General features: G+C 49.6%; 1 protein-coding gene across 3 annotated transcripts; it reads left to right on the forward strand.

Moving 5' to 3' along the window:
* Positions 1-19,574: 19,574 nt before the first annotated feature.
* KIAA1755 (KIAA1755 ortholog) lies at positions 19,575-55,804 on the forward strand. 3 transcript variants are annotated; one of them, XM_054979210.1, is made up of 14 exons: positions 19,575-19,756; positions 31,200-31,397; positions 33,092-34,316; positions 34,871-35,047; positions 36,045-36,168; positions 37,258-37,351; positions 39,110-39,196; positions 39,845-39,961; positions 40,439-40,537; positions 42,450-42,598; positions 46,475-46,613; positions 51,894-52,016; positions 53,552-53,743; positions 53,981-55,804. In XM_054979210.1, exons 1-14 carry the CDS (start codon positions 19,754-19,756, stop codon positions 54,929-54,931), a joined length of 3,678 nt encoding a protein of 1,225 aa, XP_054835185.1. In that variant the 5' UTR covers positions 19,575-19,753; the 3' UTR covers positions 54,932-55,804. The 3 variants fall into 3 exon arrangements, with proteins under 3 accessions (XP_054835185.1, XP_054835184.1, XP_054835183.1); XM_054979209.1 differs by having other exon boundaries at positions 19,616-19,756; positions 53,585-53,743; XM_054979208.1 differs by having other exon boundaries at positions 19,616-19,756; positions 46,481-46,613.
* Positions 55,805-70,722: the final 14,918 nt, after the last annotated feature.

The raw sequence follows: 70,722 nt of genomic DNA on the forward strand, positions 1-70,722 counted from the left end.
GCCACAGCTCTCTTCGTCAGAAGCATCAAATGCATCTGACGAAGAGAGCTGTGGCTCTCGGAAGCTTATGCTACAATAAAGTTGGTTAGTCTTAAAGGTGCTACTGGACTCTTTTTGATTTTGCTACTACAGACTAACACGGCTAACTCCTCTGGATTTGTGCCTAGATTGTTTCTCTTTCTGAACTGTGCACAGTTACTGCTAGGAGCAAATAAGAGTGTCTCTATACGTTACTAAGTGCCTAGGGAAGCTCAAGTGCAGGACTGTATGTGTGGTCCTCAGTTCACATGTAGGCTGTTCTTGCTTGGCACAAATGCATGTGTGATTGCAAGTGATTCTGGAAGGCAAAGTGCCAATTCAGCTGTTTTCTCTGGAAGGACAAGTACTATAGGACCCTTTCACTTGCCAATTTATTTATTTTTTTATGTTATTTATGTCATTTATAGTCCTTCTTTCTCACTGAGACTCAAGGCGGATTAGACAGTGTGAGATTAGTTCGGTCAGTATCAAGGACATTTCCATAAGCAATGCCATAGGGTAAATAAACACAATTTTACAAAGACATCACATTAGCAGGAATCCAGTACAGAGTTCAAGAAATGCTGAGACAGAGCATAAGCAATTCTAGGGCTGACATTAGACCACACGAAGCACAATTCGCTCATAGGAGCATATATTTAAGGCAACAGATAGGATGTAAGGCAACGTAGTGGTGAAGTCTGTGGTCCTTAACTCATAGCAAAGCCTCTGAGAGCCCCTCCCTACAATACAAAAGCCTTTTTGAATAATTCGGTTTTGCATCCTTTGCAGAAAGCCAGGTGGGTGGGGGGTCTCCTGACCACCTCAGGCAGGCTGGGTGGGGGCCACCACAGAGATAGCTCATGTATGGGGCTGCTGTCGATTTTGCCCATGTGCAGGCTGGCACCTGCAGGAGACCCTGTTCAGATGAGTGAAGCTGCCATGGAGGGACACAGGGAGGGAGACGGTCCCGTAGGGATGTTGGGCCAGGGCCGTGAAGAGCTTTGTATGTGATAACCAATGCCTTGTACTGAGCATGGTAGCTGATAGGTAGCCAATGGATTGACTGCAGAATGGGGGTGATGTTCATGCTCCTGCTCGCTCCTGATAGCATTTGCATTTCTTTAAGGTGTGAGAAAGTGTCAAGATCTGCATTTCAATGAATGGATGTGGGGGAAACGGGGATACTTTTAGAAATTGAGGAGGAACTGGTATTGAATGGGTGAATGTATTCACACAGAGCAAACTTAAGTGTGACCATGCAATCAAGGGCATGGAAAGTTGGACGGGAGACACGTGAAATGAGGTTCCCTTGAGTGCCCCCAGGTACTTCATCACGCGTAGAGAGACAGTGTGGGAGGGTTCTCGGGGCAGTGCGTGCAGTAGGTACGTGAGAAGGATGCATGTAGGAAATGTCGCAGCAGCCACAACTTGAGAAAGGGACTCTTCCTCACCATATATCTTTCATGAGTGACCCCCCAGGGCTGGCACGTCCATGGAGCAGGTCTGGCAGCCGCCTCGAGTGCTGAGGTGCTGGAGGGGGCGCCAGGTGTGGGGGAGTGCTCCACGGAGCTGGTGGTGGCAGCACTGGCAGCTGAGTGGGAGGGCTGGGAAGCCACCCGCACACCGCCCCGGCCGCCTGCCATGCCTGGCCCGCAGCTGCTGCACCCGGATGGGAGCGCGTGCTCATGGCGGCAGTCTAAGCGGGCAGTCTCCCAGCCCTCCCGCTCAGTTGCCCCGTGCTGCCGCTGGCACCACCTGCGCACAGCTGCAGGCCAGGCGCAGCAGGCGTCCCAGCTGCCTGCCGTGCCAATGGGGCCGGCTTACAGTAGCATGCTGCGTGATGACGTCACACACAGTGATGTCATCATGCAGTCCAGGTGCACGTGTGCATGGGGCAGCAACAGCCCTGAAGCTGCCCCCGGCCTCAGGCGCCAAAAACTCTGGCACCAGCCCTGGTGACCCCCAATTGGAGGAACAAATGTTTCCTTTTGGTGTTTGTATCTTGGGGTGAAATCTGACTGAAGCAATGGTAGACATATGCTATGATGTCTGTTCTCTCCATTAACATGCCTGTTCTCTTTTAGGGCCCGGTTTTGGGCCCGGTACTTTTCAATATTTTTATCAATGATCTGGATGAAGGAGTGGAAGGGCTGCTCATTAAATTTGCTGATGATACCAAATTGGGAGGGGTAGCAAACACCCAAGAAGATAGAATTAAAATTCAACAAGACCTGAATACTCTGGAGAAGTGGGCAGCTGTGAATAGGATGCAATTCAACAAAGACAAGTGCACAGTATTACATCTGGGCCACAAAAATGAGAAGCACAAATACTGGATGGGGGATACACTTCTGGGCAGTAGTATATGTGAAAGGGATCTTGGGGTAAGAAATATGAGCAGTCAGTGTGATGCGGTGGCAAAAAAGGCTAATTCAATCCTGGGTTGTATCAAAGGGGCCATAGCGTCGAAATCACAGGAGGTCATAGCCCCTCTCTATACTGCCTTGGTCAGGCCACACCTGGAGTATTGTGTGCAGTTCTGGAGGCCTCACTTCAAAAAGGATGTGGACAAAATCGAGAGGGTGCAGAGGAGAGCGACGAGGATGATCAGGGGACTGGAGACTGAGCCCTACGAAGAAAGGCTGAGGGCCTTGGGAATGTTTAGCTTGGAGAAGAGGAGGTTGAGGGGGGGGGGGACACATGATTGCTCTCTTTAAATATTTGCAAGGCTGTCATTTGGAGGAGGGCAAGGAGCTGTTCCAGTTGGCAGCAGAGGGTAGGACCCGAAGCAATGGGCTTAAATTACATGCACAAAGGTACCGGCTGGATATTAGGAAAAACTTTTTCACGGTCAGAGTAGTTCAAAAGTGGAATCAGCTGCCTAAGGAGGTGGTGAGCTCCCCTTCACTGGCAGTTTTCAAGAAGAGGCTGGAGGAATATTTGTCAGAGATGCTTTAGGCTGATCCTGCACTGGGCAGGGGGTTGGACTAGATGGTCTGTATGGTCCCTTCCAACTCTGGGATTCTGTGATTCTTCCCTACACCTTGAGTGTTCTAAGTGTACCTAAAATGGGGCCAAGAAGATATAGCCCCATCCCACATGCCCAATCAGCTGTCCTGGTTGGAGTTCTTACAGTGTTTAGAAAGTCTGATTGGCAGCTGACTTCATCAGCATCCTAAATTTTCCCAGATTGGAGGCAGGACAACGAGTAGTGGCAGGGAAAAGTTACTTTCACTCTTTGTGTGTGGTATGGGGATATTTAGAACCCTGTGAAGGAGAATGTCTGCTGCCAGGCAAAATGATGTCACTTCCGGAAGTGATGTCATGCCCAGTGGGGCCACACCCACTCTGTGCTGTCCTGGGAGGTTTTTTGTCTCTGAGGTTCATTCCCTGGGCATTCCCCACCCCCCACCGGCCAGGTGAGTGGCGGCGAGGGCAAAGGTTGGGAGTGGGGAATCCCTTGCGCCCACCGGGGGACTGGCAGCCCTAGTCCACACTCTGTGTGCGCGTGTGTGTGTGGAGCAAGAATGAGGGTAGGAACTGTTTGTGATTAGGAGAAATTGCTCCTGCCTTTTCTCACTCTGCTTCTGGGAATGTGAAGTTAGCGGCCATTCTCCAGTTTGCAACCTGGTACCTGTTAGAGATTATGTATTTTATATATTTATTTTAGTTTAGTAACTTACCAGAGTAATATATAGCAGAGTTATTTAGTCAGAAGCGTTTAAACCCTCACAAACGTGCATTAATTAATCCTCAGACAAAATTCATAGAAAGATAGAACTTACAGTTTATTGTAGCAGATTTCTCCATAGCAATATCTTCTGGTAATAACAAGCGAAAGATCCTATTCTAAAGAGTTACATTCTCTAGTCTAATACCACGGCCTGAAACTAGGCAGCGAGGATGTAGGTGCGGGTTTGTGGACAAAGTGAAGGGCTCCATAAGGAGCGTGGTGGCTTTACATCTTTTCTCTTGGAAGAGCATGAGGGAAGGTGTGAAATCTCCCAAGAGGCACAGAGGCAAGAGAGGAGGAGTCAGTAGGCGTTCCCACCTTAGACAAGAGAGTGGCATATTGCTAGACTTATACATTACATTCAAAGAGACATGCAGCACCCCCCAGTGTCCAACAGTACCCCTGTCCATTGGTATCTGCCAGTAATATCAGTGCTACAGTGAGGACGGCTTTCCCTTTCCCTCACTCTGGAGCTGCTCTCCTGGGCTTGCTTGCTTTCTCCTGGTTCTCTCTCTCTCTCTCTCTCTCTCTTTCAGCAGAGTTTGGCTCTGCTGCCTGCAGGGCGCCTTGCCAAGACCTTTCGGGAGCAGCCCTGCCTCGGCTCTCAGCTGTGCTGCAGGAACGGATTTCCAAAGGGGCCTCTTTTCTGGACAGTAAAGGCAGAAGAAATGGGAAGAAAGTTCATCTTTTCAGACCTTTGGGTTTCTTTTTTTGGAAAGGGGCAGGAAGTGGTCAGGGAGGAGAAGCAGGGGGTCTGCAGCCCAGTTTCTGTCTGTTCTGCGGACCCCAGAGAGTGAACGTCCCCCTCCTCCTCTCGCAAGACTGTCGTTACTTGTAGGAGTTTTCTGCTGGCAAGAGAACAAGGCAGTTGCTTAATAGCCAAAATGTGTAGAGAAGGCCATAAATATTACAATGTACTTCTCCTTTACACATACACACAAGCATTCTCCCATGGTAGCAGATCTACGCCGTTTGCAGTTGCTGACTTCACACAAATTAAGGAATTCACTAAGAACCTTTGATTGCTTTCAGAGGGCTCGATATCAGCTGAGAATAAGCAGCCACGATAAGGAATACCGAAAGGTTTGGTGATGGCTTGGAAGGAGCATGATAAGCAGGATGCGATAGTAAAGCAACTCAGCGATCAAACACCCTGGAGGAGAAAACCATTTTAATCTGGGCCTGAAATACAACGAATTAGGTGTTGTTTGAAATTCTCAAGGTGGGAATCCATAAATGGAGTGCCTCCGGAGGAAAGTGGCTGGCCAGGTAGCTCTGCACGCAGCCTCCGCAAGAGGGGCGTCTGGAGTGGGGCCTCTTAGAAGGTGGGCAGGTTCAGGGGGGAGCAAGCGGTCCTTTGGTCCTTTGTTCCTGCGGAGGCCTTTTATCCCCCTTCTCCTGCCTGTTCCTGCCCCTTTAGCTTACTCCCGAGGAGTCTCTTTCTCCCAAAGAGACCTCTGTACCAGAGAGGCCTTTAGTCCATAGGGAGTGGGTGTTGGCTGCTATTCCTCCTGCCTGGTCCCCAGTTACCCCTGCACACCTGCCTTGCCCTTCCCTCTGCTCTGCGATGAAGCTGTCAAGAAAGGCCTGAGAATGTAAGGGGAATCAGAGAGAATTCGTCAATGTTGTCACTGGAGACTTCAGCCCAGCCCCGGTCCTTGGAGAACGGCTTTGCTCTCTCTCTCCGGCTGTCTTTCTTCTTCCCCTCCCACTCCAGTCCATGCTGCAGGAGAGAGCCAGGGGTTAAGCAAAACCAGCAGAAGCAGGATAAAACGTCCAGATGTTTTCCTGGATCCCACGTGCTACTCTCCGAACTGTTTGCATAGCAAAGCGGGCAGGCTTCTCGTACAGCCAAGATTTGATTCGCTATTGATCGATACAGTAACATTCAGTGCAAAAGTGCCCGGAAGGCTGGCATGCAAAGTTTGTTGGCGACTGAGCCCGGAGGTAGCCCTGGGGCCCCCAAGGCCTTCTGGTCCTGCCAGAAATGAGAGCAAAGTTGCTCGTCCCCATCAGCTCTGAGCAATTGAGAAAGCAACTGGGAGCCGGAAAAGACATACGTAAGCTCGTTCACTGACCTCTTCGTATGTTTGTAAATAAAACCAAAATCTCAGCTCCCCCAGAATTCTCCCATGCTCGTTCCTCCAAAGAGAACCAGCCCAGAGAAGTGCTGCCCTAGAACTTCTCACTGCTCTGGAACATAAGGAGCTGTGGTTGCCAACTCTGCTTCGGGAAATTCCTGGAGATTTGGGGCAGAGCCTGAGGAGGGTGGAGTTTGGGGAGGGGATTGACCTCAGAAGGGATGCAAGGCCTTAGAGTCACACAAACTCGGAAAAAAACTGCCTTGTATTGAATCAAACCCTTGGTCCATTTGGAGATGCCGGGGTTTGAACCTTGGGCCTTCTACAGGCCAAGCAGATTCTTTACCACTGAGCCATGGCCTCTCCCCTTGTGCTGTGGTGAGTTCACCATCCAAATCTGTCATTTTCTGCAGGGGAGCTGATCTTTGCAGTCAGGAGTTCAGTTGGAATTCTAGGAGTGCTATCTGTCACTCAATGGAACTAGGTACATTCGGTCGGCAGAAGAATCACACAAGTTGTGAGTAAAGACAAAGAGCATTGTAGCTGTATTTATTACTTTATTGACAGTAGATGGGATGTGTTTTACACAATTCATCTTTTCATCCAGGTTTATGAATACTAGCCCTTGAGAAAGCATAGCAAGCGAAACAGGCGGGGCTAGCGGTCTGTTGGGCGGAGCTACTGCCAGCGACATCCCACAGGCTGGATTGCAATTGTAAAGAAAGGCTCTGGTTACGTTGTAATCACGAACATAGAGATACTAATAACAACAATAATTTAATTTAATTTATTGTATTTATATTCTGCCCTCCCCGCTTCCGCAGGCTCAGGGCGGATAACAGAATACAAATTTACACATCATTAAAACACATTAAAAAACACAATCATATCATCTACAGAGTCATCTATTACATATAAATAATTTTTAAAAAATTTAAAAAGCAGTACATAGCAAAAGTTTAGTATATCACACAGCGATGTTACCAGAGCAAATCCATACCGTAATAATAAGTGTGGCAGCAGCATCTGCGTTCACATGGGGGAATAGTTTAACCCCCCCTCCATGGGGGGGGCACCGCCCGGCGTCAGCCATATGCCTGGCGGAATAGCTCCGTCTTACAGGCCTGGCAAAATGCAAGCAAATCTTGCAATAATAATAATAACTGTGCTTATATACCACTCTTCCAGACAGATTAGTCCCCAACCAGAGCGGTGAACAAGTTAGCGTTATTATTATCCTCACAATACAGCTAGGGAGCTGGGTTGAGAGGAGGGGCTTACCCAAGGCCACCTGCTGAGCTCATGGCAAGAGTGGGATTCCAACCAGTAGAGTGCTGATTCGCAGCCGAACCACTTAACCACTGTGCTACAGCACCCATAGGGATCCTCTGGTGGACTATGTTTTATTGAACCTGTAAGAGAAAACAAACAAGTATTAGACGAGAATTAGGAAAGCACAGACACAAATCTATTCGCCATCTTCGTGCAATGAAGAGCTTCTACGGATTGTACTATTGTTTGCTTCTGTACCTTTAAAGATTTGCTTTACGGTGATGGTATTTATTGGATGTATATTTATTGTATGATCTATTTATAAATATTTATTATGCACTTTAGCACTTTTGTCACTTGTTAACATAACTGTTTGTGGTTATTGATTGTGATTCTAATTTGTGTGTCTTGAGAGATTGACTGCCTAGGCCCACGAGGAGCTCCAGACAACAGACTGTGACTCCTCCTGACACGCGCCCCTAGCAAATCTGTGGACCAGCTGAAGTTTCCAGGCTTCTTCCAAGGAAAGGCCCACGTGGAACGCATTGCAGGACTCCGGTCAAAAGAATCAGCAGGGCGCAGGGGATCAGGCCCTTGTCCCCAGAGGGGTTCAGCAAGAGCCCCAGCTAAAGGGGCAGTGCCCCATTTGACCCTGCCTGTCATCTGTGAATCCAGGAGAAGGGGAGGGGCACCCAGGAGCACTGCAAAGGGGCAGGGACAGAGGGGCTTTCCCCAAGGAAGGTGGGTCCAGCACTTCCTGGTATGAAAGAGAAACCGAGCCAGGAATCCTCAGTATTATTTTATCATTCCCAGTGATTAAAATACAGACATATTCTCCTTTTGTATCAGTCAAAGGAAACTGTTGTCCAGAGTGTTGGAAGAGGGCGACTCAAGTTGAAGAGGGGGCACACCAGAAAGTTAGAAAGACAGAGAAGTCAAGGAGCTGTTTACCATTTGCTATTCACTGCCCAGGCACTATCCTTTGCTGTGTAGATTGCTATTCTCAGGGCTTCCTCCTCGTGACACCTCGTCTTCCTCTCTTTGTCACAATATCTACCTTTTTCACCATCTTATTTATTTATTTATGTCATTTATAGTCCACCTTTCTCACTGAGACTCAAGGCGGATTACACAATATGAGATTAGTACAATCAGTATCAAGTACATTTCAGTTCAGTATCAAGGACATTTCCATAAACAATGCCATAGGGTAAATAAATACAAGTTTAAAAGACATAGCATTAGCAAGAATCCAGTACAGAGTAGAAAAAAAATATTGAAGCAGAACATAATCAATTCTAGGACTGACAAGACCAATCTCCACCTACTACAGAACTTTGGTTTACAAAAATCTGGAACCATTTGATAATGGGAAAAAAACCTGACAATCTACATCAGACGGAATATCAATCTTCAGGATCAAACTTCTGGGAAAAATGGATCCCATTTTACGAATTCATAGAAGCAAGAGATCTGCAACCTCCCTCTTCACACCACTAATTGTTGATGTATTAAAGTTGAAGCGCTGTGTTAATATTTGTAAATGCAATGTATTATATTGGTTTGTTGTTTGATTATTGTTACAGTTCTAAAAGTGAATAAAAATATTTAAATAAAAGAAAAAAAATTCTAGGACTGACATTAGACAACATGGAGCATGGGTGGAGTACATATTTAAAGCAACAGATAATATGCAAGGCAAAATAGTGATGACGTCTACGGTCCCTAACTACATGATGGATGCAGACCTTGTCCTGTGGCACCCTTAGACTAGATAGATGGATGGATCTGTTCTTTCCTATCAAGTCTGGAGTTCCTACAGTAAAGAACCCCCTTTCCCCCCCAAACCTTATCAAGGCTCCGAGTGTAAGTTTGTTTTCTCTCTCGCACACACAGCCAGGCATGCAAAACTCCTGCAGCCCGTTCCCCTGCAAACGTGCAACTCTGCGAATACGGTCACAAGCCGATGGTATCTAATGCCATGCAGACTTTTAACACATTCTTCAGGAGGGATCAGACAGATGCCGGAAAGGGTGCGGCCAGAAGGTCATTTGCGTCCATTCATGTTGGAGTTGCGGAAAAGTGCCAACCTTCTGGTGTCTAGCTAGTCAGAATGTGGATTATTACATCATAGAGGCCCCAGCAGAACTTTCCTTAAATAATTTAGAAAACGTTTACTTGCCTGTAGATGCTAAAACCATCTGCCCGCTCAAAGTCTTTCTGTTCATTTGTCTGGCTTGTGCATGGTGTGCAAATTGCTTCTGGGACTCAGCACTGTGCGGACATTTGGGGTTATCGTTTTCTAGAGAAGTAGATCTGTCAGAGATGCTTGAGTTTTGGTAAAAGCAAGAAAGCAACATTTATGCAAATCATAGAATCGCAGGGTTGGAAGGGACCTCTAGAGTCATGTAGTCCACCCCCTTGCATAATGCAGGAAATTCATACCCCCCCCCCACACACACACCCAGTGACCCCCTGCTCCATGCCCAGAAGATGGCAAAACACCTCCAGGATCCCTGATCAAACTGGCCTGGGGAAAACTGCTTCTTGATCCCAAAGTGGCGATCAGCATTATCCCAGGTATGTAAGAAGGGGCCACGAGAACTGAGCCCTGATGCGACCCTTCCTGCCCTCCCTCTCACGACCTGCCTAGGAATGAAGCTGCAGATTCTTGGTCCATTAAAGTCAGTATCATACGCTCAGCCTGCCAGCAGCTCTCCAGCGGCTCAGGCCAAGACGTTTCACATCACCTACAGCCTGGTCCTTTGGACTGGAGATGTCGGGGCTGCGGCACGGGATCCCCTGTGGCCAGTAGCGAAACAGTAAAGAGTCCAGTAGCACCTGTAAGACTAACCAACGTTACTGTAGCATCTGCTGCCAGTAGGGGTCTCCCAGCGTTGCTTAGCTGGTCAGCAGGGGGGGAAATGGTAGGAAACCGGGGGTGGGGGGGACATGGGCGGCATTCCAGTGTTCTGACATCACTTCCTGCGTGCTCGGAAGTGACATCAACAGAGCTGAAACAATGCTGAAGCAAAGCATAAACACTTACATATGGCGCATTAAATGACACGGAAGCTTCCCAGTAGGTGCATACTAGTAGTAAAGTTCACAGCCACTGTTCCTTAACCAAAGCACCCCTCCATACCATTTCCTTATTATACAGCCCTCCAGCCTGTGTAAAAAAGCCTTCCTGAAGAATTCAGCATCGCATAGTTTGTGGAAAGCGAGGAGACTGGGACCTGTCCCGAGCTCTTCAGGTGGGCCTTTCCACAAGGTGGGGGCCACCAGAGGGAACGCATGTGTACAGGCAGCTGTTGATTTTGCCATGTGCAAAATCAGGCACCAGCACCTGTTCTGTCGAGTGAAGCTGCCATGGCAGAGCATATGGAAGAGAGGCAGTCCCATAGATAAGAGGGGCCAAGCCATGAAAGGCTTTATATGTGATAGCTAAACCCTTTAATTGAGCCTGGTAACTGATAAGTGTGCCCTGGCCTGGATAGCCCAGGTGTGCCAGGTCTCAGAAGCTAAGCAGGGTTGGTTAGTCATTGGATGGGAGACCTCCAACAAAGACCAGGGCTTCAGAGGCAGGCAATGGCAAACCACCTCTGTTAGTCTCTTGCCATGAAAATCCCCACCAGGGGTCGCCATAAGCCAGCTTTGACTTGAGGGCACTCTCCAACTGATAAGGAGTGGCTGCAGAATAGGAGTAACAGAGGCCGTGTGCTTTAGGAATCCACTCCTGTCTGATATGACCATGAAAACATTCTGGGACCAGGGAATATAATGGCCTACTTGCTCCCCTGTGAGAATTACACAGGTCGGGCCTGGAGATCTCCTAGCATTACAACGGATGAAATGGCCACATCAGAGGGCGGGCTACATCTCCGCTGAGCTCTCTCCCCTCCCCGAACGCCTCCCGCTCCAGGCACCATCCCCAAAAGTCCAGGAACCTGGCAACCCTAAGGAAGACCTTCTACAAATACTTTTATCCAAGAGGGGTGTGGCTCTTAGAAATATGACCATTGCTGTGGTGACCTGTGGGCCCCAGGAGGTGAAAAGGCCGGCCCATGCCGGCAGCCAAATCTGGAGGCCTGCACACCAGCACTTCTTCCAGAAGAACTCCTTCCCGTTAGTTTTTAATCCACAATGCTGCAGAAAGCTTTCTGGCACACCACACCCATGACGTGGTTTGTTTGTTCTGGCTCTCCTTTTAGAAATAGATTTCTTTTCACAGCTCTTTGTTGATTATTTTATTGTTGATTATTGATTCTACTGAAAATGTTGGACTAGGATCATCTGGGAGACCCAGATTTGAATCCCCAGTCCACTGTGCCATGGAAGCTCAGTCACTCACGCTCAGCCCAGTCTACTTTACAAGGTTGTTGTGAAGATAAAATCGAGGAGGGATAAAGATATTGTGCCCTGACCTGGATAGCCCAGGTGAGCCTGATCTTGTCAGATCGCAGAAGCTAAGCAGGGTCGGTCTTGGTTAGTCATTGGATGGGAGACCTCCAACGAAGACCAGGGTTGTAGAGGCAGGCAATGGCAAGCCACCTCTGTTAGTCTCTTGCCATGAAAACCCCACCAGGGGTCGCCATACGTCAGCTATGACTTGAGGGTACTCTCCACCACCAAAGATATTGTGAGCCACTCTGGTTCCCCTTTGGGGAGAAAAAGAGGGTAGAATTATCTAAATAAAAGTTGATGTCACATGGAAACTGCCTCAGAAACCTTTGATTGAGGGGCACATGTATATCTTTTAAATCCACCCATCCTATCCATCAGTCAGTAAGCTACACGGTACCCAGGGCTTTTTTTCAGGGGGAAAGCGGTGGAACGGAGTTCCGGCACCTCTTGAAAATGGTCACATGGCTGGTGGCCCCGCCCCCTGCTCTCCAGACAGAGGGGAGTTGAGACTGACCTTCGTTCCGCTCCGTGGTATACATGACAGAAAATATAGTACACATACAGTGAAATCCTAAGCGGAGTTCCTCCAGTCTAAGCTCATTGCTTAAGATTTCACTTGATAGTGTATGTGCATTTCTGCAATGCGTTTACAGGGCTACTCTTGGCCCTCCAAGCCTATATACCTTGTTTAGGGCCAGTGTGTGGGGCTCCAAGGACAGCAGCAAACAGATGTGGATGCCAAGACTCATTGAATAGTAAAGAGAGCTGTGGTTCTCGAAAGCTGACGATGCATCTGACCAAGAGAGCTGTGGTTCTCGAAAGCTTATGCTACAATAAAGTTGGTTCTTCTTAAAGGTGCTACTGGACTCTTTACTATTTTGCAACTACAGACCAACACGGCGAACTCCTCTGGATCTAAGACTCATTGAGGCTTCCTCCCCAGTGCTCTCGGATGTCTTTGTCAGGGTGTAAAAATACACCTCCTTTGCAGAAGGCCAGGGCAGCACTTGGCTGCCGCTTGTTTTCCCAGCTGGAGCACTGGGCCACTTCCCAGCATGACCCAACATTCAGAGCATTACTGGCGAGGCCATCCGTGCTTCAGGGTGCAGGGAGAAGCGAAGTAATCAAAGACAGCTGGCCTTGTCACTGGGAACGGCCATCCCTGTGGGACATCATGAGGAAAGCCAGAGAGGGGAGGCTGTGCGTGGGTTTGCTTCAGGCCACATCCACCATGTATGCAGCCTTTGTTTAGTCATTACAGCACTGCACAGCCAGAGCTATGGGCTTCATTCCTGGAAGGGGCAACTCCTTCTGGCCCGAATGCCTTCTGTACTCTGAACTTGAGCTTCTGCAACAGGGGATGGACAAATACAGTTGCCGTATCCTGGGTCAGCCCATCAGTCCACCTGGCTCCCTGGTGTTTTCTCAGGGCCAAGCTACGAGTGACGAATGACACTTGAACGGCAAGTGAACAGACTCACGTGTATTCCTCCCTGTTCACTTGTGCTCCACTTGCGCTAGCGTTGCCAGCCTCCAGGTAGTGGCTGGAGACCTCCCGGAATTACAACTTGTCTCCAGGCCACAGAGATCAGTTCACCTGGAGAAAATGGCTACTTTGGGGGGTGGACTCTATGGAATTATGCCAAGCCAAGGTCCTTTCCCTCCCCAATCCCCACTTTCTCCAGGTTTCTCCAGGTTTCACCCCCCAGATCTCCAGGAATTTCCCAACTTGGAGCTGGCAACCCTAACCTGCGCTCCAAGTTCAAGTGTCATTTGTCACTTGTAGCTTGGCTCTCGGACTGGCAACAGCTCTCCGGGGTCTCAGGTGGAGGTCTTTCACATCACCTACTGCCTGGTCCTTTTAAACTGGAGCTGTTGGGGGTTGAAACTGGGACACTGCATGCAAAGCAGGGGCTCTTCCGCTGGGCCACCCACTGGTGGTCAGTCACTCGCATTAAGAACGCGAGTGGTCCTGCATTGTGCTGTGATCTGTATATTTATAACCTATCGCCTCGTCAGTCTTGCTTGTATGAAATCTGCTAGCTAGAAAAGCAGGCAGCCTTCTCCCAGGACACCCCCCCACCAATGTGTATTTCACCATAGGGTTGCCAATTTTGGCTTGAGACATTCCTGGAGATTTGGGGGTGTCTCCTGGTGAAGGGGGAATTTGGGAAAGGAAGAGAGGTCAGCAATGATGTGTTGCCATTGAGTCTGCCCTCTGAAGTTACAATTTTCTTGGAGGTCAGTTGATCCAGAAGAGTTAGCCTTGTTAGTCTGTACTCTGTAGTTGCAAAATAGTAAAGAGTCCAGTAGCACCTTGAAGACTGACCAACTTTATTGTAGCGTAAGCTTTCGAGAGCCACAGCTCTCTTCGTCAGATGCAACTTTATTGTAGCATAAGCTTTCGAGAATCACAGCTCTCTTCATCAGATGCAACTTTATTGTAGCATAAGCTTTTGAGACCCACAGCTCTCTTCGTCAGATGCAACTTTATTGTAGCATAAGCTTTTGAGAATCACAGCTCTCTTCGTCAGATGCAACTTTATTGTAGCATAAGCTTTCGAGAATCACAGCTCTCTTCATCAGATGCAACTTTGTTGTAGCATAAGCTTTTGAGACCCACAGCTCTCTTTGTCAGATGCAACTTTATTGCATCTGACGATGCATCTGACAAACAGAGCTGTGGTTCTCGAAAGCTTATGCTACAATAAAGTTGGTTAGTCTTAAAGGAGTGACTGGACTTTTTACTATTTTGGGAGATGTTGTAATTCCAGGAGCATTCTAGGTCCTACCTGGAGGCTGGTAACTCTGCCTCACGGAAGAACATGCAGTCAGCCCCCAAAAGCCCCTAGCAGCTACGTGTTAAGCAACCACAGATCAGGCAAAAGCATTTGTGAAATATTACAGTGTTACCTTAAAGATGAACATTTATTTCAATACAAGCTTCAGTGAATTGCAGCCCATTTCTTCACATAGATATGAACAGACAGATAAAATCATAGACTCATAGGGTGGGAAGGTACCTCCGGGGTCATCTAGTCCAACCCCCTGCACAAAGCAGGAAATTCGCAACTCCCCCACCCCCACACACCCTCCCCTCTGCTCCATGCCCAGAAGATGGCAAAACACCTCCAGGATCCCTGGCTAAACTGGCCTGGGGAAAATTACTACCTGACCCCAAGTGGCGATTGGCATTACCCTGGGCATGTAAGAAGGGGCCATGAGAACTAAGCACTGATGTGACCCTTCCTCGCACAAGTAAGCACTTGTGAAAACTGGGACAAATCAAGCCAGGCACCTTCACGCAACACCCTAAGCAGCCGGGGCCAGTGCTGCCGAAATGGTCTCCAGAGGGCATCAATGGGTGGCCACTTGCAAGGAAGTATCTCCCCCCTCCCTCCTGAAGTCCAAAATAGCTTCTGCAGTGAAAGCCACATTCAGAATCCAAGAGAATATCCCCTTGTATGTGCAAGTCCCCTCCATAAAACTTCGCCTTGCCCAGCAATTCACCCGGAGTTCCCCCCATCTTCGCCCTTCCGCTCAATGACATGATGTCTAGTGAGGCACAACGGAGCCCGAGGGCTGGGAGGGGCAGGGTGGATTTGCAAAGAAGGTGGGAGAGTGACCTGACCCAGCAGCGAGGGCCCCGAGAGCCCCCTTGGGCCTGTGAATGGGGCTCTGTGCCTTCGGAGGAAGCTGAAAAGCCACAAAGATCCCCTTCGGCAGCTGTGCAAAAAGGCCACGCCTGGCCAGGAGGGGCGGGGGGGGGGGAATGAGAGAAGAGAATGGGGTGCATCACAGAAAGCCTTTTCTCAGCTCTTCCGTCTTCAAAGAAGAAGGGAACCAAAACATGCTGTTATGGACCAGCCAATACAGGATCAGCTAAACTCGGAATATATTCATAAAGTTCTCGGAGACGTTAAGGCTGTGATCCTGTACATACTTATCTGGACATTAACCCCCATTGACTAAGTGGGGCATGCTTCTGGGTAAACATACTTAGGATTGTACTGTAAGGCACATATAGAAAGTAGTTTAGAAAAGGATGGGACTCCTCCAGAGCATCGTGAAAATGCTCCGGGGATAACAACATAGTAAACTGCTCTGAGTGGGCATTAAGTTGTCCTGAAGAGTGGTATATAAATTGAATGTTGTTGTTGTTGTTACTCCTCCTCCTCCTCCTCCTCTGGTAGTATATTGATATAATAGTAAGGGACCATCTCTGAGCATGTGCAGAGGACCTTTCTTAAGCCAGTTAGTATGCACAACAAGCTAGATGTGATGATAGAGACCCGTGGTACCAAAATGGCCTGCTCCCCCCCCGCCCCGCCCCGCCCCGCCCTTCACTTCAAAACTGCTCATTTGCTCAACTGCTCTAAGACTGCTCATTTGATGGCACTCCAGGGGTGGGCGGCTTAGCCCTCACCTATACTGTTTCCTCCAACCTAAATCACCCCCTGAAATTGTCATTAGCTCCAGGGAAGAAATTACCTTGTATTTTTCTCTCCAAGGGATTAACAGCAGCTGTGCTGGAGGGGAGGATCAAACCACAGCATACAGAGCGGAAGCAGAGGGTTAATAATCCGCCCCCCCCCCGTGCTGCTTCCCCAGTAAAATTAGCAGCCCCCAATCCTCTGTTCCTCCGAGATTAGGGGCAATGGCTTGAAAGCAAGGCAGGGGAGTGGCACAGAGGGCCTCAGTCTGCATAGTCATCGTAAAGAGGATTTGGGGAGCAAGCAGTGTGGTGTAGTGGTTGGAGCATCAGACACGGACCTAGGAGACCCAGGTTCAAATCCTCACTTCAACTTGAAGCTTGGAGGGTGACCTCGGGCCAGTCACTTTCTCCGTCCCCTTAAGCCCCTTCTCCTTGTGCATTGCGGCCCCAGCCCAGCTTGGCCCCCAGGCACCTGAGAACCTAGGAACTCCCAGCCCACCTCTGCTCAACAGCAGCCAGGGTGGGCCACTGTTATGTGTAGACAGACCTGCTAACATGTCATCAGCTGCAGCCCTTCCCAGAAAGAAGTCTTGGGGGGGGGGGCGGGAAATGACAGGAAGAAGAGGAAGAAGTAGGTCTGTGCTGAGCAAAGAGAAAAAGCAGAGCATTTACTTAAATTACATGCAGAAAGGTACCGACTGGATATTAGGAAAAACTTTTTCATGGTCAGAGTAGTTCAAAAGTGGAATCAGCTGCCTAGGGAGGTGGTGAGCTCCCCCTCACTGGCAGTATTCAAGAAGAGGCTGGATGAATATTTGTCAGAGATGCTTTAGGCTGATCTTGCACTGGGCAGGGGGTTGGACTAGATGGTCTCTGTATGGACCCTTCGAACCCTGTGATTCTGTGATGCTATACCAGCAAGTGACTGAAACAATCACATGAAGCAGGCCGATTCCATAGGGGAACTAGTCGTCTAAGGAGAGTGTGTGAAATGTGCACCCTGGGATAACTCAGTCCAGGGGCACCTTAAAGGCCAACAAGATTTTCAGGGTGTGAGCTTTCAAGAGGCAGAGCTCCCTTCTTCAGACAGGAGTAGGAACGAAGACCCCTGACCCTTTCTATCACAGCCCAAGGGGTGTGTGTGTGTGGGGGGGTGTTACAAGGGAGGATGCCATGATATAAAGGTGCTGGGATGTTTGCACGCTTGGGGCTCAGACCGCTATATTTCTTGTGCTTGTAGTGCTCATATAAACCCAAGTGGGCAAAAGATTATTTACGCATGCTGTGCACGGTGCAGGAGAGGTTACAATGCTTTGACTTGTGTGTAAGTGGAGTAAAGGACATGGCCAGAGTCTCCTCCAAGACGGACAGCAGGCTTCGTCCATCTGAACGCCAAGAAAACGGAGGGAAGATAGCGGCCTTCTTCTGGCCTTCTCCAAAGCTCGCTTTGCTCCCTGGTCTTGCAGTCTTCAGAATGGCAGTTGGGGGGGGCCTTGACCCCCACCAAAGCCCAGTTTGGTGGTCCCCTGAGTGGAAGGATTCAGGAGGGTAGCCGTGTTGGGCTGCAGTAGAACAGCAGGATTCGGGTCCAGTGGCACCTTGGAGACTAGCAAGATTTCCAAGGCAGAAGCTTTGGAGTTCCCTTCTTCAGATACTTTGCACACTCTCAGAGGCACTGCGAGATCTGAAACCAGGGGGACCTTAGAGACCAGCCAGATTTTCAGGGCAGGAGCCTTGGAGAGTCACACAGCTCCCTTCTTCAGATACTTTGCACACCCCCAGAGGCACTGCGAGATTTGAAACCAGGGGCACCTTAGAGACCAGCCAGATTTCCAGGGCAGGAGCCTTGGAGAGTCACACAGCTCCCTTCTTCAGATACTTTGCACACCCCCAGAGGCACTGCGAGATCTGAAACCAGGGGCACCTTGGAGACCAGCCAGATTTTCAGGGCAGGAGCCTTGGAGAGTCACACAGCTCCCTTCTTCAGATACTTTGCACACCCCCAGAGGCACTGCGAGATCTGAAACCAGGGGCACCTTGGAGACCAGCCAGATTTCCAGGGCAGGAGCCTTGGAGAGTCACACAGCTCCCTTCTTCAGATACTTTGCACACCCCCAGAGGCACTGCGAGATCTGAAACCAGGGGCACCTTGGAGATCAGCCAGATTTTCAGGGCAGGAGCCTTGGAGAGTCACACAGCTCCCTTCTTCAGATACTTTGCACACCCCCAGAGGCACTGCGAGATCTGAAACCAGGGGCACCTTGGAGACCAGCCAGATTTCCAGGGCAGGAGCCTTGGAGAGTCACACAGCTCCCTTCTTCAGATACTTTGCACACCCCCAGAGGCACTGCGAGATCTGAAACCAGGGGCACCTTGGAGACCAGCCAGATTTCCAGGGCAGGAGCCTTGGAGAGTCACACAGCTCCCTTCTTCAGATACTTTGCACACACCCAGAGGCACTGCGAGATCTGAAACCAGGGGCAACTTGGAGACCAGCCAGATTTCCAGGGCAGGAGCCTTGGAGAGTCACACAGCTCCCTTCTTCAGATACTTTGCACACCCCCAGAGGCACTGCAAGATCTGAAACCAGGGGCACCTTGAAGACCAGCCAGATTTCCAGGGCAGGAGCCTTGGAGAGTCACACAGCTCCCTTCTTCAGATACTTTGCACACCCCCAGAGGCACTGCGAGATCTGAAACCAGGGGCACCTTGGAGACCAGCCAGATTTCCAGGGCAGAAGCTTTGGAGAGTCACAGCTCCCTTCTTCAGATACTTTGCACACCCCCAGAGGCACTGCGAGATCTGAAACCAGGGGCACCTTGGAGACCAGCCAGATTTCCAGGGCAGGAGCCTTGGAGAGTCACACAGCTCCCTTCTTCAGATACTTTGCACACCCCCAGAGGCACTGCGAGATCTGAAACCAGGGGCACCTTGGAGACCAGCCAGATTTCCAGGGCAGAAGCTTTGGAGAGTCACAGCTCCCTTCTTCAGATACTTTGCACACCCCCAGAGGCACTGCGAGATCTGAAACCAGGGGCACCTTGGAGACCAGCCAGATTTCCAGGGCAGAAGCTTTGGAGAGTCACAGCTCCCTTCTTCAGATACTTTGCACACCCCCAGAGGCACTGCGAGATCTGAAACCAGGGGCACCTTGGAGACCAGCCAGATTTCCAGGGCAGAAGCTTTGGAGAGTCACACAGCTCCCTTCTTCAGATACTTTGCACACTCTCAGAGGCACTGCGAGATCTGAAACCAGGGGTACTTTGGAGACCAGCCAGATTTCCAGGGCAGGAGCCTTCGAGAGTCACACAGCTCCCCTCTTCAGGTCCCAGGGAAGGCGGCTGGACGGGGCCCAGGAGGCGCCCTGCTGGGCAGCGGCCGGGAGGCGCGGCGGGCCTTGCGTGCCGGAGGCCGGGAGACAAGGGGCCGCTGTTGTTGGCCCGGCCCGGCCCGGCAGCAGGCGCGACGCCGCGTCCCCCAGACGGCCGCCCCTTTCCCCTCCCCTTCCCGGCTGGCGGGGCGGAGGGAGGCCGAGGAGCGGCGCGGGGCTTCGCTGCGGAGCGCTCGGCTGCGTCCCGGGAGGAAGGCGCGCCGGACGGGCCGGGCCAGGCCCCCGTCCCCGTCCCCGTCCCCGTCGAGGCGCACCTGGACTGCCCCGCGGCGCCACGCAAGGGGCCCCGGCGCCTCTGCCCGGATGGCCTCGAAGGCGCGGCGCGGAGGCGGCGCACCGGGGACCGGAGGAGCCGCCCGGTGAGCCCCCAGGCCGGGCCGGCCGCCGTGGCCGCGCGCCTCTCCTGGGCCAGCATGGTAAAGGGCGCGCTCGGGCAGGGGTCCCGGGGGAGGGGGGGCGAAGTGCCTGGCCAGGGGCCCTCGCGTGGCCTTCGGGGAAGGGGCGAGCGGGCAGGCCGTCCGCCGGGGCTCCTCGCTGGGCGGCTTGCAGTGCGGGGGCCACATCCTTCCCAGGAGGTGTGAAAAGTGGGGCAGGAGCTTCGGCTCGCCAAGGTGCAGCATCAGCTGTGTGTAGGGGGCTGGACTAGATGACCCTAGTGGGTCCTTCCCACCCTAGGATTCTATGGTCAGCCAGCAGGCTGGCGTGCCCCCCCCCCCGCAATTGCTGAAGAGCCCCAAGACCATTAAAAGTCGTTTGGAGTGGAAGAGCGGGCCACATCGCCTGCTCCAGGGGATGCTATTGAGGGCTCCAAGTTGGTTTCGGGTCCTTCTTGCTTGCATCCCTGGAAGCTGGATGAGCCCTTAAAGCAGGCATCTGACGAAGAGAGCTGTGGTTCTCGAAAGCTTATGCTACAGTAAAGTTGGTTAGTCTTAAAGGTGCTACTGGACTCTTTTCGATAAAGCAGGCAGAGACTGCTGCGGCGTGTGGAAAATTTGCCCCTTCCCTCTCCCAGGTCAGGCTCCTTTCTCCAAACAATTGTGGTCTCTAAAAAGACAGGAAGCGGAGTGGTGAGTTGTGTAACTTTTAATTTGGGGAGATGTGGCCAAAGTTTGCTGGTAATCACTAGGTACCGCTGCAAGGAAAAGGGGCCCCTGTTGAGACCCCTCCTGGACGTCCCTGCTTTGTTGAAAGCGCCCCGTGCCTCTCAGCCGCTTTAGCAGATGCCGGGGGCTCAAAGGGAGGGGGGATGCAAAGCAGGTTAAATGTTGATTTGCCAGTGGAAGGCAGAATACTAAGCAAAGTTTGAGATTCCACAGAATTCTTCATCAGAGAGAATGGAAAGATAGCACATTTTCAAGTGTAAGGACAGCAAGTGTAGAAGTAAACAATGAAAACATGTGCATGGTCGTTTTTCGCAAAAGTCATTTGGGAAGTTTTGAGGATCCTGTCATGACCAAAGTATGAAGTCCTTTGGGAACGATGTCAGTCCAAGAAAATGACAGAACTCCAAGAGGAATCTTTAGGCTGCACTAATGTGACATTTAGACGCAATATAGTCATGGCTAAGCTTTCATTCCTATGTACCATTTGTGAGGCTATTGTACTTTGGTCACATCATTAGAAGACAAAATTCTCCGGAAAAGTCAATAATGCTAGGAAAAGTGGAAGGCAGTAGGAAAAGAGGAAGACCGAAAACGAGATGGCTTGATTTCAATAAAAGAAGCCATATCCTCCAGTTTGCAGGATCGGAACAAATCTGTTAACGATAGGACGTTTCGGAGGTTTTTCATTCATAAGGTCGTCATAGGTTGGAGGTGACTTAACGGCACATAACGCACACACCATTTATGAACTTCTGTAGATCTTCCCTGATGAAGAGTCCTGTGAAACCCAGAAACTTGCAGATTCTTGTGCCAACAATGCTTGGGCCGGAGTTCTCTTAGTCTGTGTGGACATATTTTATTGAGTTCTTTCTCGGGTTTGTGTTACACTTTTCCTTCTTAGCGTTTTGCACAGCTCCAATTGCCTGGCATGGGAGGGGGCTGGAGGCTTGTTTGTTTTTTTAGGTCCAAGAGTGCTCTCCCGAGGCATAACTCTGTGTGTCTGGGACCAGCAGAGCTGTGGCATGCCAGCGCTCCTATTCGCAGCTTGCAAGCAGGTTTCCTCCTGCCTGAAGGAAGGACTCCCTTTCCCATGAAGAGACATCAGCCGAGGGAACACAAGTTTGGCACCAAACGGGCAATTGAGGGATGCCGAGATCACGAGAAGCTGTTTGGGAAGGGAGCGTGTGGGACCGAAAACCACTGAGGTTGAAACAACCGCCTGGCGCTGCCTCTTTCCAGCTACAGAGAATTAGGTCCAGAAAAGAGAGGCCCTCCCCAGCCCATTCCCCCTCCTTTCCTGCTGGGGCAAACCCACCCAAAGCCCCCTCCCTCTAGACCGACAGCTCAATTTGAGCAAAAGGTGCCCTCGGGCTTCCCTGGCGTCTCTCTGAGCGATTGTCTTTAGGGACTCTGGCTGCACTTGCCAGGCAGAGCGCCACACGGGGGAAGAGCAGGAGGGACATCCCAAAGGTGCAGGGCTTGTTATTCGAGGAGGGCAGGGAGGTCCAAGCGCTTCCAGTTGGCTCCCAGGCCTCGTTGCCCGTGTGCAGAGACTGGTGCTCCTGGAAAGCAAAGCTGATGGTAAACGATGCAGAGGGGGTGCCAGTCAGCTGAGTCTGGGGGCAGCCAGGAAATCGGGCAGCCTCGGAAGTCAGCTCTGCGAGAAAGAGGACGGGGACAGCATGGAGAAACAGACCACGGGATCCCTTTTGTTTTCCTTGCACGAATCCTTGAGACTGAAAGATACACATCTGCAGAGATTCAAGCAGCCAGCTTCTTTCCAGAAATCTTTGGCAGAATCCTCCAGAAAGGATGAGGAGTCACGAAAGGAGGCAAATCTGTTTAAAGTGCTTGGCCCTGGGAGAAGACACCCACCCTCTCACATGCCACAAAACCTGTAACAGGAGCACCTCAGGCCCTGGATTCTCACCGCCTGCAGCTGCGAAGGAGAGCATTTCTTGTACTGCATTTACCTATTACCTGTTGCAGCTGGACTAGGAGCCGCCTAAAGTTTTGTTTGCTGCAGTCATGCATTAGAGATCTGGAGTGTTGGAGTTTGCATGCACTCCCTGCCAATGTGCAACACACCTATGCAAGCTCCTCCATTGCTGTGTGCAGAAGTGCAGAGGCTGGGAAGAGAGGAGCTCGAAAGCAGACCCAGACACTAGAGCCGAAAAGCTGAAGGGGCAGCGGTCTGAAGATTAGGGGAGGGGATGAAAATGCAAGGCGTAGAGGGCAAGGGCAAGGTGCCCTGCGAACGAGGCCGTCTATCATTGCCTCCTCTTCCGTCATGAACCAGAAAGCAGCCTGGGGAAGCAGAATGTGATACGTGATCTGTCCCAGGCATTCTCCTACCATTGTAGCCCCGTGGTAAATTATCTGGCTGCTGCTGAGAAAGTCCCGGGTAATCTCTGGCTCCTTAATGGTGTACAGGCAAACTGGAATAACTATGTGGCTGTTCCTCTCATGTTTTTTTTGTAAAGGTCTGGGATCTGGGGCTGCTCTTCTCCCCCTTTCCAGTGCATCAGAAAATGATGGCTGTGCTCTGATGAGAAAGGAAAGTGCGCTGAGCCTTTGGGGACCCCACCCCCCACCCCAAGAGGGCCCGTGTTTGGTTGGGAAGAGGGAGTTGGCTTTGAACGTCTTTTGAATGTTGGTTTTCACTTTGAATAGTAGTTCCCACGCTCGCTTGTGGGACAATTGAGACTTGCTTAAATGAGTGGGAAAAGAGTCGTGGATTTCAACAGACTGCAGTCGCATGGCCAGCAATTAGTCTTTATTTAAACTTGCATAGCGCATTACAAATAACACACCAGGACCAAACTGAAGTCTTCAGTTGCCAACAGCGACTGAAACTAGTTCCAAGGCAGAAAAAATGTTTCAAGTTTCCTCAGTTTAAGTTCAAAAAGAGTCCAGTAGCACCTTTAAGACTAACCAACTTTATTGTAGCATAAGCTTTCGAGAGCCACAGCTCTCTTCATCAGATGCATCTGACGAAGAGAGCTGTGGCTCTCAAAAACTTAAGCTGCAATAAAGTTGGTTAGTCTTTAAAGGTGCTACTGGACTCTTTTTGATTTTGCTACTACAGACTAACACGGCTAACTCCTCTGAATCAGTTTAAGTCGACTTCCCAGATTGTCCCTCCTGCCACAAATTTCTCCACTCCAGTGCAGCAACTGGGATTCCTCTTTGACTTCCAGATGAATTGAGGACTCGGTCACAATTTAAGCACAATTTCCAGCACTGACATGGCTCTTGTTTTGTGAAAAGCTCCTGTGCTTTGTGGGAGACGAGCTCAGCTAAGAGGCCTTTGGCCACCGTCTTTTCAGGCAGCCGCCTTCCCCTCCTGGCTCCCGATCGCTCTCGCACTTTTATCCTCCAGCTCCCTTGCTCAAAGCTGTGCTTGGGAAGAAGTTCTGGAGTTTAAGCAGTTGGAGGGGGGTGCACGAGCGTGGGCAGCAGAATGCAGTAAAAAGGGCAGAGACTGTGCCAAGAAGCAAGGGTGGGGGTCCGGGAACGAGAGCGCGGCTCCTCTGGAGGGCAGGGGGGTCCTTTGGGCCCAGGTTGAGGCTGAGTGAGGGTTTGGCTGGATTGCCCCAGACTGGATGTTGGAGGTGCTGCTCAGAGCTCTCTTGGCAAAGCGGAGAACTCTGTTTTCATTCAGGCTTTCATCTGAATGAAAACAGAAGATTGCCAGAGGTCTTTCGGTATACTCAGCAATGATGAGCTCATGCTGGAATCCGACAAGAGTTTTTCAGAGACGCGGAGGCTGTGTTTGAGGAGCAGATGCGCTTTTCGTTTGTCCTGCCGTCACCTCTAGTAGAAAACGTTTGGCTGGTTTTTGAAGAGCTGCAAAATCCCGCAAAGCTGTTTGACCAGGAGGGATCGCGTTTCTCAGTGAAAATAGGAATAGGAGAGCGTCCTCACTCTCGGGATCTCTGCCTGAGCATCTCCTGGTCACATCCAATCTCCAACTTTTCTTCTGAGAATTTCACAGTTTTCCCCGCCTCTGTTTGATCCTCTCAACAACAACCCTGTGAGGTAGATAAGGCTGAGGGAAGGTGACTGGGCCAAGGTCACTCAAGAGTGGTCTTCATAGATGAGTGGGATTTGAACCCAGGATTCCCCAACACTAATCCTTACACCACATTGGATGTTCTCCTGTATTATCTACTCTTTGGTAACCAGTCCCTCCGATTTCATATCTCCTTGAATTTTAATCAGGCTGTCTGTAGCAGTAGAAAAGAGCAAGAGTCTAGTAGCACCTATAAGACTAACAAAATTTGTGGTAGGGTGTGAGCTTTTGGGAGTCACAGATCAGTTCTTCAGTAGCTCATTTCTTCACAGCTGTGAGCTCACAGCTCACTTCTTCAGTCTTTTGGGAGTCACAGCTCACTTCTTCAGTAGCTCACTTCTTCACAGCTGTGAGCTCACAGCTCACTTCTTCAGTCTACTGAAGAAGTGAGCTGTGACTTCAGTCTACTGTAGAAGTGAGCTGTGACTCCCGAAAGCTCACACCCTACCACAAATTTTGTTAGTCTTATAGGTGCTACTGGACTCTTGCTCTTTTCTACTGAAACACATTCAGCAACACTTATTGTCTGGACTAGCAATTATTTGAGGGAGAAGTGGAGGAAAAGCTCACACACACAAGGGGCACATATGCACATACTAACACTGCGGTAAAAAGTCCCTCCGCACAGTTAAAAGAGGTCATTTACCAAGGATGTGTACCAGGAAGCCGGAATGCCCTTACAAATGTAATAAGGTTGGTGTGTCTGCCATGGGCTGATCCTGCACACATCACAAGCAAAGGTGCTGCTCGTCACACCGATTTCTGCTGTCTGATAAACACTCGTATCTTTCCAGCCTCAGTGTTCTTGAGGGCCAGATTTGGAAGCCGGAAGAGCCTAGATGCAAAGCACTTCAGGGCCCCCCTGTGTGGTTGGCTGTGCCTAAGAAGCAGCTTGGCTCAGCCCCAGCTAGTGGCCACAGCGCTGGCCGTTGGCTCACGAGTTGCCTCCTCCAGTGCTGCTGCGGCCCTCTAGATCATCCGAAAATTTCCTAGCCAGACCCAGCCTGCCCCAGTGCTGCTAACCTCAGATCACAATCCCTGACTGCCCAAGCTAGCAAGTGCCAAGTATTTCAGCCTCAGGCTTCCTGCCAGATATCTTGAATTTTCCATGGTTCACCCAGTACCCTGCATGAAGGAAGCAATGAGAGGGAAGCCGTAATGCGCTGTCCGTTCTGAGGTGGCTTTGCACTGCCCTTGTATGGTGCCCTTACCAATTTCCAAGGCCAGTCCTAACAACAACAACAACAACAACAACGGTTGTTGTGGGTTTTCCGGGCTGTATTGCTGTGGTCTTGGCATTGTAGTTCCTGACGTTTCACCAGCAGCTGTGGCTGGCATCTTCAGAGGTGTAGCACCAAAAGACAGAGATCTCTCAGTGTCACAGTGTTGACTGTGACACTGAGAGATCTCTGTCTTTTGGTGCTACACCACAGAGGATGCCAGCCACAGCTGCTGGCGAAATGTCAGGAACTACAATGCCAAGACCACGGCAATACAGCCCGGAAAACCCACAACAACCGTTGTTCTCCGGCCGTGAAAGCCTTCGACAATACAACAACAACAACATTTGATTTATATACCGCCCTTCAGGACAGCTTAATGCCCACTCAGAGCAGTTTACAAAGTGTGTTGTTATTATTCTCACGACAATCACCGTGTAAGGTGGGTGGGGCTGAGAGAGCTCTGAGAGAGCTGTGACTGGCCCAAGGTCACCCAGCTGGCTTCAAGCGAAGGAGTGGGGAATCAAACCTGGCTCTCCAGATTAGAGTCCTGCCTCTCTTAACCACTACACCAAACTGGCTCTCCTACTGGTGACCCTGTTAGCTGATGGGCCTTTTTAGGTGCCTGCTGGGTGCTTGGTGGCCAGGGCAAAAGAGAAGCCAGGCTGGGCATCCTTAGAGAGTTGGCTTAAGGTAGGGCTTTCAGCCTATGTTGGCAAGAGCCCAAGCCCCAAATCTGGTGAGTGGTAGCAGATGCATGCCCTCGGTGGGGATGTAGCATAGCTGCCTTGAACAGCTTCTCCAGAGAGGCAGCACATATATTTTCTAAAAACATAAGTGCAGAACTTCTCTTGTGGTTACCACGTACTCAGGTGGGGATATGGAGAAGCCGTCACCCTGGGAAGAAAGCTTTGATCTCTTGGTCTTCCTGGGGGCTGTTGATTATCTTACAGTGTAACCCTTGAAAGTGGAAACTGGCAGTTCTCGTCCAGAGAACCCTTGACCGCTCTGTCACTTCCTTCACGAGGAGGTCAGTGAGCAGACCTCCCCAAGAGGCACGCGCTTTCACCCACATTTGTGGCTGCAACTTTGCCGTCTCCAGCTCCACTCTGGATTTGCTGTCCTCCATGCAGGGCCTGACCGGTGTGGCTTTGGATGTATGAACTGAATCACAGCATCATAGAGGTGGTACCTCCAGGGTCATCTAGTCCAATCCCCTGCACAATGCAGGAAATTCACAACTACTTCCTCCCACACCCCCAGGGACCCCCCTCCTCCATGCCCTGAAGATGGCAGAATACCTCCAGGATCCCTGGTCAAACTGGCCTGGAGAAAATTGCTTCCGTACCCCAAAGTGGAGATCGGCCTTACCCAGGGCATGTAAGAAGGGCCACGAAAACTAAGCCCTGATGTAACCCTTCCTGCCCTCCCCCTCATGATCTGCCCAGGTTCACAGAATCAGCATCGCTGTCAGAGGGCCATCGAGCTTCTGCTTAAAAACCTCCAAAGAAGGAGAGCCCACCACCTCCCGAGGAAGCCTCTTCCACTGAGGAACTGCTCTACCTTTCAGGAAGTTCTTCCTAATGGTTAGCCGAAAACTCTTTTCATTTAATTTCAACCCCTTGGTTCTGGTCCGACCTTCTGGGGCAGCAGAAAACAACTCTGCGCCATCCTCTATATGGCAGCCCTTCAAGTACTTGAAGATGGTTATCATATCACCTCTCAGTCATGTCCTTTTCAGGCTTAACATACCAATTTCCTTCAACCTTTCCTCCTAGGACTTGGTCTCCAGACCCCTCACCATCTTCCTTGCCCTCCTCTGGACACGTTCCAGCTTGTCTATATCCTTCTTAAATTATGGTGCCCCAAACTGACGACAATACTCCAGGTGAGGTCCAACCAGAGCAGAGTAGAGCGATACCAGCCCTGAGAGGGGCTTCACACAGTCAGTTTGGGGAAGAGCCTTGCAATAGCTTCTCCTCAGCTGGGACAGCCAGAGACCTCAAGCCGTGAGTCTGAAATAGTTCCTGGCAAGAGACGTGGTCTGCTTCCCTGGGTCATGAGATGCCACAGCAGACGTGCTTGTGACTGTCTTTGCCACCTGTTTGAGGAATGGCGCGCCAGCCCACCCATCGATCTCAAGGACAGCTAAATACAGACGGTGACCTATTGCGTAACTTGCATCTGCTGTAGGTTAAAGTCAGCCAGGCTGGAGAGGAAGCTTTGTTGTTACCTTGGGAGAAGAGAAGAGTCAAGCTTCAGAGTAACACAGAACGAGCCAGTTCACAGAACCCGTTCGGAGGAGTCGTGGAAAAACCAGTCTTTCTTTCCATTTCTCTGTGTTAAAAAGTCCGACGCTAGCTCCCTGAATAAAATCACTTTCTGAAAAATGCACTGAGGGGTCCAGGCAGCAAAAAGCCTCGGGATTGCCGTCTGCCTTCAGAGTACGGTCTTAGAATCCCACGGTTAGATCATAGATTCCTCAGCGAGACACCACGTTTATTACTAGCACTCCTTTTCCCCCTTGCAACATATTCCCCACATTTGTGGCGCACTTGTCTCCTGTGGCAGATGGGCCAAGGGTGTGTGTGTGCACACGCGCACCGCTGTTATGTGCCATCAAGTGAATTGACAATCTCCAAAACATCCTATCATTAACAGCCTTCCTCAGGTCTTGCAAGTTGGAGACCGTGGCCTCCTTTATTAAGTTAAGACATCCCATTTTGGGTCTTCCTGTGTTCCTATCGCCCTCCACCTTTTCTAGCATTATTACCTTTTCCCACGAGTGTTGTTTTCTCATGACGTGACCAAAGTACAGTAGCCTCAATTTTGACAGTTTAGCTTTTATGGAGATTCAAACTTGATTTAATAAGAACTCACTTATTTGTCTTTTTGGTGGTCCATGAAATCCCATAAAACTCTTGTCCAATACCACGTTACAAATGCATCTTCTTCCTTAAAGACCAAACAGATTTCCAAGGTAGGAGCTTTCGAGAATCAAAGCTCTCTTCTTCAGATATATTTAGAAGTGAAACTATGTAGGGTTTTTATCTAGCCAGAAGGTGGGAGGGGTATTTAAAGAAAGGGTGTAAGGTATAATAATACAATTAGCTTGATAGGGCAGGGGTGTGAAAAGCAGAAAATTAGCATCTGTAGTGAGAGAAGAATCCAGTGGTGGGTTCATTGTTCTGAAGTCGCAAAAACCTTAAATGGTTCCGCTTCTAAATTTTTCTGAAGGGAGCTTTGACTCTTGGAAATTTACACCCTAAAAATCTTTCTGGTCTCTAAGGTGTCACTGGAAACAAATCCTGCTGTTCCACTGCAGACCAGCTAAAATTATCTTGGAAATCTAGTTGAACTTTATGGTGCTGTTGGGCTCGATTCTCGCTCTTCTACTGCAGACCAACACAGCTACTCATCTGAAACAATTTTTTTTTCCTTTCAGCATTCTTCATCGTCCAACTTTCACATCCATACACAGTCATGGGGAATGCCATAGTATGAATTATCTTGATCGTGGTCTCCAGTAACACCTCCTTACGCTTAAGGATCTTTTCTAGTTCCGTCATAAAATCATAGAATCGGAAGGGGTGTTACAGACCGTCTATTCCAACCCCCTGCCCAATGCAGAAGCAGCCTAAAGCATCCCCCTAAAGCATTCAATCTCCTTCTGATTTATTGATTGCAGTCTCCCTTTCAGTTGATGATTGAGATAAAGAATAGGGCAGGGGTACCTGAGCAGAATCGTTAGAACTCAGCAAAACCCCTGCAGTAAGATCATCTTACAGACCCACCTTCTCTGCTAGTCCCTTCAGAGTCCTTCCACATCCCTGGTTTTAGGAATGACAATTCCATCCAGCCTGCTGGATCAATGGATGTAAAGTGCCTTATACTTTCAGCTCATCCAGCTGTGGCCAGCTGCCGTATTCCAAGATTGCAGCCACAAGTAGGTCTCTTCTCACCCCTACTGCTGAGATGCTTTTATGCTCGAGCGTGAGCTTTTGGCATGCCAAGCATTTTGTTACCTGCAGAGGTATCCATGGTCCCGCTTTGAAGGGGACTTCCAGGTTGACATGACAGCACTGGATTAGCACACGTGTGACCCGTCATGCAGCTGCAGCCAATACAACTTCCTTTTGCAAGTTCCCCTTTGGATACGATGATCCTGGGTCATTAGCCCAATGGAATACTCATATCTGAAGTAGAGACCATTGTCTGATACCACCGTTAGAGGTCAGCCGCCTGGAATCAACCTAGGCTGTTGTTACTGCGTCTTAATCATGTATGCCAGTTTGGTGTAGTGGTTAAGAATGGCAGGACTCTAATCTGGAGCGCCAGGTTTGATTCCCCACTCCTCTTCTTGAAGCCAGCTGGGTGACCTTGGGTCAGTCACAGCTCTCTCAGAGCTCTCTCAGCTCCACCCACCTCACAGGGTGATTGTCATGAGGATAATAATAACACACTTTGTAAACTGCTCTGAGTGTGTGTTAAGTTGTCCTGAAGGGCGGTATATAAATCGAATGATGTTGTTGTTATGCAGGGCCTTTGGTCCTGGGTCCAGCCTATGGCACTTCTAGTTAAAGACTTGATCAAGTGAATGGCAAGTGAACAGGGAGGCATACACGTGAGTCTGTTCACTTGCCAGGCAAGTGTAATTCATCACTTGTAGCTTGGCTCTCAGGTAGCAGGCTGTGTAAGATCTGGGTGAGTTATTTCACTTAAAGAAGATAGTCATCATTAGGTTCGATGGCTTCTTCTTAGGTTCATACTGTAGGACACGTGAAAAGGAGCTTGGGATAGCAATCTCAAGCTGAACATGAGTTGGCTTTCTGACGCAACTGCAAAAAAGGATAATGCAATTTTAGGCTACGTTAATAAAAAGTATCCAGGTGATGAGAAGTAATCGATCCAATCTACTTCTTGCGAGTTCAACCTCACCTGGAATCTTGGGTGCAGTTCTGCATGCTCTATACTTCCAGAATGATGTAGACAGATTGGAGCAGGCTGAAAGCCGATAGCTGGGAAGCTGGAAAATGAATTCTGTGAGGAAAGGTTGAAGGAACTGGGCGTGTTGAGTTTGTAGAAGAGAAGGCCGAGGGAATATGTAATTGTGGTGCTGCGTGGAAGAGGTCAGGGACTTCCCCCAGAGAGCGGCACTCCTCGTAACTGGCTTAAGGAGGGCAGATTTCATTTGAACGATGGGAGGAACTTCGTAATGGTGAGAGTTGGTTTCAAGGAACAAATAATCAAAAGTTCAGATGGGCTGTCCCTTGCTGGCTGTCTTCAAGCAGAGGTGGGGCAGCTAGCTTTGCCTTTCCTAGAGGAGGTCGGATTCGATGCCCTTCCAGCTCTAGGACTCTGTGTGTAGTTTCCAGAGGGCAGGTCTGAGAAGATGGGGTCCGCTGCTGTAGGGTTTCCAGTCCTTAGACGCCATCTCACAGCTGTCTCTTCTCTCCAACAGGACCCGCAATCCCTCGACGCTGCCGTGCAGAACACACTTTCAGTGCTCTACCCACCCTTCGACATCACAGCCCCCACAGTCCTCAGCCAGCTTTTCCGGGTCCTGGAGGCCAAATACCACGGGGATGGGCTCTGCTGCCTCCTTGACTTCCTCATCCCGTCCAAGCGCCTTCTGGAGCACGTGCGGCAAGCAGCCTGCGTGAGTGCAGCGGAGGGTCAGAACAGAAATGAGCTTTTGCCTTTTGTGTGGTGGTATGAGGCTCTCACAATTCACAAAAAGAGGGCCCAGTCCTTTAAGAACTCCTCCTATGTGGCCCACTAAAAGGAAGGGTATTGAACGCCAGGCTCTTTGAACTTGGAATGAATTGCTTAGATTACTCTGATTTTTTCATATGCTGATCTTAATGGCAGTTTGCATGAATTCGTGGGACATTTGTGGTCGGAGTGCTGGGGCCTTTGTACATTTATGCAATTCTGAAAAGGTATTGGGCTGTTGCAGAAACTGGTGGGGGGCCTTGACGTGGGCGGGTCACAGAACCCCTTTCTTGAGCAGCCCCCTCAGCCCCCTTTCTGCTTGCTTTCCTCCAAACCCGCTTTATTTATTTATTTATTAAATTTATAGTCCGCTCTCCCTGCAAGCGGGCTCAGAGTGGATCACATCAGTTTAAAAGATATCAAATAAAACAGATTAAACGTAGCATAAAAACAGATACAATTTACAGATTCCTTTTATACAGCCCCTCTGGTTCTGCAGGCGGGGGGCGTTGACAATCAACAGATGAAATCAACCACAACCAGGGACGGGATATTGCCCCCCCCCTTCCCAATAGGAGGCTGCAACCACCAAAGGCCTGGCAGAACATCTCTGCCTTGCAGACCCGACGGAATGATAATAAATCCCGGCGGGGCCCAAATTGTCACAGAGAGTTCCACCAGGCAGGGACCAGGGCCAAAAAGGGACCGAAAGATACCCTGAGTTTCCCTTAAAAATGGTGGGCCTAAAATAAATGCTATTAAAAATATTAATCAAAAGTATCATTTACAATGTTTTTATTAAATTATTTAAATTAAATGATTAAATTAAATTATTAAAAATGTACATGATTAACTGTGTAGTTACCTAGGTTACAATGTTAGTAAGTATCACTGGGTGGGTGTGGATTTTTTAAACCGCTGGCACCTCCTCTGTTTATTCTGGGAGTTATTAGTCCAGAGAATTAGAGAGCTGTTACTCCTGATGAAGCCAGAGGTGTTCCTCCTCCTCCTCTTTAGTTTCCTTCAACTGCTTATTCTTTCTCAGTCTGAGATGTACAAAACCCCAGCAGAGTTTCTTAAAGTTTTATTAAAAGACTAGCAACAAAGCCCGTTGTGGAAAAAATACAGTGGGCTCTATATAAGGGCGGGTGGGCTGGGCTGGCCATTGCTGCCTCTCCCATGCCCCGATCATGGCGGAGGGAGGGCAGGGTCCTAACCAGGGGAGGGGAGGGCAGCCAGGCCAGGCATTGCCACCTCCACCCGCTGGCTCTGCCTGATGGGGCTGGGAAGCGCGGCGAAAGCCCGCCGGGTCTTCCTGCCGCCTGCAGCTGCGCAAGAATAAAAGGTGAGTCGTTGCCAATACGGCTCACCTTTTATTTAGTAGGATTAGATTCAGCTGCTAATAATGCTTATGAAAAGAAAGACATCCCAAATGGGAGGTTCAGATGCATTTGACAAAGAGAGCTGTGGTTCTCGAAAGCTTACGCTACAATAAAGTTGGTTAGTCTTAAAGGTGCGACTGGACTCTTTACTATTTTGCAACTACACATTATCACGCCTAACGCCTCTGGATCTGGCACCACAAAGGGACAGCGAATCAGCAGTATAACAGCATCTCCCCCTTTCTCTTTCCATCAGGCTCCTTACACCAGCCGTGTTTTCCTCCACGAAGGCTGGCCATTGTGCCTCCGCGAGAAAGTGGTCGTCCACCTTGGCCCACTCAACCCCCTCTTGCTGCGCCCGGGTGACTTCTACCTTCAAGCAGAGCCCTGTGGAGAGCAGTCAGCTTGCCTTGCGGTGAAGTGTCTCTCCAGGGACCTCACCACCGAGCAGAAGATCCCCATCTCTGAAGCTGCCTGCTCATTGCTGTTTACTCAAGAGTGGCTGGAGGAGGTCAACCGAGACCTCAGCGGGCCAGAGCTGCACAGTTGCCTCGTGGCCACCAGCAACGGGATCGTTCCTGTGCCGTGGAGTAAAATTGCCACACCAGAATTTGTCAGACTATCCCAGGCTGATGATTTGGTGGTCCCGGACTTGCCAGCCTCCCCTGAGCATTACTGTGAGTCTCCGAGGCAGACCAGTTGCATTTCTGGGGACGGGAGAGCTGCTCAAAGCAAGTACCCAGGCCTCGTTAAGGTGGAGCAAGGACCTTGGAAGACATCCACTTTGTTTGTTGTGCCGAGTTTGTGCGATATCATTAGTGACAACCTGGAAGGGGAGTATGTCAACCTCCTGGGTTTCTCTGAAGAAAAGAGTCCGGACATTTCTTCTCCGGCCAAGACAGCAGCTTCAGCTGGTCAACAGTCTAGAAGAGACGAAGCAGCAACTGAAGAAAGCTGGACTTGTGGGGAGGGGCAAAGCTCGGAGGAAGGGCCCTGCACCCCTTGCTTGAGGAGGAAACTGAGCCAAGAAGACCCTCAAACCCACGAGACGAGATGTCGGTATCGCGAGTCATACGTGGCAGCCCTGCAAAATCCTGTCTGCTTCAGCTCAGGATTGATGGAAGCCATACTGGAGGAGATAGACACGTCCCAATCGGCCTTCCTCTCCGAAAGCACAAGTGCTCAGCTTCCAGAGGGGTCAGATGAGGCCGCTCCCAGGATCCTCTCGGACTGTCCAAACAAGGACGGCAGAGCCGAACAGGTGGCCAGGCCAGGGCATGCAAAACTTCTGAAGCCACCCACCGAGCCTTTGTCTGCCGGTAATAAATTCTCTTTCTTGAAAGGCCACCGCCAACTGGTCTCTTCGGCGGGTGGCCTGTCCGTGGCAGAAAAAGCCAGCAAGGGACAGGAAGGGCCTCGGAAAAGGGCGCCCATCGCTTGCTCTCCCAGAACGTCCAGAGCTAAACAGACAGCCGGGAAAGGTAATTGCGAAGGAATCAATAAAACTCACACTGAGCTGGCAAGTCAGCAGTTCAGAGATGTTGCTTCTGCGGTGAACTCACGCAGAGACGTCTAGCCAGTCTGTCTCAGCCCCCTCCCCCCCGCCCCTGCAATGCGGGGGTCCTGGTACGAGCCACCCTAAGGGGCTTCTAAAATTGCTGAGCTAATGTACATGAAGTTATTTGAACACGCAAAAGTGCTACATCATGCCATCGTGACTACAACCAGAGACTGCCAGGAAGAGAACTGGGATGTTGGGGGCAGGGGTGGATTGGCAGTTTTAAAAAAATCCATTATTATTTTTACACAGATTTTGGTTCCAAATGGCCCTTCTGGGACTGGCACACCCTGGGAACAGGAGCTTGGGGCTGGGGCTGCTTGTTTGTGTCCTTTGGTGTTTTGCAAGCCCTTTGCTTGTTTTGCAGGTTCCTGCTAAGTGGCCGTTCCTGATTTCTGGCAGAGGGTCAGTCTAGATGGCCTTTTGGTACATTCCATCTATTCAGTTCCCTAACTGACAAGGTTTCTTTCTGCTCAGGTTCCAGTCAAGTTGATGTTGTGCCTTCGGAACTCCTCGCACCCAGGACCCTGGAAGGTGCCGTGGTGGGCTCTTCCTCCGCAGATACGGTTCTTCCAAGATCCAGTTCCCAGGAATGCGTCCAGTGGGAGACTTTCAGTTCTGAGCTTTTATCTTCTGGGATAGCATGTCTGCCAGGTATTATAAACCGAAATGTGCACAGGTGTAACACACTGGGAATATCTCCTGCTCAAGCCACAGTACCATTAATATCAATGGAGATTGCACAGGAGAACTTCTGGGAGGATTGTAGAATAAAAAAATGTGTTGCTGTTTAAAGCACCACTAAACTCTGGTTTTTATTTTCCCAGTTAATGTGATACAGTGGTCAGAGTATCAGACTAGAATCTAGGAGATCCAAGTTTGAATCTGCACTCCACCAAGGAAGCATGCTGGGTGATCTTGAGCCCGTCATATAATAATAATGATAACAACAACAACATTCGATTTATATACCGCCCTTCAGGACAACTTAATGCCCACTCAGAGCAGTTTACAATGTCATTATTGTCCCCACAACAAAACACCCTCTGAGGTGGGTGGGGCTGAGAGAGCTCTGAAAGAGCCATGACTGGCCCAAGGTCACCCAGCTGGCTTCAAGTGGAGGCGTGGGGAATCAAACCCGGCTCTCCAGATTAGAGCCCCACGCTCTTAACCACTACACCAAACTGGCTCTCAGCCTAACCTACCTCACAGGGGTGTTGTGAAGATAAATGCAGGAGAGGAGAATGTGATAAGCCACTTTGGGTTTCCAGTGGGGAGAAAGTGAGATACAAATGAAATAAATAAGCAAACAAGTGATGAAGTAGAATGATAGATGCAGTTAGGTCGAGAGGATGTTAACAAACAAAATAGTAAAGAGTCCCGTAGCTCCTTTAAGACTAACCCACTTTACTGTAGCATAAGCTTTCGAGAACTACAGCTCTCTTTGTCAGATGCTGATGAAGAGAGCTGTGGCTCTCAAAAGCTTATGCTACAATAAAGTAGGTTAGTCTTAAAGGTGCTACTGGACTCTTTGCTATTTTGCAACTACAGACTAACACAGCTAACTCCTCTGGATCAACAAACAGAATGCAAATATTGAATTTCAGCAAGTTAATATTTCTGGTTGCCTCGATTTTCCTTTGGGTTTCAGGGAGCACAGATAGACTTGGGAGACCCGTAATCCAGATCACCACCAGCGGCTCAGCATGGCAGGCCCCTTGCTGTTCGGCCCCAGAGGTGACAAATCTCCTCCTCTTCCTCTGCTCCCTTCCCAGGTAAGTGCTAAGTTTGAATGAGGCTCCCCCCCCCCGCCTCCAGCTAACTCTTCTTAATGCTTTTGCAAATGGTTGTATTTCATTTCCGCTCGATCATGTTCACTGCTCTCTTCTGCATCCCATTTCAAAACTTTTTGCTGCTTAATGATTTCCAACACGCTTTCTGGTTTCACAAAAGAAAAGAAGCAAGGTCGTGTGTCATTTCCTAGCACTATGCGACAGCAGTGTTTTTGCACTTGCTTTGGGTGGAGTGTTGTCCAAGATTTCCCCTTTGGTCTGTCCATTCCGTTCCATGGACATCTGTTAAAACCATTTGGGACAAATCTCCTGCGCTTTGCCTCATTCCTGGGAAAGGCAGAGATAGTTGAGGCTGTTCAGGGGTTTGGAGTTTAATGCTGTCAGCCCTTCTTTCCCCTTTTCTTTGGCATTGCCTAGCAGGATCCCTGGTGCCTGACAGAGGCTGGTGAAGCATCGCTGCTATCATGCTCAATCCAGACCTGACAGAAATACCAGTGAGTGGTTGGGTTTGCAGGGGGTGGGGGGGAGATGCCCATTCTGAACAGGATCACCCACCCTGTTAAGGAGCAGGCTGCCAGCATGCGAGTGCTTCTGGACTGAGCATTGCTTTTGCGCCTTCAGGTAATGGCTGTGGCCAGGAGCGCCTTCTTTCGCCTGGGGTTGGTTGAACCAGACACATCCCTTTCTGGCCATTTCTTTGACTCATGCGAGGGACCACTCTGACCCTTGGGAATGTGTTCACATTTTTAAAAGCTATCAGAAACAAGTGACCTCCAGGATCCCTAGCCAAACTGGCCCGGGGGAAACTGCTTCCTGGCCCCAAGGTGGCGATCGGCCTTTTTCTAGTTAACTGAAGCATGGAAACAAACCTGCTTGTTCCTCTCCAAATCTCCACTAGAAGGCAGCCATGGAAGGCAATTCCGCACCCTCCTCAGGGGCCTTTACCAAGTTCTGAACTCCTCTCAATCCCAAAGCTTTCCCTGCTCTTCCCTGAGTTTGCTGCTGCAACCTGTGAGTAAATCCTGCTGTTTCCTCCAAGACCGTTTGGCAGCATCTTGTTCCTTCCCACAGGAAACGGGGACAGGATGCAGGGCTGACGGTTGTCATTGATGCCAGAAAAGAGCCCTTCTCCCCAATCCTTTCTGCTTCACTGGACTCGGTCCAGGTAAGCCCAGTTGGGTGAGAGGAACAGGGCAGCCTGCGTGGAGCGTGGGGGCTGTTCATTCTGCAGAGCTTTCTCGCCTCCCAGTCGCAAACTCTGAAAACTGCCTTTTCATTGTTTCTTCTGAATGATGTGCGGTAAAAGATGTACAGGCAGGTGTTCTTCCGCAGAAAAATGCCCCTGAAGGTCCTCTGTGGCTGTGTTTCTCCTTCCTCATGTTTCTCATGATAACTTGAGGGTGAGAGCAGGGGAGCCAGGTCCTCTGGTACCCAACCTGGGGGACAGGAGGGCTGTGGAGGGGAACTTGAATTTCTTCAAATCAGCCCCATGCAGGGCCTTCCCTTCCTTACCGCGCCAGGAATGATGCCATTCCCAGTGTGACAGGGAAGTGCTCTGGAGCACACTGCAGAGTGCACGGGCGCTCCTGGGCCCATTCTTGCACTCCCCCCTCTGCCAGCCAGACGAATGGTGGCGGGGGGTGGGTGGGCAGAGGATCCCCCACTCCGGAGGACTGGCAATCCTACTTCCATGTGACTTGTATGTGGATGCATGGAAAATGCCACGTACAGTGAGGGTAGGGTTGCCAGGTCCCTATACCGTCCTGGTGGAAGGAGGGGCCCTGGCATTTACCGGGGGGGCGGGGACGGGCTGTGCTCCTGGCAAGGCGTGATGATGTCACTTGAGGAAGTGACATCACTGCACCTCGCTGGGAGCAAACCCGCGGCGTGCTTTCCCAGGTTGCTTTCCAGCGGCAAGCAGTTGCCAGGCGGTTTGCCACCTCCTGCTGGTCGCCAGCAATCAGTGGGCAACGTGGCAAACCCCTGAGAGGTCGCCCGCCACCGGCAGGCAACTGCAAACCCTAAGTTAAGTTTGTAGTCATTCCTTCTCTCCAGGTAATATTGGGAAATGTAGATCCATGAGGCACCTGCTAAGAATTTGTAGTCTCCGTGAGGAATGAAAACAGCGAACAAATAAACAAATGCTTTTCTCCCACACTCACAGGCTGACACAGTGCTCAGCGAATGTACCAGACTAGAGATCCCAGGATTAATCCAATGTCAGCTTGTAGCGTAGGCATGCCTTGTGCCTAGCTTTTGGCAGATCTCCAGGCAAAAGGATTTCTGTTGCTTTGGCACTCTACATGCTGTCTGTCCATCTACCCATCTACCATCCGTCCGTCCGTCCATCCACTGGTTGCCAGCCCCCCCCCCCTGATAACTGGCAGCTAACGAGGAGCAGGGGGGTTGGGGAGGTGGGCACTTACCTGTACATACATGCGCACCTGCTGATGCAGGCCCATGACATCACTTCTGGTGTGAACCAGAAGTGACGGATTGCACCAGGGCCGATTCTGTCACACTCAGCCCAGAACGTAACGAACAGGTAATTACCTGCAGCCCCACCCTTCCCTCCCTGCTGGTGGGTAGGGGGAACATGGCAGCATTGTTCAAAGCAGCGCAAGGATTGGCACCTAGGATTCCGAGAATGTCCCAGTTCAACACTTGACTATCAAGCTAAATTGGATTTTTCTGATAGAGTAACTGAGCATGCTCTGAACAGATCTAGAACTGGACATTGCAGAGGACTTCAGGAAGGACTTTGTCTCAAAGGTAGGCAGGGCCTCATGCGGACAAGGGGTTCCTTAGCTGAAACCTCCCCTTGCCATGCCCCCTGCCCCATTTGTTAGCACCAAGGTCAGAGACAGCAGAGAAAGGGTCAGCAATTAGAAATGCTGACCCTTTACCCCCCTCTCCCTTGCAGAAGGCCTCGCCTGGCTCCATCCGTGCTGTACTGATATTGGCAGAGAAGGAGACGGCGCCCCATCTGGACAAGTTCCCTGGCCTACAGGCGAGTCTTTCAAGTAAACTCCCCCCTCTTCCGCGTCCTGTGCTTCCCTCTTTATCGCTTGATATTCCAGGCTGAGCGTTCTGTTTTCGTAGCAGTTTGGAAGGGGCAGCGTTCTCTTTCCCTCACGCCATTCCTTCTGGCGCACTCGCCAGTTTGTAGTGACTGGAAATTCAATAGGTTTCACCAACCCCTGCACTCTTGTGTTTGCTGTTCTTGCAGATGGCATGGGAGGGAACGGGCTGCCCTTCACCCTGCAGCCCCCCAGCAAGTCCCCCACATTTTGAAAAGTAAAAGTCCAAGCTGTAAAATGGCACTGCCTCCCCGTGGCAGACTCAGAGGCGGAGTTTGACCCTCAGACGCATTTCTGCATTCCTGCCCCTTTCGGAGGAGCACACCATTCAGTGCTGCATTTGACCTACTCTTGCCCCAAGTCCTTAAGGATCTCCACCTGTCTGTCCTCAGCTTCCTCAAACATCTGCATGGCTCAGCCCCACGGGGGACATATTCCAGGCCTCTTTAAGGCCAGTCCTTAATGAACGAGGCACAGGAGAGACAGTTTGTTTCCTCGCTGAGAATGCAAGCGTCTTCTCAACGGACCCTTCCTTCCAGCCCCCCCCCCCTGACTGTCTTGTTGTGTCCTCCCTGCAGGTGGAGCTGCTGAGCTCTCTCAAGGCCCTGAGCCGCCATGTGGATAGCAGTCAGCTGACCCGGGCCTTGGAGGGCACGTTCCCGTATTGCCACAGCGAGTGGGCTCAGTATTTCCAGGTGCCTGTCGCCGTGGCCCTTTGGCCTTTCCTCTCTCTTTTTTTTGCATTGCATTGCACCAAATCGACTGTCGACCATCCTTGATTTGCATCTCCGGGCAATAATAAGAGCTGCCGCGGGCTTCTTTCTAAAACTGTTTTGGATCCCAGATCCCTCCCCATGCTCAAGGGTGAGCAGTAAGGGGACACGGTCCAGGTTCGTCCCTCCACCAGCGCTAGTGACCTGGGGGCGGCATTCTGTGCCAGCAACTCAGAGCTCTGCCAGCCGCTCCCGTTATCACTGTTAAGTAAAGTGGGTGCAGGGGGTGGCGCTGATCTTCTTCTCTTTCCCCCTGGTGTCTGGCCGGCATACAGGCCTGCCTCTTTCTCTTCCCCATATGCCTCTGCTTCTCTCCATTCACTAGCCCTGCCTATCTTCTTCTTGCCCTTGTTAGCTCATTTTACCTGACAGACTACCTGCCTTGTTTCCACCCTGCAGAAGATGCACCTCTTTACGTGTGACCTCCAGAAGGCGTCTGAGTTGCTGCAGACTACCACCCGGGAACTGGAGAAGAAAGACCTGCTGGGGAGTGTGCAGGTAGCAGCTGAAATGAACTTCAGTGGCCCAGAAATTGCTGGCCACCCTCGTCGGCCCTTGTGCAGACTGGTGCTCTGAAGCCAGAAAAGAGTTCCCTCCTCAGCTCAGGCAGTGTGAATGAGTTCAGGTCCTTTAATTGGATCACTGTCTCACTAAGCGTTGGAGTGCGCACACAGCTTTAAATCGGAGTGATTATCTTCAGGCTGGCCAGAGGAGCGAATGCAGCACCCCCCCCCCCCGTCCTCCTACTGCCGAGCAATTTGGGCTGTAAGGTGGGTGGCAGCCGTTAATGGACGGTTCATGCCCTTTTCTGACAGCGCAGCACATGGCCTGCGAATAACTGACTTAAAAGATTGTTAAAGCAAAGCGAGTGCAGAGCCACTAACTACCTACCTGGGGAAGTCTGGAGAGTGCCTTGCAAGCCTCTCTGAATCTGGTGAAGCAAGAACGTTCAGGAAGAGGGCTTAAGAAGAAATATTTCCACTGCAGGAAAAAATCTTTCTGGCCCTGTACACTGATGAAGCTGCCTTCTTCTGAAAAAGACCAGTGGTCCATCAAGGTCCCTGTTATCTTCTTAGATCAGCTGCAGCTTTCCAGGGTCTCAGGTCAAGATACTTCGTATCACCATCTGCCTGCTCCTTCCGTAACTGGAGATTCAGGGATTGAACTGGGGCCTTCTGTATGCCAAGCAGTTGCTCTACCAGTGACCCACAGCTCCTCCTCCAGAGGGGAAGGGGTGTCTTGCAGTTTCTTTTGTATGCGCCCAATAACAGGAGAGGGTGCAGTTCTGTTTGGGTGACCAGAGACAGACGGGTGTCAGCCTGAGAAAGGGCCTTTTCCCAAAGGAATACAGCTTCCCTGTGTGGCTTACAGGCTACTGCCTGCTTGCGCACTTGCCCACTGCCAGCTCAGCCACTCTTCCCTGATTGGGCCAGCCTTTCAAGGTTATTTGCATATGTGGCCTGGTTGGTTCTCACCTCCCACATTCTAAACAGTCTGCAGTTGCTATTGGGAGACATTGAGTGATTCCGCACACGTTGAATAATGCACTTCCAATCCTCTTCATAGATCATTTAGAATGGATTTTTTTGTGTGCGGAAAAAAAATCCACCTCAAACGATTGATAAAGTGCATTGAAAGTGCATTATCCAACGTGTGCGGAATCAGCCATTGAATGTGTCCTGATGTAAAATGCACCTCCCAGTCTTCCCCTAAAATTTTACTCAGGTTGCCAATCTCCCTGTGGGGCCTGCTATTATACTACAAAACCAACTCAGACACACACACACACACAAACCAAAAATGTTACATTCCCATAAGTATTATAACTGGATTTAAAGTAGTTAAATAATGTAGTGAAGCATAGGTTTCAAGCTAGTCTTCTAATATATGAGGTTTTATGGTTTTTATGGTTTTTAAACTGAGTTTTACGCTTGTATTTAAACTGTATTGTTGTTATTTAATAATGTTGTTACCTGCCCTGAGCCCGTTCACGGGGAGGGCGGGTTAGAAATTTAATCAATAAAATTAGATTAAATAAATTAAACCCTGTTTGGGTGGGAGAGCAGTGTATTAATGTTTTAAATAAATAAACCTTCCCTCTGTTGGAAATTGCAATGTCTGCACTTCTCTGCTGTGTTTGCACTCCGCCAACGCCCTCAAGGTCAGCTCTGTGTTCTAAGCAGTGAGTTGGCTCAGGGGTTCTTTGGATACAGAGCTTTGCTAAGGGACGGAAGAAAAGCCCTGCTGCTTCATCCCCCCAAAAGCTCATCAAGCCAACCAAATTGTGGCTTGCCCCTAGCAACTGGTATACTGCCTCAGAAGATGGAGGGTCTATTTGGCTGTGAGGCCAAATAGACGTTCATGGGCCTCCCAGTCAGAAAGATGACTTGTTATTTCGGTGTTCTTGCAGGAAGTTGGGCAGGAGATGGACCGGCACCGGCAGCTGATGCAAGGGGTGCTGTCCAACGTTGAGCTGCTGAGCTTGCAGCGAGAAGGTGGGGCCACCCTTGCCAGGTTGAGGAAGGAGGCCGCCTGCCTCAGCTTCTCCCCCGACGCCAGGTAGGAGGCTACGTGCCCTGGGCTCGCCTCTGGCTGTGGGGCTTGCGGAACACTCTTGTTTGGAAACTGCCGCCTGTGAGCTTCCAGCTGATACGAGCCCTTCTCCAGCCTTTGTACAGTGGGCTCACACTGCCGTTGTGATGAGAATCCTGGGGGTTGGACTGCTGCCTCAGGGAGGGGCAGAGGACTGCATTGGGATGTCCAACTCAAAGAAGTGATGAAACTTCTCAAGAGAAGGAAGAAGGGCCAAATCATAGAATCATAGGGTTGGAAGGGCCCCCCAGGGTCGTCTAGTCCAACCCCCTGCACAGTGCAGGAAATTCACAGTTGCCTCTCCCCCCCCCCCGCCTCCACACACCCGACCCAGTGACCCCTGATGCATGCCCAAAAGATGGCAAAACACCATCAGGTTCCCTAGCCAAACTGTCCTGGGGAAAATTGCTACCTGACCCCAAAGTGGCGATTGGCATTACCTTGGGCATGTAAAGAAGGGGCCACGAGAACTAAGCACTGATGTAACCCCCTTCCTGCCCTCCCGCTCATGATTTCACAGAATCAGCATTGCTGTCAGATGGCCATCTAGCCTCTGCTTAAAAACTTCCTAAGAAGGAGAGCCCATCACCTCCCGAGGAAGCCTGTTCCACTGAGGGACCACTTGAACTGTCAGGAAATTCTTCCTAATGTTTAGCCAAAAGCTCTTCATTTAATTTCAGCCCAATGGTTCTGGCCCGACCTTCGGGGGGGCAGCGAAAAACAACTCTGTACCATCCTCTATAAGGCAGCCTTTCAAACGAGCACTGGGGTTCAAGCTGCTCCCTCAACTGTCTCATTACAGCCCAGTTTGCTGTGCTGTGCTGAATCTCCGGTCCCTGGCCCGTTTCTGTACTCAAGCTCCCTCTTTTCTTACTTTATTTCCAGTTTGGTTTGAGGGTAGAGTTCACGCCTTGTTGTTTTCTAGCCCCGGGGTTCTAATTTAGACACGGCCATTGTGACGCGGCTGGTACTTCCCTGTGGTTGGCTCCCACGTTGCATCGGTGGAATGCAAGTTTCAGATTCCAACACTCTCTGGATGATCTGAGAGTTTCCCATCACTTTGGAATCTCTGATTCTGGTGTTGAAGGGCCTCTGCGATGCAGAACTTCCGGAGCTAGTTATATAATGTAGGAGTGGCAGCCACACTGCAAAGGTGGTACATAAATTGGAGCATGCTTGCCCAGTGTTAAGAAACAAACAAACAAAAACCAGTGATTTCTCATCACTGAATAACAAGTACAACAACAACAATCGATTTATATACCACCCTTCAGGATGACTTAACACCCACTCAGAGCAGTTTACAAAGTATGCTATTATTGATGTATTGTCGAAGGCTTTCACGGCCGGAGAACGATGGTTGTTGTGGGTTTTCCGGGCTGTATTGCCGTGGTCTTGGCATTGTAGTTCCTGACGTTTCGCCAGCAGCTGTGGCTGGCATCTTCAGAGGTGTAGCACCAAAAGACAGAGATCTCTCAGTATCACGGTGTGTAAAAGATCTCTGTCTTTTGGTGCTACACCTCTGAAGATGCCAGCCACAGCTGCTGGCGAAACGTCAGGAACTACAATGCCAAGACCACGGCAATACAACCCGGAAAACCCACAACAACCATATGCTATTATTATCCCCATAACAAACACCCCGTGAGGTGGGTGGGGCTGAGAGAGCTCCTAGAAGCTGTGAGTGACCCAAGGTCCCCCAGCTGGCTTCAAGCGGAGGAGTGGGGAATCAAACCTGGTTCTACAGATTAGAGTCCTGCGCTCTTAACCACTACACCAAATTGTCAAACCCAGAAGCAACTGGGTGCCACTTCAAGGCCTTTGAAACAGTAGTTCCTTTTAAACCAATTAAACATGGCAGAGACAACAGGTGTCCTCAGGGACGAGACATATGTGATTGGCTGGAGATTCTGGAGGGTTTTTTTGGGTCTTCCTTTGGGGACAGAGCAGGGGTCATGGGAAGGGGGGGGGTTAGCTGTTCATTTCTTGCATTGTGCAGGGGATGGGACTAGATGACCCTTGGGATCCCTTCCAGCTCTGTGTTTCTATGAATGTAACTTCAACACTAAAACACAATCCAGGGAGCTGAAGAGCAATCCCACGGAGCTGCCCTGTCAGACCTGGTAAAATCTCCTTCAGTATGGGAGTCAAAAGCAAAAACTCTCAGAACTGGGGAGTGAAGCCCCACTTCCCAGGGTAACAGAGCCATCACCAGTTTCTCTGACTAACCCTCAGCTGTGAGACCGAGAGACTAGTCTCAAGCCCTGCTGGGTATTAAACCAGGTCAGCCCTGCAAGGTAGGCCACTTTGCCGTCTGAGTTCCACAGAACAATTATTTGGGTAGCTATGGCAAGTAGGCCAAAGTGCGGGATTTAGACTGAAGTGCTAGAACCCCAATAACACCACAGGCGTATAATTAATAAAGTTTATTAAAAGAAGTGCAAAGAATTCAGTTATAGAAGTGTGCAAACAGGAGAAGAAAATAATAAAACTAAATAAACTCCCCTAACAATACAGGCTTTCAGTCCTCTATAGGAGATGTTACCTTGTCAAGCTGGAGCAGAATAATCCAGGCAGAACTTCGACGTCTAAAGTCCAGAGAGTTCAGAGCTGACTCCTGTCTAGCCAATTAGGCCCAGAGCTGACTTAAGAAATCAAAATAGTAAAGAGTCCAGTAGCACCTTTAAGACTGACCAACTTTATTGTCACATAAGCTTTCGAGTGTCACAGCTCTCTTTCAAGAGCCACAGCTCTCTTCCGAGAGCCACAGCTCTCTTCGTCAGATGCATCTGATGAAGAGAGCTGTGGCTCTCAGAAGCTGACGATGCATCTGACGAAGAGAGCTGTGGCTCTCGAAAGCTTATGCGACAATAAAGTTGGTCAGTCTTCAAGGTGCTACTGGACTCTACTATTTTGCAACTACACGCTAACACGCGTAACTCCTTGGGATCTATTAACAACTTGGTTTGAGGCTAGGCCTGGGATGATACGCCACTGCAGCTGGCGCATCTTCCCCATTAAGAGTCACTCATCCCACTCCCAGGGTTCTTGGCATTAATGAGATGGAATGCAAGTGCGAAACTCCCTTCTGAGTTCTGACCTTGAAGCTCTCAGATCTGCACCATCCCTGCTTCCGTCTCGTCCTTATCTTTCTGGGAAGTTGCAGAATCATTCTGATGGTACTTTCCCAGAGAGGAGTCTCTCGTAGTTCTAACTAGGCTGAGAAACCTGAACCAGAGGTTGGAAAAAGGCCAAGAAACAGTCTAGGCAGTTTCTTAACAAGACCTCTGACCCATGATAATTGTCCTTGGCTCTCCAGGGGGTCAGGCAGAGGATAGGTTTTCTCAGTTTGTTCCATGGGATGTTTTGAAAGGTGATACCAGCGATTTGAACAAGGGACTCACTGCATACCAACCATGCCCTCTACCATTCAGCTTCTATCCTTCCTCTCTAAATCAAAATGTCTGTGTCTGCTAGTCTTTAAAAAATCCCACCTCTATCAATTTCACCTCTCTGTGCAAGGGTAGTTTAAAAAGACAGAGCCGGCGGAGATCGCTCTGCAGAGGGTTTGTTAATTTCATCTTTGCCTCCTTGAAGGGGAAGTGAAATTGACAGACCCTTCTGGGAGGCAAAGATGAAATTAACAAACCCTCTGAGGAGCAATCTCTGCCAGCTCTGTCTTTTAAAATGCTTCCTGGCTAACTTTGCATCTCTCTACACTTGAGTGTCGCCGTGTAAGGTATCTCGTTTAGAGAGACTCGCTGAGAAGTACTCTGCAGAGATTAGCTTGGCCTGAAGTTTGACTTGATGTGGTTCTCCCTTTTGCCCCCTTCTCTTTGCAAGGAACAGCATCGACTGTGCCCTGGGCCTCTACAATGTGGTGGAGGAGCAAGTGCACACTTTGGTGACCAGATCCAACTGCCGCTTGGAGCATCTGCAGTTCCTGCTGAAGATCCGAGAGCTGGAGGAGGAATTTCACAAGGTCAGTGAGCCTTCCGGGGGTGCTGTAAAGAGCCACACGGCATCAAAGGCTGGTCAGTCTCCACTCGACTTGCCTTTAGGGTCCTTTTCTCAAATACTCGTTTTGCAAACTGTTCCTGTATTACATTTCGACTTGGGGATATCTGCAAATTATGACCCTTACATTTGAAAAGAAGTCCACTGATCTGTACAGCCTAACGTGATGTAGAATTCTGTAAGGTGCAATTCTAACCTTTGATGAGATAATCCTCATGTGACATGGAAGGGTCATGTCTGTGGCAGCTTAGTGAGCTGAATAGCACTCCTATCAGAGCGGTCAACGCTTCCATGCAGAAATTACAGAAGGATTGGATGCTTCTTAATAACATGAAAGTCCAGGGGCACCTTAAAGATTGACAGCATTTATTTCCATATGAGCTTACATGAGTTGTGTGTCTGTTATGTGCTGTCAAGTCGCCTCTGACCTATGGCGACCCTATGAATGAAAGACCTCCAAAATGTCTTGTCACTAACAGACTTGCTCAGATCCTGCAAACTGGAGGACGTGGCTTCTTTGATTGAGTCCAGCCATCTCGTTTTGGGTCTTCCTCTTTTCCTGCTGCCTTCCGCTTTTCCTAGCATTATTGACTTTTCCAGAGAGTCTTGTCTTCTCACGATGTGACCAAAGTACGATAGCCTCAGTTTTGTCATTTTAGCAGCCCGCCTTGTCAGGTAGATGTGTGAAGGAAAATCATACTGAGAAATCACACAGGAAAGGTTGGGCATCTTATGGGAAAGTTCATCTCCTCCATTTCTCCCTTACATTGAGATTTACACTCATGGTCGAATTCTTCTCTCCCCTCCCAGTCCTCCCCATAAGATTTCCCAGTATGATTTGTCCTCACATCTCTCTGATGAAGTGAGCTGTGACTCACGAAAGCTTACATTGAAATAAATGCTGCTGGTCTTTAAAGTGCTGATGGATTTTTATTTTGCCACAAGAGACTAACACGGCGACTTCCTTTGCAACGGCCATGGAGATCTTCTTGCCCCCGAACCCTACAGCTGAGAGGCCACATGCAAAGGCTGTGCTGGTGTTGTGTGCTGCAGAAAACTTGCAGATCAAGAAACATTTCTTTCCTTTTTCAAGGAATTTTTCAGAGAAAAGAACCACATTTTTTTTTAAAAAAAAAAAGCAAAGCAAGACTCTGCATAGGAATAAGCAAAAATATACCCGATGGGCATGATGTCATGACTCCACAAACCCCTAAGGGCCTCCAGGTCCACAGGCCAAAGTAGCCTAGCTTAGGTGAGTAGCCGTGTGGGTCTGCAGTCGAACAGCAAGATACGAGTCCTGCTGTGACTCCTTAGAGACCAACAAGATTTTCAGGGTGTAAGCTATGGGGAGTCACAGCTCCCTTCTTCTGGTCTGAAGGGAGCTTTGACTCTCCAAAGTTTACTCTCTGAAAATTGTGTTGGTCTCTAAGGCGCCACTGAACTCCTATCCGGCCACACTAGCCGTTATCAAAAAGCAGCCGGGGGGGCTTGCAGTGAGTCCAGAAAAAGAGCCAAAGGGGAAAACAGCGCCTGCTCCTTTTCTGCTCCGTTGAGCCTCCTCCTATCGTCTACTTTCCCACCTGTGCAAGAAAGTTGTTGTTGTTGTTATCATCGTCGTCATTAATAACAATAACAATAACAATTTGATTTTTAGCCCACCTTCCCCACAAGCAGGCTCAGAGCGGGATACAAAAATAAGATTGATACAGAATTAAAAACATTAAATACATTTAAAACCAAGAACCAGTTGTCACGATAATAAAATACACAAAGAGATGAGGCAGCTAGCAGTGACTGATCAGAGTCATCGGTAGTAACAGAGTGATGGCAGGTAGCTATCATGTGACACCAGCCAGGTGATGCACTTCTCTGTAAATGTCAAGGTCATTTGGGCTGGCACAGTGAGTCAGCAGCACTGCGTGGGGATAGGCTACTAAGTAATTTATAAGGCTTGTATTGTAAAGAGCTCCAGCTCTGCGGGTTGCTGGCGAAGCACTTTGTCAGTCAACGTAAAGTACCTGTAAATATATCCACCTGTAAATTATATAATACACCATTTGTACCGAAGCTTGGTGTGTCGTGTCTTCTCTTGAACCCTGCCACTGACGCCTGTGTAGCATAATCTCCCGCGACACCAGTTTGGTGTAGTGGTTAAGAGCATGGGACTCTAATCTGAAGAGCCGGGTTTGATTCCCCGCTCCTCCACTTGAAGCCAGCTGGGTGACCTTGGGTCGGTCACAGCTCTCTCAGCCTCACCCACCTCACAGGGTGTTTTGTTGTGGGGATAATAATGACATAAAAATCCACAACAACCAATAATGACGTACTTTGTAAACCACTCTGAATGGGTGTTAAGTCATCCTGAAGGTCGGTATATAAATCTAATGTTATTATTATTATTATTATTATTATTAAGAACAACAATTCATGCACAATTAGCATCTCAGATGGCGGCCCCCTCCATTTTCCCAAAGAAACCTGGTACCCCGGTCTGTTCTCCAGGTAGTAGAAGCTTGGGAAGGAGGCAGTTTTGAGTGGAGAAAGGGCTGGCAGGGAATGGGTTAAACACCCGGTTCCCACCTGCTGACCTTCTGCTCCCCTTAGCAGCCCCCCCCCCATGAGAGGTGGCGGGTTGGTCTCACCCTCCTCTGCTGGGATGACTTTTGCTTTGTCTTCAACTGTACAGAAACTCCCGCCGCTGAGTAGAAACACGGTTAATAATCATTCAGTAAAGACTTTGACCTCAATAACTGAAACCCAATTAGGGAGGAATCGTCTTCGAACCTGCAAGTTTGCAAAAACATACAGAACTGTTTATTAATTTTAAAGGGATCAGTGCAGCATGAAATAGGATTTAATTTTCACTTTGTTTATTGGGTGTAATACAGCCTATTTATGACGTTTGGGGACGTGATTTTGGGGAACGACTCATTTCCTCCAGGTTGCTTAATTTTTGATACATTTTTACCGTGTTGATTTAGATCCACTTAAAGTGTCATTTTTATAAGGTGAATTAAAGTAAATGAATGAAACTAATTACAGCAACACAAACAGGAGATGAAACGAATTAAGAACTGGAAGCTCTCTGCGTTTGCGACAAAAGGTGCAGGTGGATTTCCCGTGTTTCTAGGGAACATGAAGTTTCATGACTGGATCTTCTGCCACTATTTTTTGCTCTTAGATCCCGAGGAGTTCGCCGTGTTAGTCTGTAGTAGCAAAATAGTAGAGTCCAGTAGCACCTTTAAGACTAACCCACTTTACTGTAGCATAAGCTTTCGAGAACCACAGCTCTCTTGGTCAGATGCATCGTCTGCTTTCGAGAATCACAGCTCTCTTGGTCAGATGCATTGTCAGCTTTCGAGAACCACAGCTCTCTTCATCAGATGCATCTGTCAATGCATTTGACGAAGAGAGCTGTGGTTCTCGAAAGCTTATGCTACAGTAAAGTTGGTCAGACTTAAAGGTGCTACTGGACTCTTTGCTGTTTTTTTGCTCTGAGAAGCTGCTGCAGGGCCCCTGTTGTCTTCCTGCTTGAAAATGCCCACCCATTGCGTGGCAGACACAATGCAGATACCAGCATCTTTTCCCAACCGGGTCTGAAAGCAACCTGGGTGGGGCCTTTTTTTCAGTCTGTGAAATGGCGTCAGAGGAATACTTCAGTGCCCTTTCCCGTGACTGGCAGCCCCAGCCCAAATTCTCCCTAGCTCCACCTATTCCAATGTGAATTAGGATCAGTGGCAGCTCTGAATGAGAGTTGCACCCGCTCACCTGAAATTCAAGAATGGATCTCTGCGTCTTGGGACGGGTTTTTTTAAAGAACACATTTCCAATGGAGAAACCAGTGGTTGGTCCAGGGGTTTTGAGCAGGTTGGCATTGTTTGTCAAGTTTCACAGCCGGAGTTATAAACACTCTAGGGTTTCTAGATGAATAACCAACGCTGTATTTGCGTTTCAGTGTAAAAAAAGAAAATGAAAATGTGGGTCTTTTGCCAGCCAGATGCGTCCAGTTCCAGCCCAGAGTGGGTCCCCCGTTCCAAGCGTTTCCGTGTTTGGTCTGCCAGGGCCTCATCGACTCTGCGTGTTTGTTTTACCAATTCCTTATTGCCCCTCGCCCTTTTCGTATCACATCTTGACTTCTTGGCTTGTCTGATGGTTCTTCAGTGTGCAATTCTATACTTCTTGGGGGAAAGGATCTGTTTTCCTTTCTTGTGTTGCAGTGCTATTGCTGTAGCATAGTGGCTAAGTGGCCAGGCTGCAAACTAGCACTCTGCAGGTTCGAATCCCACTGCTGCTATGAACTTGGCAGGTAGCCTTGGATCAGCCCCTCCTCTCAGCCCTGGTTCCCCAGCTGTATTGTGGGGATAATAACAACTCTGACTTCGTTCACTGCTCTGAGTGGCAAAATCAAAAAGAGTCCAGTAGATTCCAATTCAGCAGAATTCATATGCAAATTTGACTCTGTCAAGCTGGGACTGAATAGAGACTATGAATGGTTATCACATTATCACAGGTAACAGATTCCCTTTACAGAGGCGTGGTCTGGGGGAGCCCAGTGGCTGCATTGGAAGACGCTCCCTATTGCTAAAATACTTTGCTTTTTCTGGTCTTTCTTCAACTGGCTGCTTTAGTTTAATTTCATATCGCTTTGTTTTAAATTGCATCGTGACTTTAATGCATTGTGATTTGCTCGTTTTTTTAGTTCCTGAGAAATGTAACATCAAAAGGCAATCTAATTTCATAAAAACATCCAGCAGCTTCCATCTGTCTGCAGATATTTTTTCCACAATGTCTTGCCTAATAAGTATATTTTCAGCAACTCTATGAAGGGCTTTCCCTCCCCACAGTTTCAGTCGATTAATTCCAGTAATTTCTCTTACTCATCTTCTTTCTAACCTGGGCCCTTTTCACACTACTTACTTGCTTCCGAAACATCGCAATATGTAGCGCAAAAAACGCGGAAGATAGCGTCTTCTCACGAGAGTTTTGTGCAACATCGCGCTAAACTCCCGCTAGAAGACGCTATCTTCTACATTTTTTGCGCTACATACCGCAGTGTTTTGTAAGCAAGTAAGTAGTGTGAAAAGGGTCCTGGTTACTGTTCCCCAAGGGAGGGGCTGGATCTAACCATTGGGAATCAGTGACTTCCACATACTCTGAGACCTGAAGGGTCTAAAGAAAGTTCTTCTGGGTGGATCTGGTTTGATCACTGTGGGGTTCTGGTATTTTCCTTTGCTTCTGTCCACAGCTTACTTCGTGGATGGAGGAAGAAGGCGACCTGAAGCTCAGCGAAGTGGGATCTGTAGGGTGCAGCCAGGACAGCACTGAAGAATCTTATCAGAGGTTTAAGAAATTCTTCAAAGAAGCCACAGTAAGTTGGGCTGAGAGAAAGAGAGAGACTCCATCAGAGCTCGGCTGGAACAGAATTAAACACAAAGGAAATGTGGGAAACGATCCATTTTGTGTCTGATATATTGTGCATTGTGCAGGGGGGTGGACTAGATAACCCTATAGTCCCTTCCAGCTCTATAATTCTTTGAACTACAGAAATCTTAAAGTTCACAATTTCAGTTGTTGAAAGAAGTTCTCAACATTGCTTCAGCTTCTCAGTTACCATTTATCCCAGCTTCTCTCCACCCCCCATTCATTGATCTTCCTAAGTTTTCTTCCCCTTAATAATTAATTATACCACTTTCTACCCCCGCCTTCCCACACATGGCTTCCCGTTGCTGATATCCAGGGTGAAGCAAAGATTTAACCTCAGCAAATATATATATAAACCCCTCAACTGGCAAGGCAGTTCATGCTGTAAAGGTAGTGGGGAAGGGGTGGGGAGGTATTGTCTCACAGACCAATAAAGAGATGAAGTTGGGGCTCTATTCTTTGGGTTGCTAAGAAACATCAGACCTCTTGCTCCTGGATTTCTGGGCTGGAGAGAGAAGGGCCCCACCTTATGGGTCAGAATGGGCCTCCACACCCTTTTAAACTTAAGATCATGAGAAAAAGGCTGCTAAACAATCCCCTTTAGTCAAGGCAATCAAATAGTCGGTAATTCCGTTGTAGAATTCACTGCAATGAGCACTGATGACTTTAAAAGGGGATTTGACAGATTCGTGGAGGGGCAGTCTGTCAGAGAGTCACTCTACGCAAGACATCTTACATGGGGGCGCTCAATTGTAGGGAGATGCAATGTTAGCCGGGAAACATAGTTTAAAAAGACAGAGCAGGTGGAGATCACTCCTCAGATGGTTTGCTAATTTCATCTTCACCTCCCTGAAGGCTCTGTCAATTTCACCTCTCTACAGGAGGATAGTTTTAAAAGATTGAGCCTGTGGCAGAGCAAAGGCTTTGCTCTACACTGGAGCTGTGTGAAGAGGCTGTGAAATGCCAGAAGGGAAACTTCCGCCCATTATAACTTCTCCATGTCCAAGCCAGGCTCTGGAAGGCAGCTCCAGCCCATTTCCATTCCTCGCTGCCCTCTGGTTGCCATCCCACACAGTTTTAGGCTGGAGAGGTGAAATTGACAAAGCCTTCGGGGAGCAAAGATGAAATTAACAAACCTTCTGAGGAGTGATCTCCGTTGGCTCGGTCTTTTTAAACTATGCTTCCTGGCTAACATTGTGTTTCCTTACACTTGAGCAGCCTTGTGTAAGATACCTTGTGTAGAGAGACTCAGAGCCTACTAGCCATGGTGACTAAAGAGAACAGGCAGAAAACCTCTGAATCCCAGTGCCAGGCGACAGTATCAGAAGAAGGCCCCGCAAAAGTTTCTCCTAATGTTTGTCCTCCAATGTAAATGGCCTCTGAGCACCATGAATCTAATTTGTCCCGATCCTAATAACGAGGTCCAGAAAGTGCGCTTAGGCAGGCTCTGTCGCAATGCCTTTCACTTCCTTCCCTGCTCAGGTCCACTACAACCGGGGTCTCTCCCTCTCCAAGGAGGCTGCCAAGGTCCAGGGATCCAGGTTCCCCGAGACGGAGGCTTTTGAGGCAGCCAAGGGGGCATTCCAGGCCAAGCTGACCATGTTCTACATGGAAATGGAGATGAGAGGGGCAGAGCTGGAGATTCTGCTGGATCTCTTCAAGTTCCACGGCAAGGTAAATGCGCGAAAGGCCTCCGTCTACCCATGGGGAACTCTGCCCCCTCCTGGCTGGCTACATCATCTCAGGAGACGGGGACGGTTGCTCCCGGGAAAAACCTCAGGGTCACTGGGTGTGTGGGGGGGAGGGGAGGTAGCTGTGAATTTCCTGCATAGTGCAGGGGGTTGGACTAGATGACCCTGGAGGTCCCTTCTAACCCTGTGATTCTCTGGTGACTGCTCTTTTTTCCCAAAGGTCACGCAGCTGAATCTCGACTGCAAGCAACGCTTGGCCCAGTGGAGAGCTGGGGAGAACGAGCCCTGGAGCATGGAGGCCCTGCAGGAATTTGAGCGCTCGCTCCAGCTGCCCTCGGAGTTTTCCGCCGAGAAATTCCAGCGGATGAAGGTGCAGGCTTCCAGCATGCGGAACTCAAAGGGACTAGAGGTGTGGAGGGATGCTTTAGAGAAATGCCAAGAGGCCCAGCAGATCCTGGAAGGCATGCTGGCCAAATGCCGGGAGAACCAAGACGGAGGGGCGAGGGTCTGTGACGTGAAGGGCAACCCTCTTGGCATGAATTCGAACCCACCTCCCGAAGTCCTGGGTGAAGAGCCCTACTTTGACGGTGGGCTGGTGAAAGCCAAGGGCCAGGAGGGTCTGTTGGAACACAACAGAAGGAACCTGGCTACGGACAGAATTGACTCTCGGGAGGACCCTTCCTTCGTCACAGGCAACAGAGAAATGGAAAGGGGAGGGGGTTATCTTGCTTCTCCACATGTGGTTCCTGAAAGGGCGGCCTCTGAGGGCCAGGACCCCCGTGAAAAGTCCCCCGAAAGTCTCCTCACACCCACTCGGACCCCTCCTCCTTTAATGCGTCCCACCCACACCTCTTGCCCAAAGGCTAACCACCTGCCAGGGACCTGTGAGGACCTGCCAGCCACAGACTGGACCTGCGTAACTGTGCCAGGGAGAGGCCGGCGCAGCAGGAAGAACGAAGCCGCCCAGTACTTCCAGCTCGCCCGACATGGGAGTTTTTCCTCGGAAGACACTGATTCCCAGACCTCCACGGAAGAGCCTCTGGGCTCCAGTGCCACATTACCAATGGAATCCATCGGCCCCAAAGGAGCCCTGCTCCAGGGAAAAGCTCAGGGGATTGTCTATTTAGAGAACCACAGCACAAGTGGACTGAATAAAACAGCCTCCCAATAAGTTCATTGACTCCGTGAGCTGGAATTCCTCGGCTCTGCTTCGTGACCTTCCCACAGACTTCTTTGTGCTCGGTTACGTTCCTGGAGCCTACAAAAATGGCAGCCTGATTTTTGCTTGGGTGGCGCTCCGTACCCCAGAAGTGTAGCTCTCTTACTGCACAGGAGTCTATCCACCTTGGCCATTTCAAGTTCCCATCTTAAATAGTCAGTTCCATCAGCAGTCTGGCTGCTAGGCCGGAAAGAACACCAGGGCTGCTTTCACATGGAGGATTTTCTCCATTTCAGCCACCCAATTCCTGTGTTTTCTTTTCCTGTTTCCATGTGATGCCGTCCTGGACATCACCAACCACGAACAGCCCATTTCTTCTCTAAACGAAATGCTTTTTCAAAACCTGAGGGGAAACGCTTTTTCTCTGCATGGGGCATACTTTTCATTCTGTCTGGAACGGAAGGTACAACTTAGGGTTCAGTGAAAAGGAATAGCTCCTCCTTCCTTCCTCCACCTATCCATTAGGGTTTTTTTAAACTGTTTTATCTCTGTTTCGCTGATGAGTCGCGACTGCAGGGAGAAGCGAGGGGCTGTATTTAGGCTGTTCTAAATATGCTGTGCTCTTTTTTAAAAAAAAAAAAGTAATACAGAACAACACAATTGCACTATGACTTGTACATTGTGTGGATCTCGGCGTTAAGAAGGAAGGGTGGCAGGAGATTCCGAAGGAAAGATTCCCAAATGGAAGGTACTCCTTAGGTTTCAATTTAAAAAAAAAGAACACTCCTTCTTCTTCTGCCTATCCATTAGATTTTGTAAAAATGTATTTTTTTCTCTCTATAATGTTGTTGCATTGTTACTGAATTAAAATCACAGAATCGTAGAGCTGGAAGGCACCCTGAGGGTCATCTAGTCCAACCCCCTGCACATTGCAGGAAATTCACAGCTCGGTCCCTCCCTCTCCCCCAGTGACCCCTGTTCTATGCTCAGAAGAAGAAAAACCTCCATGAATGCCAGCTAATCTAGCGGAGAGGAAAATTCCTTCCTGACCCCAGACCCGGGGCACATAAGAAATGACCACAAGAGCTGAGCCCAGCTACAGCAATTCAAAAATCACAGTTTTGCTTGTCTAACCAATTTTATTATTAGCATAAGCTTTCGAGAATCAAGTTCTCTTCATCAGATGCCTGATCAAAACTGATGAAGAGAACTTGATTCTCGAAAGCTTATGCTATAATAAAATTGGTTAGTCTTAAAGGTGCTACTGGACTCTTTTTGATTTTGCTACTACAGACTAACACGGCTAACTCCTCTGGAGTTTTGCTTGTGTTTCCCAGTGCTGTAGAGAATTATCTACAGTCTCCTGCCCAGCACTGAAATGTATCCCTGAACTTGGGAGACGGGACCTTATTCACGAGGAGAAGGATGTGCTTTTTCTGGGAAAAAGAGGTGGTGGAACTCAGTGGGTTGCAAGCACAGGGGGCAACTCCTGGCGGGAGGTGGTGCCCCTGGTACCACATGCACACGTGCAAAGTGCACGCACGCTCCCAGGACTGCACAATGACGTCACTTTGTGTCAGCTGGAACAAGGGGGGAGTTTTTAAAGTTTAAATTGCCCTGTGGCATGCTACGGAGTTCCGGCACCTCTTGAAAATGGTGGCGCCCAGTGGCACAGAGGGCAATCTCAACTCCCCTCTGTCTGGAGATCAGGGGGTGGGGCCACCAGCCATGTGACCATTTCAAGAGGTGCCGAAACTCCGTTCCCCCGCGTTCCCCATGAAAAAAAGCCCTGGGTGTGTTGTGAAAGGCAAACAAATACTAGGGGTGGGAAGGTTCAAGGTTCGCGGGATCCCTGAGCAGCGCTATATAAATGCACAGAACGTTTGTGCTTTGCGCAATTCCTCTTCAGCACACTGCGTGAGCCTGGGAATTTAAAAAATGGGAAAAGAGGGTGAGAAGAGATTCCTGATGGAGGAGAAACAGCAACAGAGGGAGGGGGGTGATGGTAACGTGCACCCGGTGTGAAAGGGAAACGTAGCTAGTACCGAATTACAGTGTCTCCATTGCAAGTGCAGATTGAGAAAATATCGAAACGGCAACAGGATGAGTACCGTAAAACTCCCGAATGGAGAAACACCCAGGATGTGTACTGTTGCTGACTGATGGGTTGTGGGACGTGGCATTCCCCATCGCAATAAACCAGAGAAGACCTCAGGGCTTCTGGAAAGGAAGTCCGTAGCATGGCGTGAGGAACAGGGAAAGGAGGGTGGGGGGGAATGGGGGCCAAGGGATTGTGGTCAAGAGAAGCCAGGAAGTTTGGACTCGAGTGGCGTCAGCTGGCCCACAGAGTGTTTGGGATTTGGTGTTTCACAGAGACGGGGAAATTCTGTCTGGGTTCCGGCGACTGGGGGGGGGGGGGGCTGATCTGGAAGCTACTGTAGCCTGGAATGGGGAAAGGGAAGAATAACAGTCTCTCACATGGGTGTGATCCATAAAGTGACTTTTTTTCATACTGTTTATTGTGAGAAACTGTCTTGTGGATCCCCTTTTATCAGTTCCAGTCTGGCTAAAGTGAGTCTTTACCAAATCTCAACGAAAGGCTAATCAGGCTGGCTCGGGGGTTTTTAGGGGACTGATAGAGTTGCCAGGTCCAGGTTGTAAAATTCCTGGAGATGTTGGGGGTGGAGCCTGGAGAGGGTGTGGTTTGAGGAGGGGAGGGAGCTCAGTGGGGTATAATGCCCTAGAGTCCACCTTCCAAAGCAGCCATTTTCTCTGTGGCCTGAAGTTCAGTACTAGTTCCGGGAGATCTCCAGATACCACCTGGAGACTGGCAACCCTAAAGAGGCAGTGGCTGGAGTTCAGAATTTGGAGCTGGGTAGCCCACACAAGTGATTCTGGGCATGGCACCCTTTCTTCCCCACCTCTCTTGCACACACTTGTTGTGAGGACAGAAGAGGAGAAGTCCTTGTGTGCCCCCTGGAGCTTCTTGGAGAATGGGACAAAACTCAGAAAATCATTTCATGGTGTGAAGTTACAATCTCATTATTAGAAAAAAGCAAGAGTCCAGTAGCACCTATAAGACTTCACAAACAAGTAGGAACAGGTTTCAAACAAAATATTGCCAAACAAGAACCAAACCGTCTACAGAAACCTGATAGATAATAACTAATGACTCAGGAAGAAACTTACCAATGCTAGTTAAAATGCTGTTTGGAGAAGATGATGCAATAGAGGAATGGCTTGATAAAGTAATACACCGCGAAACGGGCTGTCTAAATTGCTAGCGCACCCGTTGCCAACAGCCCGGGAGCTTCCCCATCGACCTTCTGGCTCCCGTCAGACCCTCTTCGCCCTCCAGTGGCAGGTTTGCCTGCAAGAAAGAAGAAACAACCCGTTTTGAAAGACGAACTTTGTATTTATATGCATGTTATTATACATGAGTTGTATGGACTGTATTCCATGCACTGGGGCTACTTGTGTGCAAATGGATAGTCCCTAGCAGGGGTCATTTCGTAGAAGAAGAGCTGGAGGAACTCATTAGCATGTGCCACACCCCTTGCCATCACCAGATATGTGTCATTAGCATAACTGATTTGCATATGCCACACACCCCTGGCATCGCCTATCCGGGCTGTTTTGGCCCAATCCTGGCCATTCAGGGCTGAAATTGGGCCCAAAATGGCGAAAGGGGCTGAAAACGGCCAAAAAGGGGCCCAAAAATGGTCAGGATTGGGCTGCTGCTGAGCAGGAGAGTGATCCACCACCCGTCAGAGGCCCGATCCGGGCCATTTCAGCCCCAATCAATGCCGAAACTGGCCCAAAATGGCCAAGAGTCAGGTGGGCGGGGCCACCTGTCATGTGACCTCTTTGGAGAACTACCGGAACTGCGTTCCTGCACATTCCCCCTCGAAATGACCCCTGGTCCCTAGTATTTTTGGAGTATATATATTGGAATACTTGCACTTTTTGCACTCATTGCATTGGCACTTTCATTAAAATTGCGTTATTGTTATTATCTATCAGGTTTCTGTAGACCGTTCGGTCCTTGTTTGGCACCTATAAGACTAACAAAAATTGTGGTAGGGTGTGAGCTTTCGTGAGCCTGTGGCCTTTGGCTCACGAAGGCTCCTACCCTACCACAATTTTTGTTAGTCTTATAGGTGCTACTGGACTCTTGCTCTATTTTACTGCTACAGGCAGACTAACACGGCTCCCCGTCTTGATGTAATCCCATCGTTGTTCATTTCTGCTCCTCCGCAGCCCCAAACCTGGCTAAGCAGACCTTGAAGCTCCTGTCCCTGCACCTACGGGAGTGAAAGAGGATCAGGCCTCTACAGGAACCTTGACTCTCTCCAACAACAGAGGCCACAATAGCAGTGAGAAATAGCAGTGAGTGTTTAGGAGCCTCCCCAAAGTAATTCTTGTTCCAGTGTCTCCACCCTCCTGACCCCAGAGCTGCTCCAGCCCTAGAGAGCAAAGCAAACAGGAGGTATGGAGAACCCCGTAGTTCATCTTCCCATTTACTCCCCTTGTGTAACCAGCACGCTTTCCCCCTCCAAATCTACCACGCTTCCCTCTTTTTCAAAAAGAGTCCAGTAGCACCTTTAAGACTAGCCAATTTTATTGTAGCATAAGCTTTCAAGAATCAAGTTCTCTTCATCAGATGCATGGTACAGAAACTGGTCAAATATAGAAGAGGAGGGGAGGAGAGAGAAGATGCAGTTAGGGGGGGAGGGGGAGGGTGCAACCAAAACATTCCTTTGCTAGTAAATGTAAACATGTACTAGCAAAGGAATGTTTTGGTTGCACCCTCCCTCTCCCCCCCAACTGCATCTTCTCTCTCCTCCCCCCTCCCCCCTCCTCTTCTATATTTGACCAGTTTCTGTATCAGGCATCTGACGAAGAGAACTTGATTCTCAAAAGCTTATGCTACAATAAAATTGGTTAGTCTTAAAGGTGCTACTGGACTCTCTTTGATTTTGCTACCACAGACTAACACGGCTAACTCCTCTGGATCCTCTTCTTCAGTTTTGCTTTTCAAAGACTCAATTCACTTTTGTCACACAAACTCAAAAGGCCGATGTTGTTTCAGTTGTCCTGGAAATGTGTTTGTGTGCGTGCGAATTATGAAACTCTCCAAAAAAGGCTGCTGGGGTGGATCTAGGGTTGCCAGGTCCAGGTTGGGAAATTCCTTGAAATTTGGGGGGTGAGATCTGGAAAGGGCAGAGTTTGGGGGGAGGATGGCCTCAGTGGGGTTTAATGCCAGAGAGTTCACCCTTCGAAGCAGCCATTTTCTCCTGGGCAACTGACCTCTGCTGCCTGGAGATCAGTTGTAATTCTGGGAGATCTCCAGCTACCACCTGGAGGCTGGCAACCCCAGGTGGATCTGTGCTGCTAGTTTTAGGTGGGTCTGCAGTAGAACAGCAGGATCGAAGGTGCCCTTGGACTCGGATCCTTCCGCGTCGCTGCAACGCACATGCCTGCCCGTCGGCCATCTGCAAATCACCGTGCATATTTCAACTCTCCTCCTGGGAGGCTTGTACTTCTGCCTGTTGTTCCAGCTGCTTCCAGATTGTGAGTGTCGCCCTGAAGTGGCAACCAGGAGTTTGTCTTGTAAAAAAGGCACTGTGAACCTCCAGGATTCTCCATCCTGTGCCAGAAACCAAATCCCATATGACAGAATGTAACCGCAGTTCTGCCGAAGCCGCACAAGCTCCCAGCCCGTACCTCCGTCCCTTCCCGGTTCTCAACACGGACCCTCCTGCCCCGGTTAGAGGAGGCAAGCAACAAAGATTCGAGTCAAATTCAAATCAAATTTATTATGGCACCATGCCCAAATAATATACATCTAGACAATAGTAAAATAGGCAATAGTAAAATAGTAAATTAGATTAAAAGTTACAGCAAGCTATAAATAGTTGAAAAATACAACAAATCCCTAAAGTAAGACTAGACCAAAACAATTTTTAAGGTTGTAAATAATACTCTTAGATAGTTGTTGTGGGTTTTCCGGGCTGTATTGCCGTGGTCTTGGCATTGTTGTTCCTGACGTTTCGCCAGCAGCTGTGGCTGGCATCTCTGTCTTTTGGTGCTACACCTCTGAAGATGCCAGCCACAGCTGCTGGCGAAACGTCAGGAACAACAATGCCAAGACCACGGCAATACAGCCCGGAAAACCCACAACAACCATTGTTCTCCAGCCGTGAAAGCCTTCGACAATACATCAATACTCTTAGATAGTTTCTAAGTGAATATGAAACTGTTCAGTGCATTCAATAATAATGAATATAAATATTCAATCATACAAATACATACAAAACCCAATCCATATGACAATATGAAGTCTACAAGAATCTCAAATACAAATGTATACAATAGCATATTGCTAAAAATTGATATAGCTGACCATAAGGTGACTCTTGTGTTCAACGAGTAGTAGCCGTCCGTCGGGACTTTGTAAGCAGCATTCTTTCCGGAACATGGCTTAATGATTAGAGAACCTATAACGATGCTCTTGAAAAAGGTATTTTGCGAAATGAGTTGAACACTTTAGCTGGTTCTTCGTAGGGCTAGGGTTGCGTAGGTCCATTCTGAACTATAAGAAGAAAAACACCTGTTGAGAGTTGGTATACCTCCACCCAGGTACTTGCATTCCACTTACTAGTTGCTTCTGGATACCAGCTTGAAATGTTCTCCTAAGCTGTACCCATGAGGATAAAGGAAGACATTAGTTTTCCTCTACATGAGTCCAGTCGGCAACATCAACTTGTAGCAATCTGCTACTGTATACATTTGTACTTGTGATTCTTGTAGACTTCGTGTTGTCATACGGATTGGATTTTGTATGCATTTTTAAGATTGATTGAATATGTGTCAATCACGGTCACAAGACCAGCCAAGATTGAGTAGGTGTTATTGAATGCACTGGACACTTTCATATTCGCTTATAAATTATCTAAGAATATTTACAAACAACCTTAAAAATTTGGTGAAGTCTTACCCTCCCCCCCCCCCCGTGTGGGTTTCCTCTTCGTTGCTTGTAGTCTTTTCTGGGGGTGCCCCTCACAGTTTTGGTCATCCAGTTAGAGGAGGAGCTGTGCACTCTTGGACGGGGCATTGCTTTGTGCCCACGGTTGTCAGGCATCACTGCGTACTTAACAATCTGAGCACATAGCCGTGTGAAGCCGCCCCTCGGTCTCTCAAGTGCATCCTTGTTGTTTCTGACGGGTAGGAGCTCTCCAGGGTCTCAGGCAGAGTAATGTGTTTCACCTCGCCTCCAACCTGACCCTTTCAACTGGAGATGCTAAGTTAACAACAACAACATTCGATTTATATACCGCCCTTCAGGACAACTTAATGCCCACTCAGAGTAGTTTACAAAGTATGCTATTATTATCCCCACAACAAAACACCCTGTGAGGTGGGTGGGGCTGAGAGAGCTCAGAGAGAGCTGTGACTGACCCAAGGTCAGCTGGCTTCAAGTGGAGGAGTGGGGAATCAAACCCGGCTCTCCAGATTAGAGTCCTGCTGCTCCTAACCACTACACCAAACTGGGTCTCTGATTCAAACTGGTTAGGACCTGAGACTTGCATGTTGAGTGAATGTTCTTCCACTGATGGCAGGGAACAAGCTGACCCTCTGGGGAGCATTGGCCTCCTCCCTGTGTCACCTCAAGCAGTCCCTGGGCTGTAGAGTTGCTAACTTGGTGGCTGGAGATCTCCCCAAACCGCACCTGATCTTCAGGCCACAGAGATCAGTTCCCCTAGAGAAAATGGCTGTTTTGGAGGGTGGGCTCTGTGAGGTCCCTCCCCAAACCTTGTCCTCTCCAGGCTCCACCTCCCCACCCCCCAAACCTCCAAGTATCCCCCCACCTGGAGATGGTAACCCTAGCTGCTTCAACAGGAAGCATCTCAGCCTGCTCAGGGCTTCAGGTCTGCCGCTGAAGGCGTCTGCGCCTTCCACCTCCTCACAGGCCCGTTCCGTCCTCACTTCCAAGTGCTGGAGCTCCAGCAGTGAGGGGAAAATGCCAGAGAAAACAACAGAGCATCTGGGACTCATAATATTATGGTTAGGGCATTTCAGCCAAGCTTTAGCTCCTTGATTATATGAGCAAGGATCCTGTGACATCCCAGCCTCCTCCTCTTGCCCTGTACCAGGGACACTGATCCTCTTTCCGAATTCCCAAGGGTGTCCCGCCCCCTGTTTCCCTCCTGCCTTTGTGATTTCACCTCCTTCTCCAAACCATTTTTGCCTCCCCCGCACAGCTACCCCGGAGGTCTACAGAGAAGAAGTTTCAGACATTCTTCAGACGTTTGGAATCTCCTCTGCCTCTTCCTTCTGATGGCCAGAGCCCTCGTGGCTTCTATGAGGCGCACGCCAAAGCCATTTCGTTGGTGGCCCTGTGAGTTCAGCCATCCTCCTAGGGGAGCATTAGGGGAAGACATTTATGTAACATGGGTACCAGTTTTGGTTCTGCTGGCCCAGGATCTCCAAAGCAAAATGAGAGCCGAGAGCAAGCCAGAACTCGATTGAGGCCGGGGGGGGGGGGGGGCAGTGCAGCAACAAGCATGCCCAGCTCACCTACGCTGCCCCCCCAAAGCCTCGATTGGGGGCGGGGGGCAGCAGCAGGCGTGCTTGTGTCGCCTGTGCTGCCCCATGCCTCAAATGCACCGGCCCAATTTCTGCCCGTTTGAGGCCAAATTGGGCTGGTGCAGAGCGCAGGAACGCTGCCAGGGCAATTTGATGGGCCCTGGAGTGCTCCTGCGCTCTGCACTGGCCTGATTTCTGCCTGTTTGAGGCCAAATCAGGCCGGTGCAGGGCATAGGAACACTGCCAGGGTGGTGTGACGGGCCCTGGAGTGATCCTGTGCTCTGCACCGGCCCAATTTCTGTCCATTTGAGGCCAAAATCGGCCCACTGCAGAGCACAGGAACACTGCCGGGGGGGGGGTGCATGCCCTCTCAAGGCCCTGCTAGAGCCTGTTGTATTGTTAGAGCTTTTTGCTAGTTTTGCCATAATTAGTAAAAGGATGATGCCGCAGTTCCATTTGAGAGTCATGCCCCCCCCCTATCCTATGGAACAGCATCTGAATGCAGGAGCGTTAGGGGAAGACGTTTATGTAATGTGGGTACCAGTTTGGGCTCTGTTGGCCTGGTATTGCCAATGCAAACCGAGAGCCAAGAGCAAACCAGACCTTGCGAAGTGATGGTGGGGACGGTTGACTATGCTACACAGGTGTCAGTGGCAGGTTCAAGAGAAGACACAACACACCAAGCTTCAGTACAAATGGTGTATTATACAATTTACAGGTGTATATATTTACAGATATGTTACGTTGACTGACAAAGTGCTTTGCCAGCAACCCACAGAGCTGGAGCTCTTTACAATACAAGACTCTGAAGCCTTATAAATTACTTAGTAGCCTATCCCCACACAGTGCTGCTGACTCACTGTGCCAGCCCAGGTGTCCTTGACATTTACAGAGAAGTACATCACCTGGCTGGTGTCACATGATAGCTACCTGCCATCACTTTGTTACTACTGATGACTCTGATCAGTCACTGCTAGCTGCCTCATCTCTTTGTGTATTTTATTATCTTGACACATTCACCCTCTTATGCCACACCCAGTGCATTTCAGTGAGCACTGCTCTGTGGTTATGCTCTGAAAAGTGAAGCATGTTAATATTTTAGTTCATCCAGATCATATTCCCAGAGGTATCCTGAAACATAAACTGTCCATAAAAGGAAGTCTTTCTCAAACAATTTTGTTTTGTCTATGTAAAGTAAAATTTGTCCCCTCTTTTCATGGACTATTGTTGGGCTTGACAACTCTTGGAAGACACTCGCCTGAGCAGGGTTCAGTAGGGGTACAGCCTAGCAGCTCCAAGAAGTGCAGCAAGGAGGGCTGGCTCTCTACTTGCAGGAGATCAGGGGCCCAGTTCCTACCTTGCGCTTTTCCTCCCAGCTTGTGCGATGACATCACTTCCGGGAAGTGAAGTCATCGTGTGGGTCATAGGCCGTCCTGGGAGCGCTCCTGTGCTCCCCAGGGGGCTGAATCAGGCTGCTGCAGAGCGTGGCTAACTTGGTGGCTGGAGATCTCCCCAAACTGCACCTGATCTTCAGGCCACAGAGATCAGTTCCCCTAGAGAAAATGGCTGTTTTGGAGGGTGGGCTCTGTGAGGTCCCTCCCCAAACCTTGTCCTCTCCAGGCTGAATCAGGCTGCTGCAGAGCGTGTGCAGAGCACAGTGGCCCAATTTGGGCCAAATCGGGCTCGAACCATGCCGCCCAGGAGTGCGCCGCGCTGGGAGTGCGCCTGATAGGCGCATTCCCCCACCCCCGCCAGCCAGGTAAGCAGGGGTGGGGGGTGGGGGGCAAGTAAGCGGCCAAATGAATGAAAGACCAAACTGCAACTGGTAACTGGAACAATTCATGCAGCAACCAGCATAAGACAACCAGCATAACTCAGAAGTGGTTGTCCGCTAGCCCAGATTCCAGCCGGGCTTTCCATTGTTTTTCGTGGGGGTATGTGCTGTGCCCCCTCCTCCAGGCCTTTGCATGCCCAGACTAAGCTAAACCCAGCAGCAAAAAACTTGCTTAACCTGTTAAACAGATGAAAACAGTGGCAAACTTACACAAAACACAAATGTGTCATCTTTTTCCAGGAAGCATGGCCAGAAGAGGTTTGAACATGTGACACCGTGGCGCTCTGATCTGTGAAACAGGCGCTTGCTTAAGAAAACACGTTTGGGATTTGCACGCAGCAGGGGCTGCTGGAGTGCTGTTATTTTTCAAGCAAAGGCCCAGGGTAGGTGATAATAAGAAGCATAAAATACCCAGTTTTAAAATATAATTGTTGTTATTGGAGGAAACTTAGCCCTGGCCACGGAAATCAACTGTTGGGGAAGGGAGATAGACTTGGGGGCTTTGGCTGGAGACTTTACGATTTGGCTACATAGGTAGGAAAATGTTTGGGCCAAAGTAATCCACTACCTCTGGTGCTATAGCTTCTTCCAGCCTCTTTTTGGGATCTAATCGTACCAGATCCCAGTTGACTCTGTCAGGCACAGCAGCAGAGAACCTTGCACAGATGTGTTGCACATTGGCAGAGTGCGCATGCAAACTCCACCACACTAAATCTCTAATGCACAACTGCGGCAAGCCAAACCTCAGGTGACTCCTAGCTCAGCTGCAACAGGGGAATGCAGTGCTGCAAACACTCCCCTTAGAAGCTTCAGGCAGTGAGAATCCAGGCGCTTCCTGTCACAAGTTCAGGCACACACACCCACATCCAGAAGCATGTGGTTTTCTAGCATGTGAGAGGGTGGGTGTCTTTTCCTAGGTCCAGGCACTTGAAACAGATTTGCCTCCTTTCGTGACTCCTCATCCTTTCTGGAGGATTCTGCCAAAGATTTCTGGAAAGAAGCTGGCTGCTTGAATCTCTGCAGATGTGTATCTTTCAGTCTCAAGGATTCGTGCAAGGAAAACAAAAGGGATCCCGTGGTCTGTTTCTCCATGCTGTCCCCGTCCTCTTTCGTGCAGAGCTGACTTCCGAGGCTGCCTGATTTCCTGGCCGCCCCCAGACTCAGATGCCTGGCACCCCCTCTGCATTGTCTACCATTAGTTTTGCTTTCCATGAGTACCAGTCTCTGGACACAGGCAATGAGGCCTGGAAGCTAACTGGAAGCACTTGGACCTCCCTGCCCTCCTCGAATAACAAGCCCTGCACCTTTGGGATGTCCCTCCTGCTCTTCCCCTGTGAGGCTCACTGCCTGGCAAGTGCAGCCAGAGTCCCTAAAGACAATCGCTCAGAGAGACGCCAGGGAAGCCCGAGGGCACCCTTTGCTCAAATCTGCTAGCAGAGTATTTGCACAACATTAGCCACGCAAATTGATTAAAGAGTAAAGAAAGTTTATTTAGGGACGAACATGCTTGATGGTAAAGTGGAGGGACAGAGACAGGCGTCTAGCTATCTAGCTGACTAAGAGAGAGAGGTTGTGAGAAGAAGCAGGCTGTTGCCCTGAGAGTACCAATCTGGAGACAAGATAAGGAAATGACACTCGATAGAAAGAGAGGCGCTGATGACTTCGCACTCCTATCTGGCTCGCCCTCGCTGCCCTCTGAAGGCTCTTCTTTTTCTCTTTGTATACTAGACGTTGCTATTCCCAACAAAACCAAGCTGTCAGGGCCTAGAGGGAGGGGGCGTGGGTGGGTTTGCCCCAGCAGGAAAGGAGGGGGGCTGGGCTGGGGAGGGCCTCTCTTTTCTGGACCTAATTCTCTGTAGCTGGAAAGAGGCAGCACCAGGCGGTTGTTTCAACCTCAGTGGTTTTTGGTCCCACATGCTCCCTTCCCAAACAGCTGCTCGTGGTCTCGGCATCCCTCAATTGCCCGTTTGGTGCCAAACTCATGTTCCCGCTGCTGGAGATGAAATCCTGGTACAGATGTTACTTTTGTGTACTCTGAAGGAGAATCCTAGGGGATAGCGTTGCCATGGGGAATTCTGTATTGGGGGCGGAGCCTGAAGAGGGCGGGGTTTAAGGATGGGAGGGACCTCAGCCGGGTGTAGTGCCATCGAGTCCACCCTGAAAGCTGCCATTTTCTCCAGGGGAACAGAAATTTGCCGTCTGGAAATCAGCGGTAATTCCGAGAGCTCTCCCGGCCTCGCCTGGGGGCTGGCAACCCTGCCAGGGGATGAGATGGGGAAGGTTGTGCCTGTTGGCCCCACCCTTGCCTGTCAGTACATTTTGCATACCACCACAGAGAAGAGATGTGTAGATAAATTTTCCTTTATCATGCAGATTCAGTGTCTCATTTTCTGGTTGTGGCAGAGTACCTGGTGATGGCCTTAGGGCCAAGCTACACATGACGAATGACACTTGAACGGCAAGTGTATTTTTCTCTGTTCACTTGCCCTCCACTCAATCCACTTGCCGTTCAAGTGTCATTCGTCATGTGTAGCTTGGCCCTTAGACTGCACAACCAGCAAGCCAATTGGCCACATCATGGGTAGTTCTGGTCTGTGACTGGAGCCCAGTTTTCATTCTCTGCTTTGGCCTTATGCTCACTGGGTAACCATGGGCCATTCACTCAGTCTAGCCAGCCTCACAGGGTTATGAGGAAGAAAAAAATGAAAATCTGGGAATCACGAGCGCTGTCCTTTGGATGCAGAATGGAGGGAAGGAGCAACAGAAACAGAAAATGTAGCACACTTTTTAAAGTGCTACATTTTTCATTCAGTTATAAAGTTCTGGCTCTTTCTGATCATTACCTTATACACCCTGATCTTATTGGGGGGCGGGGAGTGGGGGGTGAGCAAAATCTACATGCAGCCCCCAGACCACGAAGATGAGAGTTGCCAAACCTGGGTTTCAACGGTGTGAGAGACCGCAGGTCTGCCAATGGTGTGCGCTTTCGAAAGAGGAGCGTGTGCATTTTGTCTCTTTCCCAGGCCACAAAACCGTGGCGAGGAAAGCCTGAGAATGAACGTGTTTTGTAAAAGCCTTGTCTCTGGAGGAATCAGCCCAGCCCAGGTCAGAAGGACTGCTTTCTTTTCTCCCCCACTTCCTTTCTTCTTCCCCTCCCACTCTCGTCCGTCTTGACTCAGAAGAGCCGCAAGAGAGCCAGAGGTTAGGCAGAGGCAGGAGAAAATTCCCAGCTGTTTCCCTGGATCCTGCAGGCTGCTCTCTGCATAGCACAGGCTCCTGCTGCAAAGGAAAAACTTGCTTAGGAGAGAGAGAGCATGATACCCACACAGGATTACCAACCCTATTACTGGGGCCTGGAGATCTGGAATTACAACTCATCTTCAAATGACAGATCAATTCCCCTGGAGATAATGGCTGTTTTGGAGAGTCGATGGTATGGCATTATACCCTGTTGAGGTCCCTCCCCTCCCTAAGGGACCGCCTCTCCCCGTATGTGCCCCGGAGAACGCTCCGATCAGCTGGAAAACATCTGCTGGTGGTCCCTGGCCACAGGGAGGCTCGGTTAGGCCTCAACCACGGCCAGGGCCTTTTCTGTCCTGGCCCCAACCTGGTGAAACTCTCTGTCTGAAGACAGGATCTTCTATTATTTTGGCAGACCTGTAAGACGGAGACGTTCCACCAGGCGTATGGTTGAGGCCAGCATGAGATCCTCACTGAACCTCCCACCAGCCTCCCACTGAGTGTGGGGCTATACAGTGTCCACCGGCCGGCTGCCCAACATATGGGTACAGCACGGGGCTATGTAGTGCCCGTTCGTTTGCTGACCCACGTGTGGGTTGCAGTGCATTATCTGTCCGCTTCCCTCCCCCTGTATGTTGATGGGCAGGAATCTGGAATTGACCCCATCTTGGGACAGTTATTATCTGTTCGTTGCTTTTATGATGAACAGTTGTTTTATGAATTGTTTTAATATTTGTATTATATTTTTATAACTGCTGTACCTCAACCTGAGCCCACTTGCAGGAAGGGCGAGTTATAAATGTAGTAGTAGTAGTAGTAGTAGTAGTAGTAGTAATAAACCACATCCACCCCAGGCTCTACCCCCAAATCTCCAGGGATTTCCCAAAACAGAGGTGGCAACCCTGAATAATCGACCTGAAGAAGGAAGCTCTGACTCTTGAAAGCTTACAGTCTGAAACTCTTGTTCATCTCTAAGGTACCACTGGACTAAATCTTGCTTTTCTGCTACAGATAAACGCAGCTACCCTCCTAACTACCATATACCTACACAGATTTACATAGATTTATTCGCCAGTTTTCGCCAGCTCTGCAACTGTCACTTGGGCTCCCTCCTTTTGGGAGGTCAATCTGAAATGTCAAGGTAAATAAACACAATGAGGCAGCTAGCAGTGACTGATCAAAGTCATCAGTAGTTACAGACAGGTAGCCATCATGTGATATCAGCCAGGTGATGTATGTCTCTCTATATGTCAAGGTCATTTGGGCTGGCACAGTGAGTCAGCATTGTGCTGTGATAGTAATTAATATATAAGAATGCAAAGTCTTTTACTGTTAAGAGCTCCAGCTCTGCAGGTTGCTGGCGGAGCACTTTGTCAGTCAACGTAATATATCTGTAATGTATCCACCTGTAAATTGTATAAAACACCATTTGTACTGAAGCTTGGTGTGTCGTGTCTTCTCTTGAACTCACCACTGAGGCCACTGCAAAGTAAGCAGACTGCGACAAGCACTCCCTCCCATGCACCCTGTGGAATGGCCTGCCAGAGAATTTGCATGAAGCTCTCCTCCTGTGAAGTCCTGCAATTTTTATGAGGCATTGCTAATTTCCGCACTGCTTTTGCAGGCTGAACCAAGAGCCAAGCTGCAAGTGACGCATTTCACGTGGCGGGACCATGCAAGTTTTCCTGGGAAGTGCAGACTCCTTCCCCTCTTCAGGCTCCCCTTGCTGGCCGAAGGGCCAGAGGAAGCCAGTAGCAGCAACAGCCATTGCAAATCATTCTTCCAGGCACAAGCCTGCCGGACTCGAGGGCCCCAAAAACCGTTCAGGGGTGTGCAGCTGCTGCCCTCTCCCAGGGTGCCCTGCGTCCAGTGGGCTGCCTGCCCCCGGGGAGCCGCTCCAGAGAAAGCCGCCATGCTGCTCTAATATGGCCTTCCCCTGCCCATGAGCTCCCGGAGGAAAAACCAGAGCGAGGGCATGTTAGAACAGCCGCAGCAGCTACTCCACCATCCGTTTTCACAGAGAGGGGAAAGGAGTCTGTGACTACACTTCCCAGGTAAACTTGCAGGACCAATCAAGAGCTCTCCACGTGTAATATGTCACTTGTAGCTTGGCTCTCAGTGGCAGTGGCTTTTTTGCATC

The sequence above is a fragment of the Eublepharis macularius genome, chromosome 5 (genome assembly GCF_028583425.1).
Source record: "Eublepharis macularius isolate TG4126 chromosome 5, MPM_Emac_v1.0, whole genome shotgun sequence".
In the NCBI taxonomy this organism is placed as follows: Eukaryota; Metazoa; Chordata; class Lepidosauria; order Squamata; family Eublepharidae; genus Eublepharis; species Eublepharis macularius.

Excerpts from the sequence above, each read along its gene's own strand:
- KIAA1755 (XM_054979210.1), top strand. Across the intron at positions 34,317-34,870 it reads TAAACAGACAGCCGGGAAAG|GTTCCAGTCAAGTTGATGTT; the intron begins GTAATTGCGAAG and ends CTTTCTGCTCAG. Across the intron at positions 53,744-53,980 it reads TCTTCAAGTTCCACGGCAAG|GTCACGCAGCTGAATCTCGA; the intron begins GTAAATGCGCGA and ends TTTTTCCCAAAG.